Source organism: Lissotriton helveticus, chromosome 6, assembly GCF_964261635.1.
Source record: "Lissotriton helveticus chromosome 6, aLisHel1.1, whole genome shotgun sequence".
Lineage (NCBI taxonomy): Eukaryota > Metazoa > Chordata > Amphibia > Caudata > Salamandridae > Lissotriton > Lissotriton helveticus.
Window position 1 is genome coordinate 966,693,600 of NC_136067.1, and position 72,089 is coordinate 966,765,688.

Here is a 72,089-nt window from a genome sequence, read left to right on the forward strand (position 1 = left end):
ATCAGATCTCATTGGTTTAGTGTACTGATCACTGATATTTATATGGAATCAGCAGGGCACTGGTTCCAGTTCAAGTGGAAAAGAAACTGGTAGGGGGAGAGCCCGCGAGCATTTAAGAGAGATAGGAATGGCCTCCTCATACGCCTCTTCACTCACTAATCCATTTCAACTGGATTTAGGAACAATGTTTAATATATTATTTATTCATCAAATGAAAGTGACTAAATTATTCAGTTCTGGAAAATTCCTGCAGACAATTAATCTAAGTTTTATGAAAACCAATGCTTCAACATTTTGAAACCATTGGAACACTCAAACCTTTTCAGATGTCACATCCCATCCAGCCGGCCCTAGTTTGGTTAGAAGTTTCAAGAAAAACCGAGGGGCATATTACCAACAAATAGCGATATTTATCGCTAAGTAGGGTTAACGGAATTTTTTTTATCGCCGCACATCACGGGATTTTATCGCTGAGATAACGTGCTATTAGCAACGTTTATCTCAAAAGCAATAAAAATCCCGGCGATAGCTGCAAAATCCGTGAATATCGCTGAGAATACAGTGATATTCATGCATTAGCGCTAACAGGGTCTTAACAATTATATCCACCTCCCATTGGATATAATGGCTAAGAACTGGTCTGAGCAGGTGTTAGTTTTTAGAGATATTCGCGCTTAGCGCGAATATTTCCATCGCTACGCCTGTGTTGGTAATAGGCGATAGCGATGTTAGCGACTGCTTTCAGTCGCTAACAGGTTGGGTACGCCGACTTTGCATGTCATTAGCGATAAATATCGCTGACATGCAAAGCGGGCCCCAAACCGCTCGCTATCGCCTACAAGCTGTCGTTAACTGCTGTTAGCGACAGCTTGCTAATAGGGCGATAGTATTATCGCCGCTTAGCGGCCGAAAACAGCCGCTAAAGCGGCAAAAATTGCCTATCGCCCCCCTTGATAATATGCCCCCTAGAACCTCAAATATTTTACCTTAATCTAGATGTCTAATCACCTGTTCATACAGCAAAGAAATAGTGCCACCTACCCACTTATAGATCGGTGCTCAACATGATTGTCTTACATTTTGCAATAGGTTCTGGAAATTGTATCATCTGTCTTGCTACAGCACCTACTGAGCACAAGGCATTAAGCAGGCGGGGTGCACAATACGCTTACAATATTGATAAAAAGGTGGTATGAAAAGCACAAGGGGCATGAAGCCATCATATGTCCTTTAGGTGACAACAGTGCTGGCTTTAGGGCAGTGCAGCTGGTACTGTTGCACCGGGCACCAGGTTCGCAGGGACACTTTTTGATTAAAAGGGTGAGGCGAGATAAGGATAACCTGCAGCGATCTTTGTGTGCCCGGCACTTTTTATGAGATAATAACGACGTCATGATAACTCTAGTGGTTAATGCACTTGATAGAAAGATTAGTGATTGCTCCAGTCACAGTTTTGACTCCTCATAAAGTAGTATTGATGGTCAGTGTACCTGCTGCAGAGCACAATGTGTGACATGCAGATCACAGATTTGTATTCTATGTAGATAGCTCAGCTTGTTACTGTTTTTATCACAGAGATCCTTTTGTTACTTGGAGTTCATGTTATAATTCTTCTAATTTTGCACATTTAGCTGAGAACTGGCTTCAAAGCACTGCATGCAAATTGCAAATATAGATTTTTTATTTTATTTCTCTTTTTTTCAGTTTTATATAGCGCAAACTCAAACCAAAGGTATTGGAGCGCTTCACATGAGCACCAGCTACATTACACAAGGACACATTCATTTTTTGTAGGCACGGGGAGATTAAGTAATTTGCCCAGACTCACTTAAGCTGTTGAGCAGACGTGGGGAAATGCCCAGTTCCAAAGTCTAATACCAAACAACTGGGGGTTGGCTCTAATCAGTAAGGCTGAGCCTAGAGATAAACAAACAGAACTGGGATGCCAATACTGATGACTACTTATTCATGATCTGACAATGTACATCCTACACTCGAAACAAGATTCGGGCTAGGGAATTTGCTATTTAATAGCTTTTTATTATAAAGTTTCCTTCATACATTTTTCAAATTCAATACATAATCCAATAGAACTTTTTCCAGAATACAAATAAAGAATGAAATTTCTCAGCATACATTCACTCAGTCATTCAGGAGAGCAGGGGTATCACTAACAGCCACACGCAATTCAAACACTTGAACAAAAAAAGAGTGGAAAAATTGGTACAATCAAAGAATAAAACAGAAAAAAGAGAGACAAGCCAAAATCTACTACTGATTTTCAATTGTATTAAAGTGCTAATAAAAAACAGTACAATCCTTTAAATCAAATAGTTTCCTACTACTTCATTATAAATCTGTATAGCCAGGTAATGTACAAAAAAGTATGAGTTCCAGGTTGAATTGTTTGGAGAACCCGGATACCCAAGTAGACTGTATATGGCTGGGCCAGTAGACTGTATATGGCAAGGCCTACGCGTTTCGAATCCCACTTCGAATTTCATGAGGGATTCTCATCAGGGCCTGTAGTGGAAATCAGGGAATTAAAAGGAGAAAAGAACAGAAAAGGAACAATCAGTGATACAAATTCTTATAAATTATTGCAAAAGACACTGAAGGAGCACATCAAAGAGCACAACTTTGCAAAACAACACAGTCAGAGCCTGAGCTTACCAAAATATTTCTGTGGTGGTGGCCTTACAATGGACAAAATAACTGGTCATAATGACTGGTCGAAGAGAATCTTATCCTAAAGGATGTGAGGGTAACAGAGGAAGAGTCAGGCAGTACTTCTAGTTAATAGCGTTCTAGTGCAAATCGGCTATAAGTGTAAACTACTGACCTTTGAAATGCACTCACGGTGCATTGAAACGAAGGTGGAGCGAACGCTGTTTTAGGAAGTAAGGAGGCTCGGATGGCAAAAACGCCTACAAGTGAAACGCATTAAATTAGGAATATTAAAGAGTCGATGGCTATGTTTCGAAAAGCTAAATGGCGTTTAATCTCTTACCCGAGGCCAGATTAGACAATAGATCAGGGCTTGGCGGTGCGCGATCGTAGTTAAGGTTGCGGTGCAGTAAAAAACTGTAAAGACAGAATAACCAACAGATTGATATCTTAGCGGCGCAGCGTGGTCAAACTTATACATGTCCTGTGCTAAAAATGCGTTAAGTGACTGAAGGTCAAAAAAACGTGCATCAGGATCACGGGGGGCTACTAAGCCTAAAGTACAACAAGGTGGTGTTACAATCTACAAGAGAAGAGTCTTACCGGTCAAAATTTAGACATCCCCTCCGCCGTGTCTGGTGGTGCGATCGATAGCCTGACTTGAAAATATGGCTGGAGGTGCAAAAGACCAACAGACTTCATCACGAAGTTAGAGACTGTCCAATTCTGTGAAGAGACTGACACATTGGTTACGCTTGACGTAACATCACTTTACACTCAGATCCCACAGGATGAGGCGATAGCTGTACTTACTTTCTTTCTTGACTCTAGACCAAGACCAATGAGAGTTCCTACCCAGTTTCTAGTCGCCCTGGCCTCTTTTGCCTTACGAAAAAATTATTTTTGTTTCAACAAGGAGTTTTACTACCAAATCAAAGGGGTGGCGATGGGCTGCCCGTTTGCTCCTGAGCTAGCGGTACTATTTATGTCTATGTATGAAAACTCATACGTACATAACAACAATCCATTTGGCGAGCACATTCGGATATGGCTTCGCTTTATTGACGACGTCTTCATGGTGTGGACCGGAGGCAGCGAAAAATTGTCCAAGTTCCATCATTGGTTAAACTCGAGAATCCCGGATATCAAGTTTAGCCTTGCGCAATCCACTACCAAGATTCCATTTCTAGACGTGGAAGTGTTTCCAAGATCAGGATCACTAGCAACTACCTTGTTTATCAAACCTACTGATCGCAATAAAGCACTACTGTTCGACAGTAACCATCCTAGAAGTCTCAAAGAAAACCTTCCATACGGACAGTTTTTGCGTGTCCGCAGGAACTGCACGTATACTGAAGACTTCCATCACCATGCCGAAAATCTGGTGTCCAAATTGTGCGACCGAGGGTATCCTAAAAAGTTGGTAAAAAATTGTATGAAGAGGGCAAGATGGACTCCTAGGGAAACCCTCCTGGAACGCAGATTAAAACCAGATTTAAAACGTCAAGTCTGTGTTACCACATTCTGCCCCAATGCCAATCAGCTTAAACGCATTATCGGGCAGAATTGGCACCTTGTAAAAAATCTTGATGCCACCCTAAAAGAACCTCCCCTATTCGCCTTTAAAAAGGAAAATAGTGTAGCCAACTACATAGTACGAGCTACCATGCCTGTTGAACCATTACCCACCTTACGCCATTTGTTGAGCATGCCGCCAGTGACAGGACATCACAAATGTGGTACGTGCCTTTGCTGCGAAACAACAGTGGAAGGACCCTTATTTCAGTATAAGGGAATTTCCTGGAAGCATGATGCGTTTAGCAACTGTAAATCGAGATTTGTAGTTTATGGGATAACATGTCCATGCGATTGCCTTTATATTGGTAAGACCAACCAAGAAGTGCGCCAACGAATTTTCCAGCACAAGTCAAGATTGAAAAGGAAAGTAGAAAATGCTCCATTGGTGAACCACTGGACTAGGATGAACCATAATATCAGTGATCTTAAATGGACTGTTATATCCAAGGTGGAAAAAGACCCTCGAGGTGGTGATCAGAACCTAAAATTATCTAAACGAGAGGCCTTCCTTATAATTAAATTCGACACAGCTATATCAGGCCTTAACGAATTAAGTGAGATCTATAACCTCTGAGTCTATTCAGAATCTACCTGGTCCATCTGTCCTTCTTTGTATGACATGGGTCCTGGACTTAGTATGTTAACTCGCTTTGTCGTATTCCACATTAAACTTTGTGCCGCACTTATTTGGGGCACTATTTTCATTGGCATCCCGAGTGCAGCATTTGTCCCCCCGTTCACCCCATGAATACGCCTTTTACTTCCATTTTTCAAAACATGAGTACAGGCATTCGCTAGGATTCAGAGCTGAACCGCTTGCTTGCCCGAATATTGGCGACCTTAGGATTGAGCAAATATGGGATTTGACACTTGACTACTCCCGCGTCAACCAGTTGCTACGCCAATTGAGGGAGTGTCTCTCCACCAGTCTTCGTTATAAGACTAACGTGTTGAGCGCTTCTCACCACGCATGCGCGAATGATTAGTGCTGAACCGAACGCCGGTTTTCATACCGACCGCTGCAACCTCAAGTAAGTGAGCATCACCTAAAGTCGTATGCGCTTGTTTCTGAATAGAATATACCCCTAATACGAGTTTTGTCTGTTTATATGCCTTTTCGCTTAGAAGGCGGCCATACAATTACCTGGCATGTTTCGATTAACTTGATCCTTGAAGCAAACCGCGGGAACTGCAGAGCTCAACTCTATACGGTACGAATATTCTGTACTGACTGCTAAGCGTCTTTGGTTCCGCTTTGAGCAACCCATTTAAAAACCTCGTCCAAACTTTTGCACCTCCAGCCATATTTTCAAGTCAGGCTATCGATCGCACCACCAGACACGGCGGAGGGGATGTCTAAATTTTGACCGGTAAGACTCTTCTCTTGTAGATTGTAACACCACCTAGTTGTACTTTAGGCTTAGTAGCCCCCCGTGATCCTGATGCACGTTTTTTTGACCTTCAGTCACTTTACGCATTTTTAGCACAGGACATGTATAAGTTTGACCACGCTGCGCCGCTAAGATATCAATCTGTTGGTTATTCTGTCTTTACAGTTTTTTACTGCACCGCAACCTTAACTACGATCGCGCACCGCCAAGCCCTGATCTATTGTCTAATCTGGCCTCGGGTAAGAGATTAAACGCCATTTAGCTTTTCGAAACATAGCCATCGACTCTTTAATATTCCTAATTTAATGCGTTTCACTTGTAGGCGTTTTTGCCATCCGAGCCTCCTTACTCCCTAAAACAGCGTTCGCTCCACCTTCGTTTCAATGGACCGTGAGTGCATTTCAAAGGTCAGTAGTTTACACTTATAGCCGATTTGCACTAGAACGCTATTAACTAGAAGTACTGCCTGACTCTTCCTCTGTTACCCTCACATCCTTTAGGATAAGATTCTCTTCGACCAGTCATTATGACCAGTTATTTTGTCCATTGTAAGGCCACCACCACAGAAATATTTTGGTAAGCTCAGGCTCTGACTGTGTTGTTTTGCAAAGTTGTGCTCTTTGATGTGCTCCTTCAGTGTCTTTTGCAATAATTTATAAGAATTTGTATCACTGATTGTTCCTTTTCTGTTCTCTTCTCCTTTTAATTCCCTGATTTCCACTACAGGCCCTGATGAGAATCCCTCATGAAATTCGAAGTGGGATTCGAAACACGTAGGCCTTGCCATATACAGTCTACTGGCCCAGCCATATACAGTCTACTTGGGTATCCGGGTTCTCCAAACAATTCAACCTGGAACTCATACTTTTTTGTACAGGAAACTATTTGATTTAAAGGAATGTACTGTTTTTTATTAGCACTTTAATACAATTGAAAATCAGTAGTAGATTTTGGCTTGTCTCTCTTTTTTCTGTTTTATTCTTTGATTGTACCAATTTTTCCACTCTTTTTTTGTTCAAGTGTTTGAATTGCGTGTGGCTGTTAGTGATACGCCTGCTCTCCTGAATGACTGAGTGAATGTATGCTGAGAAATTTCATTCTTTATGTGTATTCTGGAAAAAGTTCTATTGGATTATGTATTGAATTTGAAAAATGTATGAAGGAAACTTTATAATAAAAAGCTATTAAATAGCAAATTCCCTTGCCCGAATCTTGTTTCGAGTGTAGGATGTACATTGTTAGATCATGAATAAGTAGTCATCAGTATTGGCACCCCAGTTTTGTTTGTTCAGTTCCAAAGTCGGCATCTCTGGATGTTACGCCATAGCCTTATTGTTTTTTCCTCAATCTTTCGCTAATCTAAGACTAATGAAAAGGGTTCCTTGTGGTAGTAATACGATTTTATTAGTTTGAGACTCTGAATCATTATGTTGCGTTCTAAATCCTGAGTTCATAGAGGGGGTTTCCTAACACTTTTCACCACAAAAGTGACTCCAACCTGGTGCAAAGTGTTGTTTTGGGGTTTGCTTCCGAGTACAAATACTGAATGGTGTTCAAAAATAGCCCTAAAGTAACACAAGTATCAATATGTGATATTTTACCTCAAGGAGGAATACCATGGGTTGTAAATGGATGTTCCCATGCACCCACCTATAGATTTTATCGTTAATTGCCATCTACTAACCTTGGTCAAAAAGCATTTACATAAAAATATTCTGCCTTCTCGAGGTAGACGTAAAGTTGGAGAAAATGTTTTCTTTTCTCCAAACCTTTCCAACTTTCCATGTGTGGTGCACTGTAAGGCATACATACAAAGTGTTAAAGTGTTAATCTTCGTCAAAGCATAGAATATTGTGTGGGAAGTGTTCGCTTCCAGCATGAAAACTATGTTTGCCATGACACAAATACCCTTGCACTTTGGCACACCGGTTCATGCAACCCAGTGCATCAACTTTGGTTACTACACTACATGCAAAATGTGTAAATATTCCCCTTTGTTTCTCCAGACCAAGCACTCTTAACATATAATGCCTTCTAGAAGAAGGACTATATAAGACCTACACCTTGCAGTCCTTTTTAGTCATATGTAACATTTCCTATACATTGATTTACACACTTGTATGAATCGTAGTCCCCTCTGTACAAAATATTTGCAAGGGAAAGCGCTCTGACACTCTACATTGAGATAAGTAGCGCTATAAAATAAATAAATGCGAGAAAGGATCTAACAAGAGATTGGGCTATAATTGGAGGATGGTAGCGAGAAATCCGTGAAGAAGGAGGTCATTGCAGGGATGGGAGGGGGCAGCCGACAAAGATTGTCGCACCAGGCTCCACCAGGGCTGTACTGGGTACTGAAAGCAGCCCTGGCAATTTTGTCATGACAAGCCCCCAACAGCACCCGCCCACCCCCAGAGTGGGGGTGCAAGTATGAGGCACAGCTGCATTTGTTACTGGCGGCCAATATTGCAACACCGCTGCAAAACCAGTCCTCAGTACCAAACCTGGACCTACTGCTGCAAAACCGGCCCCCACCCTTCCAGCCTCCCAGGAAAACACCCGATGCCCACTACAGCCAATCCGGCCATGGGCGCTACCAGCGCTAAAGATGGCACTGATTACAAGCAGTGCTTGATTTGTGCCAGCAGTTGAGGATGGACACCAGCACTCTCTCTTGGGACCAGGAGGCATATTTAATCATAAGACTTTTTCCAAGAACAAGTGAGAGAAAGACAGAAAAAGAAGACAGAAGAGAGAGATAGGAAAACAGTGACCAATGGAAAAACCGCGATGAAAAAGAGCCTGCAAGACTGAAACTAAAGAGGTAGGAAGTTTAGAGTGGTGGAAGTCAGAGGCAGGGCGAGGAGTCAAAAGTAGACAGACTTGTTATTCACCAACCCATGGAATTCATCGCGTGTATTGGCGGTGGACTAGTAAGAAAAACTTTGGACCATTCAATTATTATCATTAATAGTTCATTTTTTATTGTTGTTGGTATAATTATTTTTATAGTTATTATCATTAATATTTTATCACAACATATTAAACACTGACTAGAAGCCCATACATACTCTGCTGATGGCTCGTCCACCTGCTGTTCTCTGCCGTGCCCCACTTCCTGCTGAAATTAAGAGCCCTCTGCCTGACATTTGCCACTGGTCACCGAATTCTCATGTGTGTAACATTACATGTCGGTAGTTTGGCTGCTTCTTTAGGAATATGGGAACAGCAGCACTTTTACAACAAATGAATTCTATGCAGTGTGTCGGAAGCCTGCCCTCGTCCGCCATGTTAAGGACCGGAACGCCATCTCCTCACGAAGCAATTCCTCCATCTGAAGTCTACGTGTCCAAACTTCCGAGTCGCTCCAGTCCCAGGAGAGCCGGGGCTGCGGTGACAGCAGGCCATTTGCATTCTGCATCCTCAGCAGCAGAGCCGCTTCTTAATTTCACATTATTCACGGTCGCTAATGCAATGAGCGGCCATGACGGGCTCACTTGCAATCTGATTACTTCGCGGAGGCGCTGATTAAAGCGAGGGATTACTTTTTGCAAAGGTGTTTTCCATGATTGATTACGTAGCCTTGAGGGGACGGTGAATGTTAATGACCTTTACGTTCGGTCACGGTCGCCACCTGACCCTCCCTCCCGCGCTATTGCTATCCTGATGACTGAAGGAGGCCCTCGTGCCTTCACGGACATGGCTGTGGTAACAGCAGCAGACATTTGTACTTCGAAGGATGCTCATATATGGTAGGGTGACTAGAATTTCAGAAGCAGAAACGAGGACAGGTCAGACTTAAAAGTAGGATTAAAGCCTTTCATCTAATATCTATATCTGGGCAGTCCCGCATTTTTGCATAGCCTTTAAAAAATTTATATATATTTATAACTATATATAATTATATATATATATAATCTACTGGCAGTCGCCAGTAGATAGTTATAGTTAGGACCTATTTTAGATAGGAAATCCGCAACATTCTATTTGGAATAACTTTGGCGCCGGTTGACGAATCTTCGTGAATTTTTCAAAACTAATGGCCAGCTCCGGTCCGCTCCTATCCTGAACGTCTCGGGGTGATTCGTCAAGCGGGGGCCAAGAAAAAAGGGGGGCCCAAAACGTTTTTTCCCATGCAATTTTCCATAGGAACTGTTCATCGCGGCTACAGCCCGAACTGCTGAACGGAAGTACACCAAATTTGGCAAAGAGGTAGTCCATGGTTTAGACTCGTGCCTTTTGCTTAAATGGGGTAAATCCGTTCAGTAGTTCATGAGAAAATGACATTTAAAAGTACATATATATCTATGGCCGCGCAAGATCCGCGCACCCTAAGCGCACCCTGCCATGCACAAGCTGTATTCTAATTGGCAGTCAACACTCCAAATCAGGAAGTGTTGGCAGCCATATTATGCCTCAGTAGAACCGAGGCACAAGAAACCTATAAAAAAATAACGCAAAACGCAAAAAGGGGGCAAGGTAGAAACACCCTGACCCCCTAGGCCTGTTCAGGGGGTCCCACAAGGACCCACAAGGACCCCCAAGGCCCAACAATGTTTTAAATTTTTGTTTAAAATGGCAAAATCCATGCAGGAGGTGCGGATCCTGCAGATCAAAAAAAAAAAAGAAGCGCAGGCTCCCGTGCTTCAAGGCTAATTAGCCCCCGGGGGGCCAAATTCCGGGGGCATAATGAAAAAAATTGTGGGGGGCCCAAGCTTCTCCCACACTGCCCCATGGACCGCCACCCCCGGGGCTTTAACATGATATAGGCTGGGGACACATGGCCCACCCGTTGCCCCGGGGACCGCCACCCGCCAGGGCTTATTAGTATAATTTTGGGGGAGCCTCTAAGGCCCCCCCCGAGCCCCGGGGACCACCACCCCCGGGGCACAATGTAAGTGACATTACAGGGGGCACACTGCCCCACCGCAGCCCTGGGGACCACCACCTCCCCGGGGCTCAAAATTTTTATTTATTTATTTATTATTTTTATGTTTTATAGAGCGCAAACTTGACCAGTGAGTGTATCAGAGCGCTTTACACGGGATACAATGTTGAACTAACAAAAGGTTTAAAGTGCAGAAACAAACAAGATCAACATGTATGATTACAATCACCGTCAGAGTCAGTAACAAAACAAAGGTCCCATATGTTTTCGTCATGGGGAGTTGGTGATCTGGGAAAGCGGTAGTCTTAGAATAGTCCGGCACAATGTGGTGGTTGTGGGCAGGCCTTAGACGAATAATTTACCCTTGAGGAAGGTTTTGGTCTCCTTTTTGAAACGTGCTAGAGAAGGGATTTTTCTGATGGAAGGTGGGAGAGAGTTCCAAATTCTTCGTGCTACTCCGGTGAACGCCCTGTTGTAGGTTATTTTTTTCTTGGTTGGAGTAGGAGGTTTCTAGCGGACCGGGAGTTCCTGCTTCCTCCGGATATCACTATTTTCTGTGCCAGATAAGCAGGGGAGTTTGTGTATAGAGCCTTGTGTATAGTGCATGCCAGTTTCAGCTGAATTCTGGCCTCTAGAAGGAGCCAGTTCATCGCTTCCAGGTGTGGCGAGATGTGGTCAAACTTCCTGGTACCTGTAAGTAGTCTGGCGACTGCTTTGAGGCAGGCTTTTAGAGGCGCTTAGGAGATCTTGGATAATCCTGTGAGGGTGGAACAGCTGTATTCCAGTCTAGAGATGACAAGTGCTTGAACTGTCATTTTTCAGTCCGGAGCATCAATGAAAGGTTTCAGCTTCCAAAGGTAGCTCAAGTGGAATTTGGCTGCTTTAGCCATCGAATTAATGTGGTCTCTCATATTCAGGTTACAGTCGAGGATTATGCCCAGGGATTTGGCAGAGTCCATAATGGTCGGTGGGCAGTTCAGGGCTGTGATGGCCTTGATCCACATCTGAATCTCCGTGTTGACTTTTGAAGGGGAGATTAGCAGAAATTCAGTTTTCTTTGCATTAAGTTTAAGTGGGTTATTGGCAAGCCATTGGACAGTTAGTTTCAGGGTCTCATTCAGGGAGAGGATCTCTTTGAACGAAGAGATGTTGATGTATATTTGGGTATCGTCCGCATACATACGGTAGGCGATGTTGGCGGAACGGAGAACTTCGGTGAGTGGCTTTAGGTAAAGATTAAAGAGGGTGAGGGACAGGGTTGAACCATGGGGGACTCCGACCGTGACCGGGGTGCGAACTGATAGTTTGCAGTTGATGAGGAAATTCTTAGAGAGGTTGTGGAGGAAGGACCTGAACCATTCTAGTACCACGTCATCCAGACCCATCCTGAGTTTGAGGCGTTCAAGTTCGTGGTTGACAGTATCGAAGGCGGAGGATAGATCAAGGAGGATTAGAAGACAGGTTTTGCCTTGGTCAAGGGCTTGGAGGGCATCGTCCACGATGTGGAGCACAGTACTTTCGGTGCTGTGTCCTGGTCTGAATTCAGATTGGAAGTCATCAAGTAGGGGGAAGTTGTTGATGTGCTGACTTAGTTGCTGTTGTACACAATTCTCCAATACTTTGGCTAATAGCGGGATATTGGAGATAGGTCTGAAATTGTCAGGAGAGGCTGGGTCCAGTGAAGGTTTTTTCAAGATGGGGAGGACTTGGCCGGCTTTCAAAGGGTCCGGGACTAAGCCCTGCTGGAGAGAGGTGTTGATATTTGCATTCCAGCAAGGAATGATGGATTGGGAGGCAGCAGCGAGGCAGTTGGAAGGTAGCGGGTCATTGAAGTGGTTATTTGGTTTTAAGGTAGAGAGGATTTTTGAGATGGAGTCTTCATTATAGTATTGGAAGTCAGTCCAGCAGGCTTGGTTTTTAGTAGAGGCCAGGATGGTAGGTGCGGAAGAATGGGGCAGGACAGGAGGGGGTTGGTGGTAGGTGGTGGTACTGAGTTCAATTCCTAATGCCGTGATTTTATCAGCAGATATTAGTGATTTGGGGGATTCTTTCGGTGTTTTAGCCAGTTTATTAGATTGTAATTTGACCAGTTCAAAGAGCTTTTGGGATCTATTCTTGGCGTTCCCCAAATCGGATGTGAAATATTTTTTTTTGCAATTGATGATGTGCTTGTTGTAGCCATTTCTCGCCTGGCGGAGAAGTTTTAGATGCGTTGCAGAGGGGTGTTGTCTCCAATTTCTTTCAGATTGCCGTAGGGATCTCCTCTCCATGTTGAGGGAGCCAGTGAACCAAGGGTTTCTGTCTTTGATTTGTGATTTTTTTAGTTTTAGAGGGGCAAGGTCGCCCAGAATGTTTGAAATGGACGAGTGTTGCTCATTGAGATCGCTGACCTTGGTTATGTGCGAGAGGGGGTAGGTCAGATTTGCAGCGAGCCTCGAGTTTCATAAGGTCTAGGTTCTTAGTGTCTCTGGTCCAGCGTTTAGGAATCACCGGTTGAGACGACTTTGTCTTGCGGATCCCGGGTAAAATGAAAAAGATAGAGTGATGGTCTGACCAGTCACAAGGGTCTATGGAGATAAGCTTGACTGCGGAATCCTTAGAAATGATCCAGTCAAGGATGGCTCCTTTTGAGTGGGTCGGCATAGAGCAAGCTTGAGTCAGGGCTTGGTCGGTTAGAAGGTCTTTGATGGCGTTGACGTAGGGATCTTTAGCGTAATTCCAGTGTAGGTTGAAATCACCCAGGAAAAACTCTGTGGCATTGGAGGAAATCTTTGTTGTCATGATTTCCAAGAGGTGATCAGTGAAAGAGTCGTTTGAACCTGGGGGGTGGTAAAAGATGTGCAAGTTACAAAGGTGTAATGAGTTGATGCAGGTGGAGAGTGCGAGGTATTCGGAAGAGTCGTTGGTGTCCGTTACGAGTTCTGTGACAAGCAGGGAGGATCGGTAGATGCCGGTTATGCTTCCTCCTTTCTTGTTGGAGTGTCTATCCAGTCTGGCGATGTTGTAATTGGGCGGTACTAATAAGTCCAGGCAAGGGGAAGAGTATTCATTTAGCCAAGATTCAGTTAGTACGGCTAGGTCTAGGTTTTTGACCAGGTCGAGGTCAGCAATATCAACAGCATGTTTGACTGTTGAACGGCAGTTGATTAAAAGACCAGATAGGGGGTGTCTGGAGGAGTGTCAGGAGTCTGGGCAGATGGAAATAAAGGCGGGAGGTTGCTTTTTACCACACTTCTTTTGTGGAGGGTAGCTGGCCTGTTGGGGTTAATGGTGACCGTGCTGATGGGGTGTTCAGAACTCGTATTTAGCGGACGGGGGATGGCTGGGATAGAGTTGTGGTCTTGGAGGATGGCTAGGATTTTATTTCCTGTGAGGTCTAGAGGATTAGAGGAGGCGGTGGGGGCGTTGTAAGTGAGTGAGAGAGCTCGGGATTCCTCCTCAGAGAGGAGGCAGGGTTGTTTGCGTGGGCGAAGATGTCTCAGAGGTAGCGAGAGTGGGTGCTTGGGAGGCTCGGTGTTCGGTGGGGGGAAGTATGCGGTGGCTTGAGGTTAGAAATTGAGATCTCGGCAAGGTGAAGGAGGTTCACAAGATCCAGAATGGAGCTATGAATGCTCTGGGTGAGTTTAGCCGCTCTGGAGTGCAGAGTTTCAAGATTGGTAAAAACCAGGGGTGCTAAAGGGCGGGGTTTCAAAATTTCAGGACCAGTCAAGGGGGCATGTAACAGTGGGAGGGGAGAAGGATTGGCTTGAGCAGGCTCCAGGGTCTTTGGAGGAGGAGTACCTAGCTCGCGATTTTGGTGGATGGCTGGCGGGAAGAGCTCGGAGGTCTAGGGGTGGTTCTGTTATAGGTGCCGGGGAATGAATTATAATGGTCGAGATGGTCAGTGGTGGGAGCCATTAGAGGGCAGGCTCTCTCAGGGACAGGGGACATTGGGAGCCTATCAGTCTCCCCGTCAGTGGGGGGCACTAGGTGGGAGATCACAGGTGTAGGGGAAATTCTGATGCCAGGGACAGGAGACATGATAGGGGGATAGAATGAGCTGAGAAAGAGACCCTTGGAGGGCTGGTATATGGATGGCTAGGCCTGTTAGGTAGGCAGGGTGAGGGGTCATTGGTGTGGGTGTTGGTTATCCTATCAGAGTTGTATACGAGGTTTCTGAGGAGGGGGAAAAGGTCTGAAAATTTATTGAGGTTGTAGGTTGAGGCTTGGATTAGAACGATGCTGTTTTTGTAGAGGGTGATGGTGAGGTCAGCTCGCAAGGCTGGGGAGGGTGCTATTGTGAGCTTAGTGCCTTGTGGAATGTTCCTGGTTAAACGAATATTGAGATGGTGGGCAAGGGTTTTTCGCTAGGAGGCGGTTCTTCTGGAGTAGAAGATAAGGTCATTAATGACTGTGCCGATGTCCGCGCTGTAGCGCAGGTCGAATAGCAGCTTCTCAGGGTGTCTTTTTAGGGTAGCATGCTTGAATGATTTAGTGGCGGTTTTGGAGAGCTTTGGGGGGTAGACTATAGTTTAGGACTTTTCCCCAGACCTGGATAGGTAAGGACTCTACATGTTGGTTGGGTAGGGAAGGGGCTAGTAGGCAGTAGAGAGGATGGGTCTCCAGGTACCACGGCGGGATGGAACTAAAACGACTGAGGAAGTCACTCGAGAACGTCAGTCACCAGGGCGTCAGCTCAGACAAGTTTCAGCAATTCAGATGAGCAGGAAATGATGAGGTCAACATAGCTCCAATTGTAGAAGAAGGTCAATAGAGGTGGCCACTACAGACAAGGGTTCCGCTTTACAGCAGACCAATAGAAAGAATGAGTCGGGTTATCTTTAATAAAAAGCCTGTCGTACAAGTTATAGGTCAAATTAGAAGAGGGGAGCTGTTTATAGGGTCAATTGTGTGAGAGTCAGCCCTTGTGTGATGGCCGCCGATTTAGTAGGGGGCCCATAATGCCCTGTTTATGGTTAATTTACTTTACTTTAATATACAATGCTGCATTAGCAGCATCTCATGGCACTTAACAATGTAGAATTGGTGTATTTTTGTTTCTTACTGTTGTTTTACACCATTCCAAGATGGCCGACACTTTTCCTTGGTGTGTTCAGTCCTCTTTCTATGTCTATTCTTGTAGAATCCTCTCCATGAAGCCGAGTGCTTTTTGTGGCAAAATTGAGGAATTGGAGTCCCGGACACCCGAGACCCCCCTTCCCCCTGTGATCAGTAAAAACGGGGGAGCAGGCCCAGATTACGTTTAGAGGCCCCAGGGCGGATTGGGACGGTCCGCTGTTGTTGAGTTATGATCAGAGGCCCCAGGGCGGATTGGGCTGGTCCGCTGTTGCTGAGTTATGATCAGAGGTCCCAGGGTGGATTGGAACTTTCCGCTGTTGCTGATTTCCCGGGATGAGGGAGGGGAGGGCTCTCTGCAGAGACAGCCGGCGCCCCCTCGTGAGAGGCGCGGGCAGGGCATTCGGCAAGCAGCGACTCATCCGGTTCCTGGCTCCAAGGAAAATGGAGCCGAATACCAGCCTCCCTCACCGCTCTGAAGTCGTCGGGGGTTCTCGAAGTCGCTCTGGAGTCGTCGGGGCATCCGCTGGGTCCACCAAGCTGTCCGCCTTCGCCGTGCTCAACGCTCCGGTCCTGAAGGTCCTCGGTGACCCGGAGAAGTCAGGCGATTAGGAACAGGGCACCCGATGTGCTCACCATGCGGCCTTCCAAACCAGAGGGTCCTGTCCTATGCAGCGGGAGACTCCAGCCAGGGGGCGAAGATCCATGGGGCTCCCGGCAGTCCTCCGTGCATCGCCGGGCGTCCCCCGCCACCAGCGCTCGGCAGTCTTCCGTTCCAGGGGTTTGACGCAGGGTGAGTGGTAACTGTAGTTCCAGGGATGTTGGTGGGCAGGAGGGTGATGGGTGGTAGGGTTAAACAGGGATATTGACCGTTTCTGATGATCCCAAACCCAGAGCTCGCTAGAGGAGCTCCTGTCCGGTGACCGACCCCCAGCCCCGGGGACCACCACCCCCAGGGCTTTGAAAAAAGTGGGAGGGGGCCACGCTGATGCCCTCCTGGAGCCCTCAAGGGCCTGGGGACCGCCACCTCCCAGGGCCGGCTCCTGCAGTGTCCCGGGGTGCCCACCCCTGGGACACTGTAGTTTGTTATGGCAGGTTGGGAGCCTCGCGACTCCCGCCCTGTCATAGCAAACTGCTCTGCTATTTGGAAGAGAGAGCAGGAAACAAGCTCTCTCTTCCAAATAGCAAAGTAAATTGCTTTTCCACAGAGGAAGTTGCATCTTAGCAGCTCCCCGTGTGGAAAAGCAATGCCAGCTCCCGCAGGAGGTGGGGAGCCAGCGGGACCGTGGGGGGATTGGGGACCCCCCCACAGTCCCCAATGAAGAGGGCCAGCCCCAGAGGTCGGGGTCCCCGGGCTATTAGTGGCCCAGGAGGGGGGCCACGGGGCCCCCCCCACAAATTATTAAAAAAACAACAAAAACAAAACAAAGGCCGGCCCCAGGGGATGGGGTCTCCGGGGCCATAAGGAGGGGGGCAAGGCAGCCCCCCTCCTAAAATATAATATAAAAAAAGGGCCATGCCCCGATGGATGGGGTCCCCGAGGCTGATTAAGGCCTCGGGAGGGGGCCACGCAGCCCCCTTTCCAATTTTTTTATTTAAAAAATAAATAAATAAGGGGGCAGGGCCTGGGTGATGGGGTCCCCTGGGCCAAAAAATGAGAAAAAGAAGGGAGCTATGCAGCCCCCCCTTCTTCAAAAAAAGAAATACCGGCATCGCGCCGGAGGCCACGCCCCCTCCTTGCTGCACTCTGCAAATGCAGATGGTGAAAAATTTCCCTTGAATACTGGGGGTCCCTGGGGGGCAGCTAGCCCACCAGGAATCTTCAATATGTGCCAGGGGGCTGCGTTGCAGAGAGGTGTTCTTAGGCCACTGGCCTTTTTACACCTCTCTGCAACGCAGCTCTGTGGCGCTCAGTGGAGGTAGCTGGTGGGCTAGTTGCACCCCAGGGACCCTCAGTATTCAAGGGGAGTTAATCCCCCAACTTAAAACTCGCCACGGGCGCGTTTGCACAGTGGTGAAAGGAGGGGGCGGGGCCTGAGTTAACATGTGTGCAAACACACCCTGTGGCGCGGTTTAAGTTGGGAAATTAATTCCTTGTCAATCCTGAGGGTCCCTGGGGGCCAACTAGCCCACCAGGTACCTCCAGTAAGCGCCACAGAGCTGCGTTGCAGAGTGTTGTAAAAAGGGGCGTGACCGCTGAACACCTTGAAAACCAATGGATCATACTTACATTTACTCAGCTACACACTTATACAAACACCACTTCATTTATTCATCTAGATAGTAACTCATACTTAGGGCCAGATGTAGGTAATTGCATTTTACCGATTCTTAAATACCGTAATTTTACCGATTCGGTATTTTTGAGTCTGTAAATGCAATGTAGGTAAAAAATCGTTATTTTTTACCGAATCAGTAAAAATCGGAATCGGTCATTCGGTATTTACCGAATCAGTATTTACCGAATCTGTATTTACCGAATCGGAATTTCCCATTCAATCCAATGGGCCTTTTGGCCCATTGGAATGAATGGGAAATACCGATTCGGTAAATACAGATTCGGTAAATACCGAATCCGAAACCAAAGAAAAGTGAAACTGATTCAGGCAGCCAATCAGGTGCCACCACCCTCCCCCTCCCTACCAGGAAATGGCAACACAGGCAGCTGCAACTAATTAGAAGCTTCTGGAGAGGCAGTTGGAGCTGAGCTGAGACCCTGAGCAGCAGAAAGAGTTTTGTGCACTTTTAAATTAGAAAAATGGCAAGCAGCACAGACAAAGATCAGCCAGAGAGGAAGAGGAAACTGAAATTCAGCAGCATGGAGCTGCAGGTCCTTGTTGAGGAAGTGGTGAAGGAGTACAGAAAACTGTTTGGCAGGCAGTCCCTCACTGTGGCTGAGTCTGCAAAAAGGAACATTTGGCTGCACATTCAAGATAAAGTTAATGCAGTTGGAGTGACTCCTTGAGACATAGAGGACCTTAAAAAGAGGTGGTACGACCTTAGGAGCCTGACAAAAAAAGAAATTTCTGAACACCACAAGCAGGCAAGCAAAACTGGTGGAGGGAAGAACCCAGCACCCCCCCTAACTGACCTGGAGCAGATGGTGAGCTCAACCATAGAACCGGAAAGCGTCTGCGGACTGGGAGAAGTAGACAGCTCAGCCAGAGCTGCCAGCAGAAAAGGTAAGACGCATGCACATCAATCCCCCCCACACCATCATCCTTCCCTTTACCCTATGTGGCTAAGTGAACTCCAGTCCAGTACAGCTAGCACTACACAGGAGCAATGCATTATGGGACATGTATTCAGGAAATGAAAGTAAATGTTATACAGCATAGCAACAAGCAAGTTAGGGAAATGATTCCAGACAGAAAGAAGCGCAGGCAACATGTACATTGTTCAAGTGAAAATTATTTAATTGTAGTGGCTGAGAGGCAGTAGCACTTAGCTAATGTACGCTCATATGTCCACAGGTGAGACATCTCGCAGGCATTCCCGGGAGACTGAAAGCACGGTACCAGAGAGGGATGGGAGTCAGGAGTCAGGTCCAAGTGCACAGAATGTATCAGAGGACACAGGTGCATCAAGTACACAGCCACCATCCCAAGAAACAGAAATGGCTCCAGAGTTGCAGGCGTCCCCAGAACGTACACTATCACCTCTGTTACTGTCATCCCCAGAAATGCCGGCATCACTGCCTGTGACAACACCTGTCGCACAACAGAGCAGGAGGCATGTTGTTTCCCCACTATTGCAAATGGAGTCATCAGCAGGTGACATGGAGGGGGAAGACACACACACCTTGCCTGGTGAAGGTAGCACTGCCGCACTGCAGTCCAGTGCAGAGGTGTCCCGTAATGTTTCCAGAAGCCACAGGCTCCGAGAAAGCAGTGTAGCTGCACGTGTGGAGGGTCCCAGTGTGCTCCGTGGCCTGGAGGGGAGCATGGTGAAGATCCAAAGGATGCAGGGAAAGGCCATCATGTCTGTCCAACCCCAAATGAGTACCCTAAACAACAATATGGAAGACATAAGGAAGGGCATCAGAGAAATAGTTGATGTCAACAAGGATATTGCAGCAGGGATGCATGATATGTCACAATCGGCGAATGAATGAATGAATAAAATATTTAATAGAGCGCACTGCGGCCAAGCGGCTTCCTGGCGCTGGGGACCTGATCAGAACTCAGCAGAGGAGACCCAGGGAGACTAGGAAGGGAATGTTTATGTTTATGTTTATGTTTATTAAAACTTTTATAGCGCGCTCTGTTACCACGGGGTATCCTGGCGCGGTGAGTGAATTGAGAACATAAGTGCTGGAGCAAAGCCTGGATGAACTACAAGAGAGGGGCATTGAACAAGTGGGTCTTGAGATCTTTCTTAAACACAGAAATGGTTGGTGAGGCTCTGAGGGGAAGGGGGAGGGCATTCCAGGCAGAGGCTGCTTTAACTGAAATGGATTGACCTCCCATACGTGCATATTTGAATTTAGGGGTGGTTAATAAACATAGATTGGCCGATCGAAGGGCACGGTTGGGAGTGTAAAATGAAAACCTTTTCTGCAGATATGTTGGTCCCTGGCCATGGACTGCTCTAAAAGCCAACACAAGGATTTTAAACAGAATTCGATGTGGTACTGGTAGCCAGTGCAGACTGCGTAAGTGGCTGCGCACGCTTGACCTCCTTGGGGGAGAGAAAAGCAGACGTACTGCAGCGTTTTGTATCACCTGCAGGCGGTGAACCATGTACGCAGGTAGACCACTGAATAAGGCATTGGCGTAGTCGAGCCGGGAAAGGATCAGAGCTCGAAGGACAGACTCCTTGGCTGCCCTAGGCAGAAGAGGAAAAAATTTCCTCAGGGCACGCAAGGTGCCAAAGCAGATGCCGGTCAATTTTTTTATGTGGTCCGCAAACTTTGGATCCTGACCGAACCAGACCCCCAGGTTCTTAGCTGGGCCTCCCGTCGCACTGGGACAGGGCAGGTCCGGGGGCCAAATCTGGTCCTTGAAATTAACAGGGAAGGGGCCGAAGAATAAGACCTCGGACTTATCTTCGTTGCACTTAAGTTGGACTTGTGCAAGCCACCTGAAAACTTCCGACAGACAATGCTGGACTGCTGATGGATCGGACATACCCTTAGGCCATGTGAATAGCAACTGAGTGTCATCAGCATATACTATTATCTTGGCTCCCAGATGTTCCGCCAGATAAAGTAGAGGGGTCATATAAACGTTAAACAATAAAGGGCTTAACGTAGAACCCTGCGGGACTCCAGTTGACAGTCTCTTCGGGGCCGACGAATAGGGGGGCATCCAGACCTGTTGAGTTCTATCACTCAGGAATGATGACAGCCAGTCAAGGGCCAACCCAGAGATGCCAACAGCACGCAATCTGTCAATCAGTAAGGCATGTGGGACCGTATCGAAGGCGGCAGAGAGGTCCAATAAAATCAGGACCGCTCTGCCACCTCCGTCCAGGCACTCACGAACAGCCTCCGAAACCTCAACTAGAGCTGTTTCGGTACTGTAGGCAGCTCTAAATCCTGACTGAGCAGGATGTAGGGCGTGAGAGGACTCAATGAAGCTGTCCAATTGTTTAAAGGCCACCTTTTCACACACCTTCGCCAGAGCTGGCAGCAGTGAAATGGGCCGATAGCTCGATGGTAGTGCTGGGTCTGAACCGGCCTTTTTTAATAAAGGGAGCAGCTTTGCCTCCTTCCAACTTCTCGGGATCATGGCCGTGGACAGGGAGAGGTTAATGATGTACGTCACCTCTTGAATAATGGTGTCCGTTATCCCGCCCAAAACCCTGGCTGGGCAGGGGTCTGAGGGAGATCCAGACTTTAAAGCAGTCAGGAATTGCCGTATGTCCAGTACCGAGGCCGGGAGGAAGGCAACAAGTTGGTCCTGTAGACATAGTCTATCCGATCCAAGTAGGACAGGAGGAGTCGTAAGGGACTTTTGAGCCATTTCTAAGTCCGATTGTATTTTTGCAATTTTGTCCGTAAAATAACAGGACAGTTCTTCACACCATTGGGCTGAAGAAGGGAGCTGGGGTTGGGCAGCACAGGGAGATAGAAAGTTTTGGACAATTGAGAAGATCTCTTTGCTGTTGTTTTCCGCCTTCTCAATTCTGTCCGAATAATACCTACTTTTAGCTGTCTTGATCGCAGCATAATAGTCCATTTGGGCTGCTCGTAAAGCTTTCTTTGCGGCAGGCAGGTAGGCTTGTCTCCATGCTCGCTCTAGTTTTTTGCAGACCAGCTTCTGTTCTCGCAGGGCATGCGTGAACCATGGTTGGGAGGGTCGTGACCGCATTCGCCGGACACCCCCCACATTAGTGGAGGTGGCGACACCGTTCGCTATCCAGGAATTGAATGCATCAACAGTCGCTTCTAGCTCCATCCTTGGGGCCAGACGGGTGTCGGAAAGAGACTTAGATAAGGAATGCCAGGGAGAAAAGGAAAGTTTTGAGGGCTTTGCGGCAATGGGTGTAGATGGGGATGGAACGGATGGAGAGAGGAAGACTGTTCCAGAACTGGGGGGCCAGGACTGAAAACCGGGTGCCCCCGTTCTGGATTTACGGAAGCGAGGGATATGAAGAAGAGAAAGAGAGGAAGAACGAAGAGTACGACTAGGGACATGAGAGGAGACGAGGGAAGTGATAAACAAGGGAGCAGAGCGGGAGTGAGCTCGAAAAGCTAAGCAAGCCAATTTGAAGAAGGATCTGAAACGGACAGGAAGCCAGTGAAGGGACCTGAGGGCCGGGGTGATGTGAGAAGATTTAGGAAGGGGAAGGATAAGGCGAGCAGCTTGGTTTTGAACGGCCTGTAAGCGGCGGGATTCGTAGGCAGGTATGCCCACGTACAGGCCATTACCATAGTCAAGGCAGGAGGTAACAAGGGCCATGACTATGGTTTTCAGTGCATTGGTGGAAAAGAACCGTGAGATTTTCTGAATTAAACGAAGAGACAGGAAACATGAGGACACGACGCAGCTGATCTGACTGTGCATGGATAAGTCATGACTGACTTTACTACCAAGGGTGCGAACAGAGGAGACGGGCACAGGAGAGGGACCAAAAGAAAGGGGCCAGTGTACAGGAGACCAAGGGTTAGAGGGACCACCAGTGAGGACAAGTTCCGTCTTGTCTGGATTGAGCTTCAAGTGATTGGCGCTCATCCAGTCAGAAATAAAAACTAAGGTGGAGCAAAACTTGGGGAGAGAATCAGGGGTAGGAGAAAGATCGAAGACGAGCTGGAGGTCATCTGCGTAGTTGTACGCAGAGACCCCCAGCTCAAGAAGAGAGGTGATGAGGGGATGGATATAAAGATTGAAAAGAAGGGGGGACAGAGAGGAGCCTTGGGGAACACCACAAGTGACTGGGCGGGAAGGGGCAGAGAAACCGGGGAGATGAACTGCCTGGGATCTATCCCGAAGGAAGGACGCAAGCCAGGAGAAGGCCGCACCCCGGATGCCCGCTGCGCTGACACGGTCGAGAAGAATGGAGTGGTCAACCGTGTCAAACGCAGCGGACAGATCGAGAAGGACCAGAGCTTGGGGGAGGTTAGAATCGGCCTTTCCCTTGAGCTCGTCCAAAACTGCGAGGACCACCATCTCCGTGGAGTGGCCCGGGCGAAATCCCGCCTGATGGGATGCAAGGAGGCCATTCTCCTCTATGTAAGTGGAGAGGCAGGAGGTGACATAGGCTTCAAAGATCTTACCGAGGTAGGGAAGAAGAGAAATAGGTCGGAAGTTAGAGGGAAGGGAGGGATCCAGACCGGTTTTTTTGAGAATAGGGAGGACTATAGCGGATTTAAAGAGAGAAGGGACAGAACCAAGAGCCAAAGAGGAGTTAAGAAGGGCAAGAGGGGGGGCAGGACAGTTAGTGAAAAGAGTTTTGAGAATGCGTGCTGGCGCGCAGTCCGCTGGAGAGCCAGACTTGACCTTGATCAAAAGTTTTAGAAATAGATCAGTGGAGATGGGGGGGGAAAGAGCGAGGGAGGAAGAGGGAGGGGGGAGGGACGGGTGGGACAGGGTTGAGGCACGGTAGGGATGTTGGCCTTAATCTTCACTATCTTGTCGATAAAAAAGTCATTCAGTGAGGAACAGAGGGACTGTGAGGGGACCAAGCTAGGAGTGGAGCGATCAGAGGTGGCAAGGTTGTGAACCAAAGAAAAGATTTCGCGAGATTTGTTGGCCGAGAGAGCTACTCTCTCAGTGAAATATGCGGTTTTAGCCACTAGGATCGCTTTTTTATATTCAATGAGGAGTGATTTGTATTTGGCGCGCAGAGAGGGACAGTAGTTCCGTCTCCAATGGCGTTCCGACCGCCTGAGGTCGAGTTTGAGTGTTTTAAGCTCTGGAGAGAACCATTTGTGCGCGTCATAAGGGCGGACCGCCTTGATCTTTCTGAGCGGGGCGACTAGATCGCACGAGGAAGAAAGCCATGTGCCAATGGCGTTGACCAGGGATTCGAGAGGAAGATTGGTGAGGTGAGGAGCAGAGGCAACCAAGGTGAGCGAAAGGGAGTCAAGGTCGGTCCGGTTCCAATTGCGGGCTACAATGTTTTTCGGAAGGGGGGGCTTGTCAACCGCTCCCAGGTGGATAGAGAAAGAGATGATAAAATGATCCGACCAGACACATGGGGATATGGAAGGAGAGGAAACAATAGGACGTGAGGACCAGATTTGATCCAGGGTGTGACCCTGGACGTGAGTGGGGACTGATACATAGGGTGTAAGGTTTAAGCATTGGAGAGTGACAGAGAAATCTTTCGAGGGAAGGTCTTCCCTAGGGTCGCCCGGCCAATAATTAAAGTCGCCGAGCAGAAGGACGGAGGAATTGTTGACAACAAGAGTGGCCAAAAGGTCCTGAAGGGAAGCTACAAAGGAAGGCATGGATTGAGGGGGACGGTACACAAGGACAACAGTGAGGGGAGCAGAGAGGTTGAGAGAACGGGCCACCAGGTAGTCCAATTTAAGTATGGGGGGGTGATTAAGAAGTTGAAATTTGAGGGTCGACCGAATGATCATCGCCACACCTCCCCCAACTTTGCCGTTCGGACGATCAGCTCGGAGGGCATAATAGGTATCGGGGAGAATGGCTAGAAGGTCGGGGAGAGAATCAGCGGTGAACCAAGTTTCGGTCAGAAAAAGGAAATCAGGAGAATCAGTGGTCAAAAGGATGAAGAGTGCCGTCTGATGTTTGACAGCAGAGCGGGTGTTAAGCAGATAGGCGGAAGCTACCGTAGGGACAGGGGCAAGAGGGGGACAGGGGACATGAAGGGGGTCGACAGAGGGAGGAGTGGGACTGGGAAAGACCGGGGTCGGGTAAGAAGGGGGATAGACAAGAATACCAAATGTATCAAGATGCCGCAGAAGTGAGGGTGAAGGTGAAGAGACAGCAGTAATAGATGTGAGTTGGGCTGGGGTATACACCAAAGAGGGGGCAGAGTGCATGCCCCCCAGTCCCGGCCCGTCGCGGACAGGCGCAGACGGGCTTAACTTAGGCACAACTTCGGCGCGCCTTCGTCGCGCCCGCTGCGCGGCCGGGACTGAGTGACCATTAAGTAGGGACACATGGGGAGGAGAATGAGGGGGCGTGGCAATGGGGGAGGGGCCAAAGAACTGCAGCGCCGAACCCAGACCCGCCCAAGATGGTGGAGCCGCCCGTCCGACTCCAAGAGTCAGGCAAGGAGGGGGCGATCAGCGGAGGCGGTCTGGGTCGCGTGCAGGACAGGGGGCAGCCAGGAAGGATCAGAGCGCTAGGTCCGGAGCGCTGGAAGAACTGTGCAGGTAGGTGGGTTTAAAACTTTGCAAGTCAAGTCTTTAAAAACACCGTTGCTCCCGGAGACGCCTCGGGAGATCTGAAGATGATGCAGGATAGGCGCGCGAACAGCTGACCGCCTAAAGTACTTTGTCGAGGGGGGAGGGGCCAAAGAACTGCAGCGCCGAGCCCAGACCCGCCCAAGATGGTGGAGCCGCCCGTCCCACTCCAAGAGTCAGGCAAGGAGGGGGCGATCAGCGGAGGCGGTCTGGGTCGCGTGCAGGACAGGGGGCAGCCAGGAAGGATCAGAGCGCTAGGTCCGGAGCGCTGGAAGAACTGTGCAGGTGGGTGGGTTTAAAACTTTGCAAGTCAAGTCTTTAAAAACATCGTTGCTCCCGGAGACGCCTCGGGAGATCTGAAGATGATGCAGGATAGGCGCGCGAACAGCTGACCGCCTAAAGTACTTTGTCGAGGGGGGAGGGGCCAAAGAACTGCAGCGCCGAGCCCAGACCCACCCAAGATGGTGGAGCCGCCCGTCCCACTCCAAGAGTCGGGCAAGGAGGGGGCGATCAGCGGAGGCGGTCTGGGTCGCGTGCAGGACAGGGGGCAGCCAGGAAGGATCAGAGCGCTAGGTCCGGAGCGCTGGAAGAACTGTGCAGGTAGGTGGGTTTAAAACTTTGCAAGTCAAGTCTTTAAAAACACCGTTGCTCCCGGAGACGCCTCGGGAGATCTGAAGATGATGCAGCTTCTGTGCACCAAACTAGATAAGGAATTTGCATCAAGGCGCAAGGAGAAGCAGCGTGCGCAGCAACAAAATAAAGTCATCAACCGCCTGGCCACAGCCACTTCCCTGCTATGCAGGAGGTGCATAAACATGCAGGAGGGACTCACGCAAAATAGCAATGAGGTTACTAGGGGCATTGCTAGTCTGACCAGTGCTGTTGAGGTGCTGATAAATGCACAAGCAGCACAAACTCCTGCTCTGGATGTGCCAGAGAGTGAAGGGAGCACAAGTAGGAGCAGCCTGGCAAGCCCCCTTGTCGTAGAGACACGGAGGAGCAGCAGGCGCCAGGGTGAGGCAGCAGCCCAAACGCCAAGTGAAGACAGCCAGCGCCACAAACATCTGTCACTGGTAGGCGTGGACGAAAATGAGTAATTCAGTTAATGTGGAAGTGACCCAGGACTAACATCTTTGAATGTATACTGTTTGAGTTGCACAATTGTGCTTTTGGAACCTGCGTAGTGACAAAATTAAACTACGTTGGGTGCATACTCCACCTGTCTGTGTCTCTTTACTTACTTAAAAGTAGTTGCGTGTGATCTCTTCCCGTCTGTGTCTGCCATCTGTTGGTATTGCAACTCCTGCAGTGTTGGGTTCAGGCAGTGCTTGTTCGTCATCATGGTCCTTATAATCTGATAATTCCACCTCGGTGCCCTTCTTCATGGCAAGGTTGTGCAACATTGCACAGGTTGCAATTATCTTGCAGCAGGTCACTGGTGTGTACTGGCGAGCCCCTCCACTTTTGTAGAGGCAGCGGAACCTGCTTTTCCACAGGCCAAATGTTCGCTCCACAATGTTCCTGGTGGATTTGTGTGCCCTGTTGTATCACCTCTGGCTGAGGGTTGAAGGGTTGAGGTAGAGTGTTAGGATGAAGGACCGGACGGCATATGCACTATCCCCTATTTAAAATGAGAAAAACGTTACACACATGCACACATTCACATACATCTGAAACATGTATCAAGGGAGTGTCACACACTGTTTTACCTAGCAAGTAGCCTTTGCCAAATTCCCCCACAGTCAGGCGTGTGTAGATCCTACTATTCTGGAAAATGTAGGAGTCGTGGGTACTGCCTGGAAACTTGGCCACTATATCCGTGATGATGTAGTTGGAATCGCAGATAACTTGCACATTTATGGTGTGGGTTGATTTTCGGTTTCTGTAGATGTACTCTGTGTCAGCAGGTGGGCAAATTGGAATGTGGGTGCCATCAATGCAACCAATGACGTTGGGGAAGTGCGCTATTTGATAGAACCCTGTCTTTGTCCTGAGCAGGTCTGCGTGCGTTTTAGGACAGGTGATGTAGTGATGCATTCGCTGAATCATGGCCTCTAGGAACTTCCTAAAGAAGCGGGACAGGCAACTCTGGGACACCCCACCTACCGCAGCAATGACACTCTGGTAACTGCCAGAGGCAAGCAGGTGTAGGCTACACAGCACCTGCACATGGGGTGGGATGGCGTGTGCCCTTGGGGTTGGATGCTCCAAAAGTGGGTGCAGGTCCCTGATCAAGTCCAGGATGGTTTGGGGATGTAGACTGTATCTTTGTTGTATCTCTGCATCAGTGAGTTGGAAAAGGGCAATCCTCTGTCTGTAGACCTGCTCCTTCCTTCTCCAGACCCTCTCTTCTTCTGCCTGTAGCCGCCTCGCAATCACATAGAATGCCGCCATTCTGGTCAAACTGTTGCATTTTGGGCCCTTTTTTATAGCCTGCACCTGGTTACCACCTGCTTTCAATCCGTGGTAAATACAGACTCTTAAATACCGATTTTCATGCAAAATCGGTATTTTAGAGGATACCTACATCTCAAAATGCATTTTTACCATTTCTTATTTACCAATTCGGTAAATTTACCGATTCGGTAAAGTTTCCGACTCTGTAAATTTACCGATTCGGTAAAGTTACCGAATTGGTAAATTTACAGAGTCGGTAACTTTACAGAGTCGGTAACTTTATCGAATCGGTAAACTTACCGTTTCTGTAGTTTTTTGAGTCCCTACATGCCGAAATGCAAATACTGGTCGGTAACGGCCGAAAATCGGTATTTTCGGCCGTTACCGACCGGTATTTGGCTACCTACATCTGGCCCCTTGTGTGTTATAATATCACTATTACAAGTATACAGTTATCCATTCAGTCACTCATACAATCACTGACTCTTATGTATACTTATTTATATACAACTGTCACATACACTGCCTTTTATTTTTCTAGTTCGTTGGACATGTACCATTGAGAGATATATTTGCTCATCAACACACCCATAAAGATATTCACTCACCCAAACAACTGTTATAACATGTAGTCTTAACGTCATATACCTACTAAATCAACTATTCACACATCTTTGGGCAGTCACACCCCCCCCCCACCGAACCACACACTCATTCACTCTCCCATACAAATACTCAGTTAACTAATCAATAACTAATATAGACTTTCACATAGCTAGTAACCAACTGTTGCAGCAGGTTACACAACAACTGACAAAGTGATACAAATATTCACAGAGTTTAGTCACTATCCAATATATTTAGTGAGAAACTATAAATTAGTCAAGTAAACAGTCAATCACACCGCTACTAAATCCTCCATCCAGTTATTTATATATCCACTCATTCTTCAATGCAGATTGCTATATATATAATACATATTTAAATAACGAACCAAACCACATTCACTGGATGATGTCATCAGTCATGTCATTTGAGATGTCATCAGTGATGTCATTAGTGATGTCACTGACCATGTCATGAATGATGTAATATGTGACATCATCAGCAGTGGATTGCGGGTGCGCGAGTTATAGTTAGTAGAACTAACTATAACGGAGGAATTTCAGTGGTTTTGTACGTGTGAAATGTCCAGCTAACTATAACACCCCTGAAACCTATGTTTTTTTAAAATTAATATATAAATCAAATCAAAATAAACTTTATTTGGCTGTACAAGGATAACCATAAAAGATACATAGCGACAATACATGAAAAAAATCAGGCATATATAAAAATACATAAAATGCAATAAAAAGGCTAAAGGCCATAATCAATAGAATTTAAAAGAGACAAGACCAGCTTGCAAGGTGCACTAAGAGTTCACAGCTCATCCCATCATAAATATTCCAAGATTTCATCAGGCCCCACGTCAGTTGTCCATACATTGTCTTCATTTCAATATTGACTTTAGGTACCCCACCACAAATGGAATACAATCATCCTTTAATAATTGCAAATATAAAAGTGCAGGTCGCACTTGCCTGAAATTCAGCTTTTTTAGAATAGGGACCAGCAAATGTTTTTGTGTAACTGAGTACAGATTACAGAAAAACATAAAATGAGATAGGTCCTGCGGAGACAGGCCGTCGCAGACGCAGGGTACTAACTCATTACTAGTATAACTGACCTTAGGTCTTGCTAACAAGAGATATAACGTGTGCGTCCTAAACCTGGTTAAGAGAAACTTTTCATGTGTTAACATTGTCCCTAAAAGATATGGCTCTGCTAGTGGGGTTGTTTTGAGCATTATGTCTACAAACCCTTTTTTTTTATTCCTGCTCATCCCAGTCCAATTTTTTTTAATGCCAGGTAGGAAGCCTTAACAAGCTCCACATCCATCCTAGTAATTATTTCAGGCTTATGGAATAATTCTGCACCCCCTATCCCTTCAAAGCTATGTCTAATGTATCTGAACCACAAAATTCTAGGAGCCTTATCTAGGGACATACATTCACGTATTATATTGTGTGTGAGGGATAGCTCTAGGTTCAGCCAGCATTTTAACCAGAATACTATGGGACGCAATGCTAAAGTGTCACACAGATACTGAACACCCAATTCCTCATGAACCACCATATTAGAGAGACTATATATATATATATATATATATATTCACTGAAAAAACCATAGGTTTTAGCCACGTTATAGTTAGGAATTAGCATTTAAAAAACCTTAGAAAATCACTGAAAAAAACATCTGATATTGTGGTACGGTGGTCGGACAAAGGTGGGAACATAGTATTGTGGCCACTCAAAATGTATAATGAGGAAGCAATGTTACAACTGCAGGATCAGGAATGCTATTGCAGAGTGAGCCCCAATCTAATTGTGGGAATACAAGAACGGTATCATGCAGAACTATACAGGTGGAGGAATATGGGCCTAATTAACAAGCTTGAATTTAACTTTTTGAAAAATGATTATCCCACCAAACCACAACTATATTTGATACCAAAGATACACAAAGATCCAACACGACCACAAGGGAGACCAATTATATCCGCCATTGGCGGCTTGTTCGAAAATACCAGTACCTATGTGGACTATTTCCTGCAGCCTTTTGTAAAAGACCTACCCGCTTACATACAAGACAGTGGGGATTTTCTTAAACAATTGTATGATTTTAATTGGAATGATGAGTATGTGTTTATGACGTTAGATGTTCAATCACTATACACGAGCATCCGGCATAGAGACGGTCTAAGAGCATTAGAACACTATCTAAACAAAAGACCAATAGCTTTGTACCAACACTCAATAATGATAGTAAAAATGGTGGAATGGTGTTTGAACAATAACACATTCCTGTTTGACAAACTGCATTACAAACAATTACAAGGTTCAGCTATGGGTACTTGTTTCTCCCCCAGCTATGCAAATCTGCATATGGGCTGGTGGGAGGAGCAAGTACTTGGGACCACCCATGCTGAAAGTTTGTCAGAAAATGTGGTGTTATACAAACGCTACATAGATGATATTTTCATTCTATGGAGAGGGTCAACAGAGAGTGCCGAGTCTTTTGCTAAAGATCTAAATGAGAATGCTCTAAACCTGAGATTCACGTGCTCCACTAGCAAAGAGATGATACAATTCATAGACATAGAACTCTATGTAGAGCACAATAAAATACAGACAAGAACCTACAGAAAAGAGACAGCGGGTAACGCAGTGCTTCACGCACTAAGTTTTCACCCAGTAAAACTTAAAGAGTCTATCCCCTATGCAGAATGCCTACGCATGACCCGAAATTGCAGCACAGAAGTAGGCGCAGAAAAGGCTAAAACTGACTTGTTTGAGAGACTGAGTAAGAGGGGTTACAAATCGCGAACATTAGCAATAGCAGAACATAAATGTAAAACTAAGGACAGGAAGGATCTGCTATTCGCCAAAGAATTGGAAAATAAAGACAAACAATCTAAGCCCACATCTAACATCCCTAGGATGATAACGGAATACAACACGTACCATAATCACGTGAGGAAAATCTTACAAAAACACTGGCCACTAATAAGAAATGACCCAGTGATAGGACACCTGAATGGCAACAAACCTTCTATGCTTAGATCAAAAGGGAGAGAGAGGACTAGATAAGCTAGGCCGGATCCCCAGGGTTATATGTATTTATATCAATAAAGGCTAGCTAGTTTAGTAGGATATAGGAGACTCAGTTAGGTACGTCAAAGAGCAACATAAAGTGAGGAAAGACGTTGTTTTCCTCATAAAGCCCTCACCCACGGACCTAGCGCTTTTCACAACTACAAACCAGAACATATACGGCATACTCAGTCTTGCACGAGTAGCCACCCCTGATGATATAGGGTTTGTTCCTGAATGGCACTATGACCTCTTTCATGTTCATACCTTGTTTACAGGCTTTGCACTTTGTGCATTTCTTAAACCCTTTTTGGGGTGGGGGCCACGTCACAGGTTTTACCAATGTCGGTGCATTACAGACTAATTGGCTGCGCATTGACTTCGCCTTCCTAAATGTTATAGAAGGTTTGTTGTATTTATATCAATAAGGGCTAGCTAGTTTAGTAGGATATAGGAGACTCAGTTAGGTACGTCAAAGAGCAACATAAAGTGAGGAAAGACGTTGTTTTCCTCATAAAGCCCTCACCCACCGACCTAGTCGGTGGCATGCTTCATCATCGGGCCCACCACAGTGGCACCGAATGTGCCCCGGGTGTGCTTCAACGCCAGGAGACTGCGGAGCTGGTATGTTGCTGAGTGTGCGGTGAAAAAGGGTGAGAAGGTGTAGTTTAAAAGCTATGCAGGAGGTCCCAGCACCCGAGGGTTGTTTATTTTTAATGAACTGGGCCTCTGCTAGCAGATAAAAAGGCAAGGAGACGTGATGGAGTGCTAATTATGACCTCCAGCGTCTAGTGCGGTCTACATGTTTCAGCCAGTGCCTTGTTAATTTGAAGCTGGCTTTCCTCAGGACCATTTACTATGTGAAAGAGTGCAAAATAAACTTAATTTAAGTGATTGTGTTGTTTTTTTCGCTATGTGTGGCGCTCGCTAAGGCGCTGTAGCTGTTAGAGGGGATTCCCTCAAGCTTGACTACATATAACACATAGGACAGGGACAAGACGTACAAGGTAGAGTCATTTCAGTATGGTAATTAGTTGTACCACAATGTTGCCGACTTATTAGGTGGTGTACGACCTATAAACGGCTATGGTGAGCTCATGGCACGTGCATGAGGCTGGTGAGGATTTTAGCAAAAACCGGAGGTGTTTTTGTGGTGGACTAAAAGAGCGTATTTACAAGGTGAGGTACAGGTAAGTATGGTAATAGGTCCTCACTCTGTTTTAACTTGTAAAAAGCTTCATGGGTCGCCTGGCAGAGAAAGAGACCCTGTGGGTATAAAGGTATATTCAACATATGTCCAACCTGTAGGGAGAGAAAGGTATTGGCTTACCCTGTAGTAGCTGTAGCGGTTCTGTTTTACTCACGAGATTTTCGGTCTGGTTCCTCCTTGGACCTATTCGTCCTTCCGCGGCGCCCGGTATGAGGGGAAAGGGGCGTCCGGTCTCTTATTTGTACTGCCCAGTTGAATAGTTTCACCTGCGTGTAGTAGAAACAGAGGGAGGGGTGCGCGCTGATAGCCAAGTCATTGCAGGCAGTGCGCGCAAGCGCTATCGAGTAGTGCGCCTTCTCTCGCATGCGCCGGCATGATTCCAGATACGATGGGTCTACCGGGTGGAGGGGTGATGCCCTTGTGTATTTTGGAGATTTTTAGCATTAGTGACCAGAAGGTTAATGGTCATTAACCTTCTGGTCACTAATGCTAAAGACAATGAGAACATCTCCAAACAAGAGGCAGACTACCTGTGCCCGAGAGATACAAAAACTCCGTATTTCTACATAGTCCCCAAAATACACAAGGGCATCACCCCTCCACCCGGTAGACCCATCGTATCTGGAATCAAGTCACTACTTGAACCCCTATCACGGTTTTGTGATTTCTTTCTCAGCCCTTTGGTTCAAAAAGCTCCCTCCTACATCAAGGACACCAAACACCTCCTAAATGTAATCCAAGACATCACCTTCAACCCCAGCTCTGAACTACTAGTAGGATTAGACATTGAGAGCCTTTACACCAGCTTGCCACAGGATGCAACACTAAAGGTACTGCATGATGTCCTCATGGCAAACCCCTGGGAATACAACACCCCCCGCAGCTTTATCTTAGACTGCGCGACGCTGGCCCTCAAAGAGAACTACTTTGAATATGAAGGAACCTACTACCTGCAGACCAATGGAACTTCCATGGGCATCGTCTTTGCCCCCAGCGTGGCAGGACTGTATGTGGCACATTTTGAGACCACCTACATACAACAATCCACCAATCCGTTCTCGGCCAACATAAAAATGTGGCGACGCTATATCGATGACGTCCTCCTGGTATGGGAAGGCAACCAAGAACAATTGGATAACTTCATGCTCTGGATCAACAATCAAGATCCCTTCTTACGCTTCACCAGCACTAGCAGCTCTACTGAACTAGCTTTCCTTGACCTGAACATCAAACCACAAAACGGAGGTCTCGTGACAACCACCTTCTACAAACCCACAGCAAGGAACTCCTTATTAAGGTTTGACAGCTTCCATCCCAGACACCTAAGGGAAAATTTACCTTACGGACAATTCCTACGCATTAGACGCAACTGCAGTAACATCCAGGATTATAAGTCGCAAGCAAACGACTTAACAGACAAACTAAAAGAACGCGGCTATCCGCCTAGGATAATAAACAAAACCTGCAAAAGGGCAAGAAATCAGAATAGAGAAGCACTCCTGGAAACCATTGTAAAACAACAGGAAGAACCGCCCCTAACTTGCGTAACCACCTACAACACGGCGAGCAACCAGGTAGCCAATATCATACAAAGAAACTGGAAAATCATCAATTCTGGCACCAGGAAATGGGAAAAACCGCGCTTTGCCTACAAAAGAGCAGCCAATCTCAAAGACCAACTAGTCAAAACCAGACCCCTGCCCAAGAACAATGCCAGTGACAACACCTTAATCAACATTTGGGGACTACCCAAAGTCACAGGCCACCAACCCTGCAACAATTGCAGCGTGTGCCACCTGACGTCCCCCTCCAAAACCCTGGACCTAGAACCAGGCAAGGTCTGGACACAACGACAGTTCACAAACTGCAACTCTACAAACTTGGTATACCTGATAACCTGCCGATGTGGCCTAAGATACATTGGCATGACCACCAGGAAAGTCCGAACAAGAATGACGGAACACAGGAGCACGATAAGATGTGGTAAAAGTATCAGCAAACTTACAGACCACTTTCTTACCCACAACCACACCCCCAATGACTTCTCCTGGACTGTCATAGAAAAATTTGACAATACCACCAATGAGAGACTCCTTCTCCAAAAGGAACAACGATGGATATACCGTTTATCCACACATACCAATGGCCTCAACGATGCCATACCTTGGAATTCCCTAACTGTGTAACCCCTGCATCATGTGCGTAGTAGTCCACTATTCAGTGATATAAGTGCCAGGGCACCCCAGTATGAGCGTGTCCACCCGTTCCCCTCTCCATCCTGACGGGCCCCCGACACATGCTTTGGTGTACCAACTTGTCACCGTAATTTTTAATTCCTTTTTTCCCCCTTGATCACGCAGCCAGGCTATTACATTCTGGTTCCAGGCCGTGCAATACCAATAGTTCCCCCCACCACGCAACCAATGCCCACACCCTAGTCTTCAATTAGACTCCACTGGGCACTCACACGCATGCGCCACACTCCGGCGCATGCGCTAAAGCCACACGCATGTGCTTATCCCCAGCGCATGCGCGAGAAGGCGCTCCACTTCGTAGCGCATGCGCACAATGCCCACAAAGACAGTCTATCAGCTCGCGCTCAAAACGCATGCGCTCATTGCCGGCGCATGCGAGAGAAGGCGCACTACTTGATAGCGCTTGCGCGCACTGCCTGCAATGACTTGGCTATCAGCGCGCACCCCTCCCTCTGTTTCTACTACACGCAGGTGAAACTATTCAACTGGGCAGTACAAATAAGAGACCGGACGCCCCTTTCCCCTCATACCGGGCGCCGCGGAAGGACGAATAGGTCCAAGGAGGAACCAGACCGAAAATCTCGTGAGTAAAACAGAACCGCTACAGCTACTACAGGGTAAGCCAATACCTTTCTCTCCCTACAGGTTGGACATATGTTGAATATACCTTTATACCCACAGGGTCTCTTTCTCTGCCAGGCGACCCATGAAGCTTTTTACAAGTTAAAACAGAGTGAGGACCTATTACCATACTTACCTGTACCTCACCTTGTAAATACGCTCTTTTAGTCCACCACAAAAACACCTCCGGTTTTTGCTAAAATCCTCACCAGCCTCATGCACGTGCCATGAGCTCACCATAGCCGTTTATAGGTCGTACACCACCTAATAAGTCGGCAACATTGTGGTACAACTAATTACCATACTGAAATGACTCTACCTTGTACGTCTTGTCCCTGTCCTATGTGTTATATGTAGTCAAGCTTGAGGGAATCCCCTCTAACAGCTACAGCGCCTTAGCGAGCGCCACACATAGCGAAAAAAACAACACAATCACTTAAATTAAGTTTATTTTGCACTCTTTCACATAGTAAATGGTCCTGAGGAAAGCCAGCTTCAAATTAACAAGGCACTGGCTGAAACATGTAGACCGCACTAGACGCTGGAGGTCATAATTAGCACTCCATCACGTCTCCTTGCCTTTTTATCTGCTAGCAGAGGCCCAGTTCATTAAAAATAAACAACCCTCGGGTGCTGGGACCTCCTGCATAGCTTTTAAACTACACCTTCTCACCCTTTTTCACCGCACACTCAGCAACATACCAGCTCCGCAGTCTCCTGGCGTTGAAGCACACCCGGGGCACATTCGGTGCCACTGTGGTGGGCCCGATGATGAAGCATGCCACCGACTAGGTCGGTGGGTGAGGGCTTTATGAGGAAAACAACGTCTTTCCTCACTTTATGTTGCTCTTTGACGTACCTAACTGAGTCTCCTATATCCTACTAAACTAGCTAGCCCTTATTGATATAAATACAACAAACCTTCTATAACATTTAGGAAGGCGAAGTCAATGCGCAGCCAATTAGTCTGTAATGCACCGACATTGGTAAAACCTTTGACGTGGTCCCCACCCCAAAAAGGGTTTAAGAAATGCACAAAGTGCAAAGCCTGTAAACAGGGTATGAACATGAAAGAGGTCATAGTGCCATTCAGGAACAAACCCTATATCATCAGGGGTGGCTACTCGTGCAAGACCGAGTATGCCGTATATGTTCTGGTTTGTAGTTGTGAAAAGCGCTATGTGGGCAGTACAATCCATCAAGCCCACATTAGGATTCTTCAACACTTGCGCGCAATCACCAATAATGACCCAACATATCCAGTGGCCAGGCATATCAACACACTACATGAAGGCAATATCAAACACATTTCCTACTATGTAATAGATAGTGTCCCCAAAAATCCAAGAGGAGGGAATCGGAGACTGGCTTTAAGACGCCTAGAATCAAGATACATTATCTTGTTAGATTCAAAGATTCCCAATGGTCTTAACTCGGACGAAGCTTTAACAGTACATCTATAATCCAGTGTTAGGCTTCTCCCGCTCTACAATTCCATTCCATGAACAACTCTGTCCAATAATATTTGTATATACTTTTGTCTGATTAATGTTATTATTTGAATTTTTTCTGATGCATAGTCAATAACAGTATGTCATGAATATATGTGAGAGACATTGCAACAATAAGTGAATAAGAGAGTAATGGTAAGAAACAATAGATCACCTACTCCACTGGGAGACGATGTATTTTTGTACATAAATGATGAAAAAACTGTAATATAGGTGATTATATATCCATAGAGAGTATATACTAATCATGATATCTGAGTAAACACAACTCAGAAACACTGCGCCTTAACTCTCGAGAGTAGTATAGTATGCTACCCACAGATAGCAATCTACGACAGGATATATATGCTAATTACTGTGACCCGATAACACAGGAGCAGTAGGACATTATTACATCTTTGACTCACGATATTACAGGGTCTCGATGATGTGCCGGCCATGTTTTCTTCCGAGAATGTTGCAGCCTGCACAATGAGCGTAATTGTGTAATCAGTTGCGAGATAATGCTATGTTTATTTAACATATATAACTTTGAAACACGGATAACAAAATTTGATGCTTTTCGCAACAACATGCATACCAAGGAAGCATTTATTAGAAATCATCTTTCTTTTCTTTTATTCCTTTGTATATAATTTAACAAGGTGTTTGAAGCATGATGCAAATGTAACAACTCTTCTATGTCTATCTCTGTTATATTCCATGACTCATGGTAACTATGGCAACTGACAACCAGTCAAGCTACAGCGTTTGTTTAGATGTGTCAGCATGTTATGTGGTATATATACAGGCGTCACTATCAGCAGAGTAAGTGAGCAAGGCGGAGGCTTCCGCCGAAACGCGTCTGTGCAGCATGTTGGAATAAATACTTTTTCTTGAGTTCAATTCATGGAGTCAGTGCCTTCCTTACATCGTTTTGGAATTTGGATTGGTAAACAATATATATATATATATATATATATACATATAATATATATATATATATATATATATATATATATATATATATATATATATATATATATATATATATATATATATATATATATATATATATATTCACAAAAAAAACATAGGTTTCACAATCGTTATAGTTAGGAATTAGCATTTAAAAAACCTTTGAAATTCACTGAAAAAACCATAAGTTTCACACTCGTTATAGTTAGGAATTAGCATTTAAAAAACCTTTCAAATTCACTGAAAAAACCATAGGTTTCACACCAGTTATAGTTAGCTGAACATTTTACTCATACAAAACCATTGAAATTCCCATGTTATAGTTAGTTGGACTCACTATAACTCGCGCGCCCGCAATCCACTGCTGATGATGTCACATATTACATCATTCATGACATGGTCAGCGACATCACTGAGGACATCACTGATGACATCTCAAATGACATCACTGATGACATGACTGATGACATCATCCATGTGATAATACGATACACCTCTTCACACTCTAATCTAACCTTTGATACACCCAGTGTTAAATACAAAAATACAAACTACCATTTTTGAAATTATTGACACACCAATACCCGTAACTACATACGCACGTCAAAATTTTGCACCTGCCTTACAGCAGGCGTAAGACTGACGCAGGCCCTTTCACATGGGGCTGGCCCCATGTGAAAAGATGCATTGCTGGAGTTGCGTTTCTTTTATAACACACTCCAGCAATGCATCACTTTTGGGCTTATAGATACGTCAGAAATACTGACGTATCTGTAACTCCTTGCGACATAATGCGTCATAAATTAAATATGACGCATGAGTACAAGACTAAAGGCCTCATTTATGAGGCCATGCGTCACTTTTACGCCACCGGTGCGTCACTTTTTGTGACGCACCAGTGCTGTAAAAAATGCACCTTGTTGAGTCATATTTACAAAGTGACGCATCTAAGTAGATGCGTCACTTTGTAAACCCCTGTGCCACATTATACCTACGTCAGGTGTAATGTATGCAAAAGGGGCGTTTTGACGCAAGAAAGGGTCGTAAAGGTGACGCAGTGAAATCTATGAGATTTCACTGCGTCACTTTTAGGACGCCGTTGTATCAAAATCTTGCGCCTGCCTCACAGCAGGCATAAGACTGATGCAGGCCCTTTCACATGGGGCTGGCCCCATGTGAAAGGATGCATTGCTGGAGTTGTGTCAGTTTTGTGACACACTCCAGCAATGCATCACTTTTGCGCTTACAGATACGTCAGAAATACTGACGTATCTGTAACTACTTGCGACATAATGCGTCATACATTAAATATGACGCATGAGTAGAAGACTGAAGGCCTCATTTATGAGGCCATGCGTCACTTTTACGCCACCGATGCGTCACTTTTTGTGACGCACCAGTGCTGTAAAAAATACACCTTGTTGACTCATATTTATAAAGTGACGCATCTAGGTAGATGCGTCACTTTGTAAACCCCTGCGCCACATTATACCTGCGCCAGCTGTAATGTATGCAAAGGGGGCGTATTGACATAAGGAAGGGTCGTAGAAGTGATGCAGTGACATCTAAGAGATATCACTGCGTCACTTTTATGACGCTGTTGCGTCCAAATCTTGCGCCTGCCTCACAGCAGGCGTAACACTAATGCAGGCCCTTTCACATGGGACTGGCCCCATGTGAAAGGATGCATTGCTGGAGTTGCATCATTTTTGTGACACATTCCAGCAATGCATCACTTTCCTCTAAACACTCTACATAATTTTTTTTACTCTAAATTTTTACACTGTTTTTCCCCGTGGTGCGCTCAGGGTGCGCGTACTGGAGAGCGCACCCGGGAGCGCACCCAGCGCTTACCCCGCGAAAATTTCAACAAAAAAAAAGTTTTTTTGCCCTTCAGGGTCCTTCTATGCCCCCCTCAGAAAACCTAGAGGGTCAGGGGGTGTCTATTCTGCCCCTTTTTAATTATTTCCCCATTTATTTTTCACCTCTTCTGTCTCTGTTCTTCAGAGTCACAATATGGTGGACTATGCAGACCATTTAGAATGTTTACAGATACCCAAGAGCCAATTAGCTTTTGAAATTTACAACCAATTAAAATGTTCCAATGGTTTTCAATTTGTGTGTGATGAAGTTTCATTGGTTTTCTACTAATGAAATGGTTTTTTAATGAGAGGGAAACACAGCCATTTTGTGATAGTACTCTTTGAGGTACATTTGTGAGGAATTTTTGGTGTTCTATTTCTGGTGTGAAATTTACACAGTATTAACTCTTTATAAAAGGTGAGTTTTTAATTTGTAAGGGGAATTTAATACTTGATTTTTTTTGTTTAAATTTGTTTATTGGGTTTTTGTGTACATATGATAATCAACATATCAGTAATCATGAAATACAGATAATGCATGACCATAGTTACATTGTGTCAGGTATCGTCACTTAGCGGCCTCCCTACTCCAGGGAGCCCATGTCACACGACCGCATCCCACCGTGAGTTCCTGTAACGGTCACCTCAAACCCCTCATGGGGTCCCCAATATGTCCCCAAGGGGGGGGGGGCAGTACTGTCCGTGGTGTGCGACCTACTGGTGTCTGCGAAGTGATGAACTCATGATGTGGCAGTTGTTATGTGGGTGCCGCACCGAGTATTGGCTATGCCGGCGTGATCCGCAGGTGTGTATGGTGTCGTGTCGCTGTTATCTGTATGTCCTCCCAATAGACCCAAAGGTGGGGGGGGAAAGAGGCCCCCCCGATCTAAACTTATTAGCTCTTCCAAGAACTTCGGGATGAACTGGGTAACAAGGGGGGGGAGGAGAGCCTGGGGGGGGTGAGCGGAAGGGAATGGGTCGCTACCTCGGGGGCCACCATAGCAGCGCTCCTGGATCACGGGGATTTGTTGTGTGTGAGGAGTTATTGACTCGCGTCCGATCACAAGTGTTGCGGGGATACCTCTGCTGGTGACAATCCGGTAGGGTTCGTAGCTGTATCATGGGGGTGTGGGGGCCGGAGTGGCTAGGTGTGTCTGGGACTGTGAGGCCATGGGTGATGTATCAGGTCGTGTCGTCTGTGTAAAGTTGTACATCAATTGAGCCCACTCTAAGGATATGGGGTGTTTGCGGTGTCCCCGTACCTCCTCCTCTCGGAGTATCTCCTCCTCTGCCTTGCCCCACTTCTGCACCGCACCTATCCATGCCGCTTCCGGTGGTCCCGTGGGGGACCTCCAGTGCATGGCTATTCCCCGTTGCACCAGAAGGATGGCAAGTGAGAGGAATCGGTTCTGTACTTTCTCGGTTTTCCGCCTGCGGAAGATTCCGAGCGCGCATGCCTCCCATGTGGTCATGGACGTTATGGCCGTGACCTCCGCCAGGGTTCGATGGACCAAGTCCCAGAATCCCCGGAGTGTGGGACAATCCCAGAACATGTGTCTGAAATCCGCTCCTGGGGTATGACAGCGGGGGCACTCAAAGTGAGTGTCGGGGAAGAAACGCTGCAGGCAGCTCGGTGTGAGATATGCCCTGTGGAGGACGTTGAATTGTATGTTACGGAATCTGGCGTTTCTGGATACGTTTTTTGGGTACTCCAGGGCCGTGCTCCATTCTTTATCGTGGACCACTCTGCCGATGTCCGTCTCCCATTTCTGGCGCAGGGGTTGGAGGGATGGAAGGAGTAGTGACCGTATCGCCTTATAGAGCCAAGATACTAAGTGTCGCCCTACCCCCATGTGTAGAAGTGCGTGGATCACTGGATGTGGTTTGGGTTCCCCTTCATACGGATTCCAAAATCTACGACTGCTGTCTATTAGTTGCCTATGGAGTAGAAATTGTCCGGGGGGAGGTCGTATTGCTCCATCATTTGTGCAAATGTATTTAACTGTCCGTCCTCAAACAAAGACTCCGCCTCCGTGACCGACAACTCCGTCCAGACTCGAAGCGTTCCGTGAGTGTAATATATATCACCCCGCGGAAATCCCACCAATGGCAGCAGGGGTGAATATGGCGGGTGTGTCTTGGACATGCGATGGATACGCATCATACAGGTGCCGTCTATAGATAATTGTAGTGGACGAGTCCGTATGGGTTTAGTGCCCGGCAGCAGCATTCGGTGGATTGCTGGTTGTGGCATTGGGCCATTGGTGGTGATAGTCTCACCTATGTGGCGCCCTGCCGTCCAGTAGGACAGCCATTGAAGTTGGGCCGCCAAAAAGTACGCCTCGAAGGCCGGCGCTCCCAGTCCTCCCTCTGCTGCGGGCAGGTAAAGAGTGGACAACGCCACACGTCTCCGACCTCCGCCCCACACCAGCTCTGTCAGGAGGCTGTTCAGTTCTGTAAAGAACGAGCGTGGCGGAATCACCGGAAGGTTCACGAAGTGATATAGGAGCCTGGGGACCATGACCATTTTCGCCAGTGCCACGCGGCCGATAGGTGCCAGCGGGAGCGTTTTCCAGAAGCTCACCGCCGACCGTAGTCCGGCCAAGTCCTTACAATGGTTTCCCTCATACGTGTCTTCTGGGGTGTGGTACAACCGCACTCCTAGGTACCGGGGGGCTTCAGCATTCCATGCTAGCACCCGATTGCCTATTTGGGCTTCGAAGGGGGCCATGTGGGGGCTCAGCTGGTATAGAGTGGACTTCCCCCAGTGAACCTTAAGGCCTGAGGTGACCGCAAACTCTTCCAATGTCCTCCAAATGCAGGTCAGATCGGCCGTAGCGTCCCTGACATAGATTAAAAGGTCGTCGGCGTATAGGGACACGCTGTGCCTAGTGTGTGCCAGGGGGATACCCCAGTCATCGCCCTCCCGACGCAGGCGTATCGCTAAGGGTTCAACCGCCAGAGCGAACAGGAGGGGTGACAATGGGCACCCTTGTCTGGTCCCTCTTTCCACCCCGAACTCCTGTGAGATGTAGCTGCCCATCCGGACTCTGGACGTGAGCTGTGTGTAGAGGAGCCTAGTGTATGCGGTCAGGCATGGGCCAAAATTGTTTTTCCCGAGGACCCCGAACAGGTATGACCATAGGAGAGTATCGAACGCCTTCTCAAGGTCCAATATGAGGCAGGCTGCGTTGGGGAACCGTGCTTTTGTCATGTCTTGAACATGGAACAGTCTGCGGAGGTTGTGGGATGTGTTGCGGTTTGGCACAAACCCATTCTGGTCGGGGTGGACCAACTGGGGCACGACCTGGGCGTATCTCTCCGCCAGCATCCTACCCAAGATTTTGCAGTCCGAGTTAAGCAGTGTGATCGGTCTATAAGACCCCGGGAGCTGTGGGTCTCTGTGTAGTTTCAGGAATGAGACTATTACCGATTCCCTGAGGGATCGTGGCAAGGTTCCCGCCACAAGCGCGTCATTGAACACGGTAGCTAGTCGTGGGGCAAGGAGGGCCGAGAACGCACTGTAGTATTCAATGGGGAAGCCGTCTAGCCCCGGGGCCTTATTCCTGGCTAGTGCTCCTATCGCTACTTTGATCTCGGCCGGAGTTATTTTCCGGTCGAGGTCCTTCTGCATTTCTGGCGAGATTTGTGGGATTGGGAGTGTGAGGCAGAAACCGTCTGTTGCTTGGGTGTTTTGCTGGCTCGGGGCTCGGTATATGTGTGAATAATATGTGTAGAAGACTTGCATGATTGCGAGTTGGGAGGTTTGGAGCCGACCGTGCTGGTCCATAAGTTCCGTGATGGGGTGCAAGTCGGGCTCATGTCTAGCTAACCAGGCCAGCAGGGTCCCCCCCTGTTGCCCTCCCGGTGTACCTTGGCTGCATATTTCCGGAAGTTGTATTTACGCAAATCCCTCAGTGTTTCAGCGTATTTTGTTTTGTCCTCAGCTATGCGCTCCTGGGTCGCTGCGCCGCGATCATCCGCCTTTAGCAGGGTAGCCAACGCGCTTTCTGCATCCTGTAATGTGCGTTCTAATACCTTGTGCACCCCCACCACCTGCTGTATGCAGTGGCCCCTCGCTGTCGCTTTGTGTGCGTCCCACTCTATGAGGCTAGAGGATGCGGACCGTGCATTTAATGCGAAATGTTCTTGTAGATGTTCCCCGTGATCGTGTGTGAATATCTGATCTGTGAGGCACTCCCGGGGAAGTTTCCATGTCGGCACTAGGGGGTGGGGTGGTTTCCATCTAAGGGTCAGCACATGTGCGTCATGGTCTGATAGTACTCTCCCGAGATAGTCTGCGTGTTGTACTTTAGTGTGCAGAACTGCCGAACAGAGGAATCTATCGAGACGCACGCGGAGGTCGTGCGGGATGGAATGGAATGAATAAAGTTTTGTAGTGGGGTGCAATGTTCTCCATGTGTCAGTCAATGTCCAGTGGTGCACCCATGCATTGAAAAGTTCCGTTTGTTTGTGAAGCGGTGAGCGCGGCGGTGGGGGTCGGGAACGGTCAAGGGTCGTATCTAAGACACAATTATAATCTCCTCCCAGTATCCAGGGAGCGTGAGTGTGGTGTGCCAGTGTTTTCGTGAGGCGATTCCAAAATAGGTGTTGTTCTACATTAGGGGCGTAGATGCTGCCTATTAGGATTGGCTGCCCATCTAATTGACCCTCTAACAGTACATAGCGCCCCTCCTTATCTACCACCCTGTTCTGCTCTCTAAAAGGTACTCCCGGTCTGACCCAAATCAATGTCCCCCTGGCGAATGCAGAGTACCCCGTGGCGCATACTATGCCCCTACATTTTTTCTGCAGCCTTCCAACTTCTGTCGGCGTCAAGTGGGTCTCTTGCAGGAGGGCTATGTGGGCCTTCTGTCTTTTCAAATATGCGTATACTGCGTAGCGCTTACTTGCCGTGTGTAGACCTCTAACATTTAAAGTGATGAATGTGATGTCTGTATTAGGGATTTTCGTCATGTGATGCTGTTGGATGTGTAGAACGGCCCTCCCGCCGCCCGCTGCCCAGGACCTGATCCATTCCTGCCTTCATATTGTCCCCACACGTGTGTAATCAGAGACCATCCGTCCGCTCTCGCTAGGGTGTCGGGAAGTAATGGGGGGGGGGTAGAACCATACCAATGTCTGGGAAACAGTCCCAACAAACAAGGGCCTAATGCTTGGTACAATAAGTCCAAACCGTACCTCTTGTACTGTCTCTAGTTCGTTTGATGTGGGAGGGCGGGACTGCTGCACTGCCATGCAGGGTCTGGCCGCCGTAGAATCGTGTCTCTGTGGGTGTAATCGCTGCCGCTTTTACCTTGATCGGTGAATCGCGATGTCCCCCGTAGGTTAACCCCTCTGGGTTTCCTGGTATTACCACAGTCTGTGCTCGTCGCTCTCAGATGAGTGTATCGGCCGTCTGCGGAGTCACCAACGGCGGAGAGGCCGAACCGTCTCTGGATGTGCGGGTGTCACTCAGATCACCCTCGTCGGACGTGAAGATGTGGGGGCCCCGATCCTCCTCCGGGTCGGCTCCAGTCCGCAGGACCTCCGTCGCCGCCTGTAGGGCCCTTCGTCGGTCTGCTATGATCTGTTCTAGGTCTGGGGCCCCTCTGGAGTTTGGAGTCAAAGGTCGATTCATTTGTTTTAGGGTGACTTTTTTAGAGCGCAGCCTGCGCCTGCTGGATGAGGAGCTCGACGGCGGAGACCCTCGCTCCGACCGATCTTGGTTGTGATGGTCTAACCAGCGCCTCACCTCCACGGGATCGGTGAAGAAGTGTGTCGAGTCGTCATATATGATTTTGAGGCGGGCCGGAAAGAGGAGGGCATACTGTATCTTGCGTTGGCGCAGGGTTTGCTTCACCGCCTGGAATGTGGCATGTTGGCGTTGAACCGCCTGGGAACACCATCACGTTCTTGTCCTCCACCCTGAGTACTTTCGCTTGTCTGGCCACCCGCAGGATCGCGTCCCTGTCTTGGTAGTGTAACAGTTTTAGCAAAAAGGGTCTGGGTGGGAGGCCGGCTGTTGGTCGCCGGGCCGGAACCCTATGTGCTCTCTCCACGGAGAAGAATGGTGTGAGATCTTGGGTCCGAGTGAACGTTTTTATCCATGGTTCAATGTACTGAATGGGGTCTGTCCCCTCCACTCCCTCCGGCAGGTTGAGTAGGCATATGTTACTCCGACGGGAGCGCCCCTCCAAATCGTCTGCCTTGCGTTCCAGAAAGTTAACTTTCTCCTGTAGTTCCTTGATGGCTTTTTGGTTAAGCTGGACTTGTGGTTGCAGTTCGTGCAGTGTTTGTCCCTCCTGGCTCACTCTATCCGCCAACTTCCTGTGGTCGTCTCTGAGGAGGGAGATGTCTGTGGCCAGTTCTCCAAATTTGGTCTCCGCTAGCACTCTGTCAAGCTTTGTGGACATATCTGCCTCCTGCGGCGGTTCTCCGGTCTTTAGCTTGCGCGAGGGGTCCGAGGAGGGCGAGCGCCTCTGGGCCAGCGCCGGCGTCGTACTCGGTATTCTCTGAGGTCTCCCCATTGATTTGGCGAGCAGTCCGCCGACTCGGAAGGACTCAACGAAGGTGCCGTAACCCGCGCACACCCGTGGGTCTCGCCCCCTGTGGCAGCGTTGGTAGGGGGGTCACTCAGCCCCGGTCACACAGTTCCTCTCAGTGATAAGTGCCGTGGCCACTCACTCTGTCCCGGTGAATCGATTCAGGCGTGCTGGAGCTCCCCTCGTCGCACCTCCACGTGGGCCCGTTCCAGTGTTGCACCCGTACTGCCGGCTGTCGCCGGGCCCACGCTTGCTCCGCGTGTGTCACCCGGCGTGCTCCGGGTTGTCTAGGTGGGTCGGGGGGCCGGGGGTGCCCGCCGCCGATGTGCCCCCCCTTGGCTCCGTCTCTCTGCAGGGGGGGCGGCCACGGTGGTCCCCAGGGGCCCGCCGATTGCTGTTCGGGCCGCCAGGGGTCTCGGTGCTGATGGCGACGCTCGGGGGCTTCTCAGGTGGATGGATCCCAGGTGCCACCGGGCCGTCGGTGCCAGGAGCGTGCGTGCCCTCCCGGTCGCCCGTCCAGCATGTCCGGAGTGTCCCAAGGGGGCCCAATGACCGGGATCTCCGGCGTCGCCGCCCCCCGATTCGCGGGCTCACAGGGCCTCACCGTCGGGCCCCTCCTCAACGCTAGCTGCGTGGCGCCGTTTTTGAGCTGGCCCGCACGGCCACCACCTCGTCACCTCACAGGCTCCCCACCGGGACTACGCGAGGCCGTAGGATCTCACTTATGGTCGCTCCCAGGGGTGCCCACAAGCACCACCCCCTCGGTGATCAGCAGGCCTCCCTCGCCGGTCCGTTGGCACACCCGGGCGGATCCGGGAGCGGGACCCCTCGCCGCCATCCAGAAGTGGGGGCAACAGTGCCCGCTGGGCGCCCGGGGTGTCAGCAATTGCCCTAGAGGGCCGACCCTGCCTCCCGGAGGTCGGGCCCCGCGCCTCGGGATCGCCGGTGTCCTTGGCTGAGCGCCGGCATTTTGAAGGGGACTCCCCGGTCTCTCCAGGTCCGGCCGGGGGCTGCAGGAACACCCTGAAGGGCATCCACCGGGGCGTCCGCGATCCCTGCTCTCCGTCGGGGGGTCCGCTCACCCCCCCGCCGGCGGTCACACAAACGCCCCACACCCGCTGGCTCACCCGGGCGGGACCAGGGCCGGGACGCCTCGTCGTCGCCCGGACTTGGAGCGGGAGCGCCCGCAGGGCGCTTGAGGCATCAGCTGTCACTCAACGGGGGAGAGAGGATCCTGCCCCCCGGAGGCCGGCACCGCGTCCCGGGATCTACGGCTCCTTTAGTTGGGCGCCGCCATTTTGACCGATTCACGGCGGTGGCTGCCGCGAGTCACTCCGGGCTCACCGTGGCCGCGCGGACCCCCGCTTCAGCGCCGGAGGTGTGTGTCGGCAATCTTCACTGGGGCGAGGGGTGTTTCATGGGCATTTCGGCAGCATGTATCTTTGATGCACGGGCGGCCGACCGGAGCACTAGAAGAGTGCGTCCGCCATCTTGGCTGGCCCGGCCACGCCCCCAAGGGGAATTTAATACTTGATAAAGCTAGTTTAATATTATCTATTACTAAAAACGATAAATTAAAGTGATTTTTTTCCTGCAATTTACAGCATGAAATTTGAAAAGAATATGGATCTCAATGAGGACACCGTTAATATTAATTTTGAAATTTCTGCGACCTTTGTTGAGGCGAGTTTGATTGAGGTCTTAAATGATCCTGTTCATTACACTATCCATGAAGAAGACCTTCTTTTGAGAGAAGATGGAATGGAGGATTTTAATGATGAGACTTTGGATGCTGAATTAATGGAATGTTTGGACTATATTGAGTTCCAGGAGTCATTTATGAAGAGTTCTGATGAGGAGATTCCTGATCAGTTAATGTTAGAAGTACTTCTAAATTATGAAAATTCTGAAGAATAAATTTATATTTATAAATTATAAATTGTTTGAGACATTTTTCTATTATTCTACTTGAAATTTATGAGATAGTAGTGAAATGATTGTGGTATAAAGTGAGACTTATAGTATAGAGTGCAACTTTTCTGTATTACATAGTAAGTTTACTCACAGTTACTTCCCTTCTCCCACTATATTTTCTCCAATGTGCATTTCACATCTCTTCTTCATCTCATGCCTTCTTTCTCTCACTGTCTCTCTCTAATGTACACTATCGCCGCCATTTTTTGTATTTTCAGAAGACAGTGAAATGTAATGCTCCAAAGGTGGAGTGCAAGATCTGCCATACTGTACTTTCCAGAGGAGACCCCAGAAGGAAGTACAGTTTTGGTAATTCAACTATGATTTTTGACAAGTATCACAGTGAGTGTCTGTTTGAATTAAGGAATTATATTTTTACCTTTTTCCATAATGTTAGCTGTGTGTTGATAAGGTAGACTTCTTTATAAATTGTTTTTTATGCTTGAATTCAATGCTGGTTTAGAAATTGTGTAATGGTTTCATTGGACTTGTAAATATGCTCTTTTTTTTAAGCGCCTTCTGCAACCTTTAGCATGGGTGGAAGCAGTGAATGTATGGAGATGGATAAGAATAGCAGATAGAAAACCATATGATTTTGCTAAAGTTATAAATCTATGCATTTACTGCAATAAACTTTTGTGTTATGGGAAACAGTCTATTGATCTGATAAAACGCAGGAAGCAGGAGCATCGCTGTCCTCGACATTAGACAACAACTCTACCTCTTTGTTGGTCAGTACAACAAAGAGGTAGAGTTGTTGTCTTTGGGATTGACTTTTTGCCCATCGAACACTTTTAATCATACCCAAAGCAAAATTGATTTATTTTTCTTTACTAGGAAATTAAGGATAAGGAAGTGGTATGCCACCAGGGTGGAGAAAGACAACGTTACCAATACAGAAAAACCGCGTCATTTAAGTATTGCTGAAGTAAATTTAACACACTCACTCAATGTATTGAATGAAGAATGGGAGGAGAGTCATGACCCCTATCAGGATTTAGTAACAGCTAATGTATCTTTGGGGTTGAGTGCTAACACAAAATTCAAGCCAAAATCCATATTTTTACCTCAAATTCGCAATGACACAATTGAGGTTTTTGAAAAGTGTATGACTAATGAACTGGCTAAAATTGCAAATAAGAAATATTACCAAGGTTGGAGAAATGTTACACAAGAACAGCTAAAATCACTTGATGACCTAAGAAATGATCACACTATAGTGATCAAAAATAGTGACAAAGGCGGTAATATTGTGATACAATCCAAAGAAAACTATGTGGCAGAAGGTTTGAGACAATTATCTGATGTGAATAGCTATTGTAGAAGCAATCGCATGGAATATGAAAATTCTATCAAACTGTTCCATACGCAACTCACAGAATGGAAGAATAAAGGTGTGCTGAAGGAAGATGAATATAGATTTCTATTTTGTAAATTCCCCAAATTGCCGGCCTTATACCTACTGCCAAAAATACATAAGAGTATTGTAAATCCACCAGGGAGGCCAATCGTTTCTTCTAATGGGAGTTGCTTTGAATGTGCTTCCCAATATGTGGATTATTTTCTACAGAGTTTTGTTCACCAATTGCCGTCCTATGTTAAAGACTCAGGTGACTTTTTGAAAAAGATTGAAAATTTGAAATGGGAAGAAGAGTTTTCCCTGCTTTCCCTTGATGTAACAAGTTTATACACATCAATTCCCCACCAACGAGGACTTGATGCGTGCATGCATTTTTTATCCAAAAGATCTGTATCATATTTGTATCATACACAGATGATAATCAAGATGATGGAATTATGCCTCAAATAAAATTATTTCTTGTTTGATAATAAGATCTACAGGCAGACTCTCGGTACTTCCATGGGGACTTGCTTTGCTCCTTGCTTTGCGGGTCTCTACATGGAGGAAACCGTAACATACAAGTCACCTATGTACCAGGAACACGCGATTAAGTGGATGCGTTACATAGATGACGTGATGGTTGTATGGAAGGGAACTGAGGAGGAGGCGAACATTTTTGTGAATGACCTCAATAACAATGATTTTAATTTGAAATTCACAAGTAACTGGTCCAGAGATAATTTGGAGTTCCTTGACTTACGTGTAAAGGTAGCTAACAACAAACTAGAAACGTTGCTTTTCAGAAAAGAGACTGCAGGGAACAGCATTCTTCATGCACGTAGTTGCCACCCTAATTCTTTGATTCGGAGTATTCCGATAGGTGAGCTTTTAAGAGCAAAGCGCAATTGCAGTACCAAAGAGGCCTTTGCACTTGAGGAACAAAGTATGATCAAGAGATTCTCTGAAAGAGGCTATTCAGACAAAATAATTCTGGAAGCTCAGAAAAATGTGAAGAAACGTTCACGAGAATCGTTATTACAGCCTAAAATCCATGATTCACAGAGTGAGAATGATAATAAGACACGTTTCATTACCACTTACAGTAGCCAAGCAGGCATGCTCAGAAAAAGTCTCATGCAATTCTGGCCCTTACTTCATAGTGATCCAGACTTAACTAAATGTGTCAATGATTCACCCCAAATTTCTTTTAGGAGGGCAAGGTCCCTAAAAGATCAATTATGTAGCGCAGTGATTGCCAAAAAACCAAAGAATGTTGGTGTACAGGGTTTCTTGACTTGCAGGCATTGCAAAGCCTGCAAAAAAAGTCGGAATGTAAAGAAAGTCCAACTAACACCTACATCAGAGACTTTCATAATAAAGGAACACACATCCTGTACAAGAGACTATGCGGTATATGCATTACTTTGCCCCTGTAACAAGGCCTACATAGGCAGCACTATCAAACAAGCAAAATTAAGGGTGCTCGAGCATTTGCGTGCTATTATCAACATGGATAAGACATATCCGATAGCTCGCCATTTTTTCAGTCATCACAACCAAAATGCGAACCTATTGAGTTTTTGTGTTTTATGTACAGTGAAATTCAGTGAGAGAGGTGGAAATCGTTTGCAAAATTTACGCAGACTAGAATCCCGAATGATTATTCAGTACAAAACCATGACCCCAGGTGGGCATAACTGTGATGAAGAAATGGAAGTACACCTAGGATGATGAATGAGTAAAATTGTTGGTGTCCGGTTTCAGTTAAGCTATCCGCACTTTTAGTCTAGTGAGAATCACTTTGGTAAATGACGGGAAACAACCCTTACAACGCAACTATTACAACGCACACCGTTACAACGCACACCATTACAACGCAGGATCCGTTACAACGCATGGCTTTACAACGCATGACATTACATAGCAGATGCTATTACAACGCATGCCATTACAACGTAAGAATTGGTAAGTATGTTATTTTTTTTAATCATTTTTTAATCATTTTTTTAAAATGTAAATTAAATAAATTAATTTAAGTAATAGTATATATTTAATTTTGGATTATGGGGTACAGGGGTATTTTTAGGTTTCAGGGCTAGGTATGGGTTTTGGGGTACAGGGGTATTTTTAGGTTTCAGGGCTAGGTATGGGTTTTGGGGTACAGGGGTATTTTTAGGTTTCAGGGTAAGGTTTGGGTTTTGGGGTACAGGGGTATTTTTAGGTTTCAGGGTTAGGTTTGGGTTTTTTGGGTACAGGGGTATTTTTAGGTTTCAGGGCTAGGTATGGGTTTTGGGGTACAGGGGTATTTTTAGGTTTCAGGGCTAGGTTTGGGTTTTGGGGTACAGGGGTATTTTTAGGTTTCAGGGCTAGGTTTGGGTTTTGGGGTACAGGGGTATTTTTAGGTTTCAGGGCTAGGTTTGGGTTTTGGGGTACAGGGGTATTTTTAGGTTTCAGGGCTAGGTTTGGGTTTTGGGGTACAGGGGTATTTTTAGGTTTCAGGGTTAGGTTTGGGTTTTGGGGTACAGGGGTATTTTTAGGTTTCAGGGCTAGGTATGGGTTTTGGGGTACAGGGGTATTTTTAGGTTTCAGGGCTAGGTTTGGGTTTTGGGGTACAGGGGTATTTTTAGGTTTCAGGGCTAGGTTTGGGTTTTGGGGTACAGGGGTATTTTTAGGTTTCAGGGTTAGGTTTGGGTTTTGGGGTACAGGGGTATTTTTAGGTTTCAGGGCTAGGTTTGGGTTTTGGGGTACAAGGGTATTTTTAGATTTCAGGGTTAGGTTTGGGTTTTGGGGTACAGGGGTATTTTTAGGTTTCAGGGCTAGGTTTGGGTTTTGGGGTACAGGGGTATTTTTAGGTTTCAGGGTTAGGTTTGGGTTTTGGGGTACAGGGGTATTTTTAGGTTTCAGGGCTAGGTATGGGTTTTGGGGTACAGGGGTATTTTTAGGTTTCAGGGCTAGGTTTGGGCTTTGGGGTACAGGGGTATTTTTAGGTTTCAGGGCTAGGTTTGGGTTTTGGGGTACAGGGGTATTTTTAGGTTTCAGGGCTAGTTTTGGGTTTTGGGGTACAGGGGTATTTTTAGGTTTCAGGGTTAGGTTTGGGTTTTGGGGTACAGGGGTATTTTTAGGTTTCAGGGCTAGGTATGGGTTTTGGGGTACAGGGGTATTTTTAGGTTTCAGGGTTAGGTTTGGGTTTTGGGGTACATGGGTATTTTAAGGGTTCAGGGTAACGGGTATTTTTAGGGTTCATCTTTTAAATAAATAATTTTAAATAAGTTAAATAATTAATTTTAATAATTTTATTATTTTTTAATATTAGTTCTTTAATAATAGTTTTTTTAAATAAACTATTTTTTAAAGTATATATATTTACAAATTAATTATTAAAAAATAATTTCATTTATTAAATTAAATAAATTTTAATAAATTACATTTTTTTTAAAAATAATATACTTACATATACTTACGTTGTAATGGCATGCGTTGTAATAGCATCTGCTATGTAATGGCATGCGTTGTAAAAGCATTCGTTGTAAATGTATCTGCGTTGTAAAAATTGCGTTGTAACGGTGTGCGTTGTAAAAGTTCGCGATGTAACGTCATACATCCGTAAATGACACATAGTTATTGCCCATAACTTTTTAACTTCTCATGTCTTTATTGTTGAGATGTGAATGGTTTTAGAAATTTCTAAATTGATAGTCTTAGGTTATTTATGTTTTTTATATTTTCTTTGTTTATAGGGACGGTTTTGTTCAAGAGCTGAATTTACTTCAACCATTACCGGATGGAAGTTCCAGTCCGGACGATTAAAAACAATTAAGGCCCAGTAATTGGACTTGACCATTTAAGGACCTTAATGCCACTATGGCTATTATATATCGGGTATGATAGTTGGTACATGCTAATACATGAATTGGCCCACTATGGGCGGGATTTATTATGAAATGTAATTCATAGAATGAAACATATAAAAGTGATGTTGGAAGAATAGAATGTAATTTTGCCCACATGGGAGTGATTTTGGTTCATTCTATTTTTTTCTAATGAATTGCAGCACATGTTGAGATGGAATTGCCCACAGAGGCGTGAATATGATTCGTATCATGTACATAATTTGCGATAATAATCCGACTACATGAGAATTCCATGGGTCTTTAGTCCGTCATTTGTTTTTATGGCCAATCATGACGATATGAGAAAATCCTCGTGTCGAGCATTTGATTACGGTTAAATTGGTTAAAGAGTAAAAAAGATTATGACTTTTTGCATGCTGTCATTTAATGCAATTTAATGGAATTCATGCAATTTATACTGTCCAATTTAAAGTTTTTCGTGCTTGTAGCACGATAAGTATTTTGTTTATTTTTATGACTAAATCATGTGACCGTGACTACATTATGATTATACCAATGAACATCCACTGACTCGTGAGTAAGGGGAAGAGCCCCGAAACGCGTCGAGTGACTGATGTTTTGCTGCTTAAACGCTGAATAAATGAACTTTGAAAAACGCAGATTGTGTCCGTACTTCATACTGTCCTTGGAGTTTAGGACTGGAGTGTGGATATTTGGAGATATATATATATATATATATATATATATATATATATATATTCACTGAAAAAACCATAGGTTATAGACCATATATAGTTAGGAATTAGCATTTACAAAACCTTGAAAATTCACTGAAAAAACCATAGGTTATAGACCATATATAGTTAGGAATTAGCATTTAAAAAACCTTATTTTACTCACACAAAACCATTGAAATTCCATATATAGTTAGTTGCACTAACTATATATCGCGCACCCGCAATCCACTGCTGATGATGTCACATATTACATCATTCATGACATGGTCAGTGACATCACTGATGACATCACTGATGACATCTCAAATGACATCACTGATGACATCACTGATGACATCTCAAATGACATCACTGATGACATCACTGATGACATCATCCAGTGACTGTGTGTTTCTGTGAAGTTTAAATATGTTTGCTATATTGAAGAATGAGTGGATGTATAAGTGTCTGGATGAAGGATTTAGTAGGTGCGTGACTGACTGTATGAGTGAGTGAATAAATGTGTCGTACTAAATGCATGGGTTAGTGACTAAACTGTCTGAATGTGTGCTTCAGTATGTCTGTTGTGATGTAAACTGCTGCATGTGTGGATCATTAGCTATACGAGAGGCTATATATGTTATTGATTGGTTGCCCAAGTATTTGTATGGGAGATTGAGTTTGTGTGGGGGTGGCTGGGAGGTGTGTGACTCTGTGCATAGATGTGTGAGCAGTTGATTCACTAGGTGTATGAGTTCAAGAGTGCATGTGGAAACAGCTACATGGGCGGTTGACTGTGTGCATGAGTGTATTGATGAGTGAATGGATATCTCAATGCTACATGTCATAGTAAGTACATATGTAAAACACAGTACATGTGAGAGTTGGCATACATAAATAACTGTGCATGAGAGCCACTGAATGTGTGAGTGGCTGTATGGATCATTGTGAACTTGTATCAGGGATTGTATAAGAGAGTAAATATGTGTTAGTATATGTTTGAATAAGTAAGGTGTGTATAACTGTATAGTTGAGGAAATGGAGGTGTGATTGATTCTTTGCATGACTGACTAGGTGTGTGAGTAACTCCATGGATGAGTGAGAGTGTGTGAGTGTCTGTATACACTGAGTGTATCTAAGGTTATATTAGAGTCTGAAGAGGTTTATCGTATTAGCACAAGAATGATGTCAAATGAGATGTCATCAGTGATGTCATCAGTGATGTCATTTGAGATGTCATCAGTGATGTCACTGACCATGTCATGAATGATGTAATATGTGACATCATCAGCAGTGGATTGCGGGTGCGCGATATATAGTTAGTGCAACTAACTATATATGGAATGTCAATGGTTTTGTGTGAGTAAAATAAGGTTTTTTAAATGCTAATTCCTAACTATATATGGTCTATAACCTATGGTTTTTTCAGTGAATTTTCAAGGTTTTGTAAATGCTAATTCCTAACTATATATGGTCTATAACCTATGGTTTTTTCAGTGAATTTCATTGGTTTTTTAAAAGCTAATATCTGTAGCTGTAAAATGTATTCTTCTTTAAATCCAAAAATATATTTTATATGTTTATTAATAATTTTTTTTTAAATATTTTTTTTTCTTCCCTCCCGCTTCGCGAATCGGGAAGCTTCCCGTTAGCTGACCTTGATGCCGCGAAATATTCCGCGAACCGGTAAACGTTCCTTTAACACAACTGCCGCGTTAGAAAACATCGTGACGCCTCGCGTCCGCATGACGTTTCACGTTGTCGCGTGATACGTCATATGACGTGCTACGTTAGCGAACTGGTACGCGAAGCGAGGCGCGAAGCGCAGGTTCCCGGAAGCAAACCGGGAGGCGGCGCAAAGCGTGTATCGTAAACAAAGCAGGTCATGTGACTTGGTAATAACACTTTTCATTGGTTCATTTCACTTTTGGTTTCCTAATGATGTAACACTAGGTCATGTAATCTAAAATTAACACTTTTCATTGGTTGAGAACTATTGTTTTTCCCAAATGATGAAAACCCCTCCTTCTTTCCTCACTCTGACTTTCATCTTTGTGAGAGAAAGACCCTTTGTTACCAGTGAGCAATGGCTTCTTTAGTAGCTTCAGCTGGTGCTTCCCCACCACCTCCACTACATCCAAGGAAGAGAGGACCACCTGCTGAAGTTATAATTCAGCAAGAAGAGGAAGAAGAGGAAGAGGAGGAAGAGCAGGAAGAGAGGCAGTTTTTGCCTGAGGAGCCCAGGAGGTCTCACCGGATAGAAAACTTCATTTGGCAATTTTTTAAATTTCCCAAAGGCCAGAAAAAAGTAAATGCAAGATACGTAACTTGCCTTATATATCAAGATAGACTGTCCAGAGGGACCGAGAAGAAATACAGTTACGGAAACTACACAATGCATCGCCATATGACTAGGTGGCATCCTAACAACTACAGTGCTGCACAGTTTCGTAACGAACTAGATAATCCCCCTATTATGGCCAGAAGATCTGTTGTACCGGAAGTGACGGGACCAGAGGGCAGGGAGATGGTGCCAAATATACAACTGAGATTTGGGGAAGTAAAACAAGTCTGCGTACTTTGCAATGGATTCATTTGCTACAGAGAAAGTAGCATCACTCTGATCAACAGAGCTATTGACAATCATCTTCCAATTTGTCCGAAACGCAGCAAACAATAAATTCTTTTTTTTTTGTTGCTCCTGTTGAGCCCTTTACAATGAATCGTTTTCGTTTCCCCCCCCCAAAAAAAACAAAAAAAATATAAAACCGTTCAGAAAAATTCAAAAAAAGTAAAAAAATGTTCAGAAAAAAAATAAAAAAAATATAAAACAACAAAAACAATAAAAAAAAAGTTCTTTTCAGAACTACCTCCCCGTTATTAAAAAATTGGTAGAATATTTGGAACTCTGCCAACCTCTATTTCTCTTAGTTCGCTTCCCAGTTCGCTCGCCGGTACGCGAACCGGGAGCGAACCCCAAAAATTCTTTTTTTTAAAAAGAACAGGAAGTATAAGGGAAGGAAACAGACAGTTATGTTAAAAGAAAGACAGCTATAGGGGAGTAAACTAGAGATACTATTACCCGTAATCCACTGCTGATGATGTCACATATTACATCATTCATGACATGGTCAGTGACATCATCAGCAGAGGATTGCGGGTAACAGTATCCCTAGTTTACTCCCTATAGCTGTCTTTCTTTTAACATAACTGTCTGTTTCCTTCCCTTATACTTACTGTTCTTTTTAAAAAAATTTTTTTAGATCAGTCAGAAACAGTGAAAGTAATAGAGACAGAGTGAGTGACCAAGAGTGAAGAAGTATGAGAAGAGAGGGACTAAGAAAAATAGTGAAGGAGTAGAGTAATTAAGTAATAGACAAAGGAATGAGGGAAGTAGCAAAGGCAGGAAAGTGATTCTTAAAGAAATAAAGCAGTGGAACTAATAGAAGTTAAATGTGATAGAAATATAACAAAAAGAGTACAAAACATTTACCTTATAATTGTCGTTAAGTTAGTCATTTGTTCTTTTTATACTAAAAAATCTGTGAAAGAGAGAACAAACATTTGAAAAATATTAAAACATGTTTTTAATAAATTAGAAAAAACAAGGGAAAAGATTGAAGGACAAATAGTTTTTCAAGAACCTTGACACTTACAGAAGCCTCTGCATCTCCATGCCCCTACACAGTCCTAAAAATATACATTTTAAACTAATAGTATCTTGATGCAGATGAAGTGAGTCCTATCTTGCAACATTGTGCATCTTTTGCATGACTGCTGCATCGGTTTCATGTGGCATTGTTTTTTTACAGCATGACACATCTGCCTAGATTCATCATTTTATAATTTTGTCGCCTCATACCAAATCTTTTCAACCGCGACTGCGTCACAAAAGTGACGCACAGTGGCGCAAAAGAGGCATACACCTATCATAAATCTGTCCCTAACATGTTAAATAATTGATTCAGGATGACAATAAGGTGTGGCCTATCCAGAGGTTTGTTTAAGGTGAGGCCTACTCAGGGTTGCAGATCAAACTTACACTTATTGAAGAATACAGAGGAGATAATACATGTGAACGCCTACTAATGAAGTAAGTCATGTCCACTTCACTTTTGAACAAAGGCTAGACCTCTTCTGTGTCCGTGGACAGACCTAAACTTCATCTGCACAATGTCATTCGTAAACGTAGGAAACACAGGTGATGTAATTGAAAAATGTGGAGTTTATTTTCCTCATTTCACAATCACATCACCTGTGTTGCCTTTGCTTAGGTATCTCATAGTGCAGATGGAGTCTAGCATATCAAACAGTACACAGAAGTTGAGCAGTGTATACAACAATTTTCACACTTAGAAAACCTTCAGCTTCTGCATGTTCCCTACACAGTGCTAATTATATACATTTCAAAGTGATGGTATCTTGCTGGAGATGAACTGAAACCTATCTTGCAACATGGTGCATGTTTTACACAAAAGTGACCCACAGCGGAGCAAATGAGGCGCACATCATAAATCTCAGCCTAACATTTTAAATCATTGTTTCAAGATGCCGATAAGGTGTAACCTATTCACAGATTTGTTTCAGGTAAGTCCTACTCAGAGTTGCAGATGAAATTTAGGTTTGTTGAAGAATACAGAGAAGAAAATACATGTGCAGGCCTACCAACCAAGTGTGTCATGTCGACTGCACTCTTGGACAAATGTTAGACCTCCTCTGTCTCCAGGAACAGGCCTAAACCTCATCTACACAATGTGATGTGTAATGTTAAGAAACACAGGTAATATAATTGAAAAACGTGCAATTTTTTTTCCTCATTCCACAATCATATCACCTGTGTTTCCTTTGCTTAGGTATCTCATTGTGGAAATGTAGTCTATCATATGAAAGACTACGTAGAATATGAGCATTGTATGCAACAACTTTGACACTTACAGAAGCCTCACCTTCTCCATTCCTCCTACACAGTTCTACATGTACATCATAAATGCAAACAGAACAGAATTAATTATACATGTTAAATGGTTTATTTTTGCTGTTCTCAGAATGTATCAAATTTCACTAAAAACAGTGACTTGAAGGTATTCATCATATAACAGCGGGGAAAAAAAAACACAATCAAAATGATTGTGTTTAAAAAACCCATACAACATAACAAATCAGAATTCAGAACTCCTTAAAGTTAACTTACTTTCCATGACGGCGAAGGATGTCCTATGAACAGCTTACACTCTGTTGTGCTGTTATTACTTTCAACCCGCCACTTTCTGAAAGAAAACCTCCATTGTTTTCAAAAACATGTTACATACAATAAATGACTTCTCGCTCTCTACCACACGTTTCCACAAGGCCAAATCGTGTCTGAGCCATTTATAACTCTTAGAATTCTTGTAAGCCAATCCCGTCATGTTGTATTTCCGCAACTTTCACAATTAAAATGTTGAAGATCATTTTCACAATCCTGGACTAGTAATATCTTCCCCTTCTTGCTCAATCATGTTCTACATTTCCTATGACACTGATACTGCTTACTATGAAGCAGACTTACACTACCTTTATGACTACTACAATTATTTAATTCTCTACATCACTTTTAATCACAAAGCAATGTAAAACAGTAGACAGCATTGCATACTTACATTCCCTCTACTCCATGTTTTGATTCGCTGCTTCAATTAGCTTATAAAAAGAAACAGTTTTTCTGAACTCATTCAAAGTGCACGTATTTCTCCATGACGTCCAGTGTTATGGTAAGAAGTTATGTCTCTGTACTACACTTATCCTCAAGGCCAAATCGTGTAGGAGCCATTAGAACTTCTTGAAATTCCTCAGAGCACATCCCGAGATTCTTTCCCTAAAATTTTGGTTTTAAAAACACCAGGTAAGAGTTTTTAAGGTCATACGGCAATTTTTTTTTGAAAATTAAAACAGAATCATTGCAGAATGACCAGCCATTTCTAGACTTTAAATAAGCTGTGTAATGTCCTGATGTTATTGAAGGACCGTCATGATATATAATTGCTACAGTTACAAAAGTCCTTCCTGATATTGACAACTGTGAAGCCACAAAATTTTTAATTAAAGTTGTCAATTTTGTTCCATCAGGCCTACATCGTTGGAACATTAAAATGACATACTGGCCATATGTTCGTATAAATAATGTGGACATCATTTCAGATTTACATTGGCTACACTCCATGTTGTGATCAGCTCCTTTTACTAGCTTATTAAAAGAGACTGATTTACTGTCTGGCAAAGTTAAATATATAAATCTTTCTGAGTCTACACTAGTAGTACTTGATACCCTACAGTTCTCGCAGTCATGCTGCCATTGATAAGAAAGCCCAAACAGGTGATCTACATCTACACCTTCATCATGCAATACATCAAGCATATACATTAAAAACTCCTGACAATCTTGCTGACTATTTTGAGAGAATTGTGTTTGGCCTGAACATCTGTCTAACAGATTTCGAATTTCAGACACACTTTCTATGTTTGTTCTATCAGTGCTACATTTCTCTAACACAGAATTTAACAAACTGCAAAATCTTTGATCAGAATTGACCACAATCTCTTCTTTTACATTTTCTAGAGAAAACAAAACATTAACCACTACATTAGCATAGCAGTTGACACCAGAACTGTTTTCAAATTGAAAACCAACAACATCTTCAACAGAATCCTTTTTGTTTCTGCTTATAATTTCAGGTTCATCGACTTTTCGTCTTTTTGCTACAACCTCCCCAATATTGGTCACATTTCTTCGTTTCCGGCCTACCACACGTTTCTCAAACAAAGGATACTGAGGCAAATGTGGCGCATACTCTCTTCTTAACCTATTGTATTCCTTAACACAATCTAGATCCGCACAAATGTTTGTGACATCACACTCAATCAAGTACAATCCCGATAAAGTTCTAACTCGTGACAATGCCACATATGCCATACCCTCCTTGAACACAGAACTGCCAATATTCACCAATGCACTGTCTACACTTAAACCTTGCGATTTATGGATTGTCACCGCATATGCCAAGCAAACAGGAAACTGCTTACGACGAACATATAAGTCTTTTACAAGCAAAAATCTAGCAGAATAACGACCAATTAGCTGTACTTCCTCAATGCCATCAAATTTAATTTTTAAAAATTCAATTCCATCTCTATTTCTGTATTTCACAAAATCAACAACATTACCCATTGATCCATTTACCAGACCTCTTTCAACATGTAAATTCCTTCTTAAAGTTATACGGCAGTTCAAGCACACATTCAGAGTCTTTTCAAAACCTGCAGTTTTAGATATACTCTTCTCTAATGAATCCAATTTTGTTTTCAGATTCTCAGACAAAATAATTGTTGATCCCATATGCTCTACTCTGTCAATAGCTTCCAGTTTCACAATCTCTTGCTTTTCTAAATGCAACATTTTGTTGTTGAATTTGGCACATTCTGCAAGAGTTGGCATCAAACATATTCCAGATTTCTTCTCAGTAATTTTCTGAAAAATATTCTCAGGCACAACATCTTGGTCTGGATATAAATTTGTCAGTAATCGTGCATGTAAAGCTTCTTTCCCATGCTCGGTCACTTTTCCAATTCTAACATCTTGTAGAATAGTCTTGTAAACTTCATCCTTCGCCTGACGCATATTTTCATGCAGTTCAGCATAATTGAAGTTTAACCATATATTGACGTTGCCAATGCTCCCTAGGCACTTCCTGGTATCTTCATGCGTGAGCATTTTGAACACAGGTTGCCCTTTCAATGGTGTCATCTGCAGAAGATCTCCGAAAACAATGATGTGTTTGCCACCAAATAACACATCATACTCTGTTTTGAGAACTTCTTGCATTCTCAAATGCACAAAGGCAAGCATGACATTGGAAACCATGCTTACTTCGTCAATGATAAGAAGTTTCATTTTCCTCAAGACTCTTGAAACTTCAAAACAAGCATCTCCCGATAGCTTGTGATATTGTAATTTGTTGTCATGCTCCACTGGCAGCATCAGTAAACGATGTAAAGTAATCCCTTTAATGTTATGTGCTGCCAGTCCAGTTGGAGCGGTGACAACACAAGACAGCGATGACTCTGTCCTTTCCTGCAAATAACATGAAATTGCTTTAATAAGGAAACTTTTTCCAGTTCCCGCTTCTCCACTCACGTACAGTCGAACAGGCTTCAACGACGTACATGAGCACTCTTTCTTGTCATGACTTAATCCATGATCAATTTGCATGGTAACTTCGTCATATATTTTCCTCTGCTCAACGTTGAGTTGTCTTTCCAACTCTTCTAAGTTAACCGCATCCTCCTGAGCATGTGCCATTGCTCTTTCCACTTCATTCATAGCAGTGGCAGCTTCATTTTCGATAACAGGTCCTCCTAGTGGATCCTGACTCAATGAAGCAGAACTCTGACTGTCCTGAGAACTGTCTCTGGCAATCTCCGCTGCAATCGTTGCTTCCTGCTCAATTTCCACATTCAACATTTCTACATATTTGGGAAAAGCAGGACATTCTATGGTCTCCTTGGCAGCATTGAAAGAGTCTTCATAACAGAGGAAATCTCCAAGCAGTTCATCTTCTGCACGCCAAGGCTTAAAAAGTTGCAAAAGTGCTAAATAGAAAAACTCCTTTTTTTCAGGAGATTCGCCACTCAATTTTCGATGGTTTATCAAGTGGCATTTTCTTTGCTTCACCAGACATCCCTCACTTCCTATTACAGCATACACTCCTTTCTCAGTATCTTCTTTGATGTTCCTCTTGAATATGTAATTTTGCAGAACCTCATACAGACAAACATTCTCGAGGTGACTGCTTCGATTTGGATAATATGTATCCAACATGTTGGTCTTCAAAATGTCGGTACTGTTTGGCTCCTTTTCCGCCAAATACTCAATTTCCCGCACAGGTTTGAGAACTCGATTCGCGTTGCAGCAAGACCAAGACTCGCCCAAACGATACTCCTGGACTTGGCATAGAGACTTGCTGAAGACAACCGGTCAGAACATTCGTAAGCTCCGATTTCTCGATGCAACAACATCTTCAGACTGAAACTGTACAACTTCTTGCTGAGGCTCTTTTCATGGGAAATGTCCTCCCACATATCCTTCAATTCTGTCTTCTCTTTTTTGGTGATGTAAGATGTCACATACCGAGCCACAGCCATACAGTTATCAGCCACAAACTGTATATCCATGTTAGCATTCCACATGGACAAAATCACCGGGTTGTAGTCGTTGATGTACTTAGACTCTTCGTTCCTCTTCAAATTGTATGTGTTTTTAGGTGATTTCTTCATCACATTATGTCGCAGCGAAGACATCAAACTGTTCACTCTTCCTTTAGAAATCACCGGTCGTGGAAAGCCGAAACGACATTTGGTGTAGAACTTGTCTTTGTTTCGGAATTTACGACGACAGTACTTTCCACATCGATGGCTTTGGAAACGTAGAACTTTTTCTCTTAGGCTTTTTTTCTCCTTTGCGTTTGGAACAGCACACGTAGAATACTGTTCTATGAAACTCATCACTGAGTCTTCTGGATCCGTTCCAAATTTAGGTGCATCCTTGATCCACAGCAACATATGTATATGGGGAGCACCTCTTGCTTGGTACTCCTTTCTCCAGAAGAAATCCAACACCTCTCCAAGAGGTGGATTCTTCTTATTCATGATGAAAGACATCATACCTTCAAATCTATGATTGAAGTACCTACATACATTGACTGGATCCAAAGAGCACAGTTCTCCGGGTGTCTTGAATTCGATGTTTTCTACGTTAGCATTTGCCTCTCGTAGAAATTCAAGTAAGTCTTCCCAGCCATACTCAGCACAGCTCAGAGTGAGGAACCATGTGGGAGTTCCTAAGTTCCTCAGCATACATTTTAAATCACCATGACGACGGTACCAGTACTCATTAGTACCACGCTGACACGCCATGAGATTAATCAGGTGAGAATCCAAAATACTGTCTTGGACATTGACTTTATCCATAAAGTCACTTGCCGAGATGTTTTGCATGTGTATACCACTTTTCAAGATGTGGTTCACTGCATATGACAGTCCAGACAGATCGCTTTCAAACAGGAGATGAAACAAATAAGGAATGCATTGTCGAAACCTAGCATCTCCTGCATACAATCGCAAAGTCCGGTATTCAGAAGCAGGAATTTGATGAGGTCGCTCATCATATCTTCCTCCCTGACCTGTTGGAAAAAGCTGTGGGAAACACCGAGCTTCCAAACTTTCCTCCCACACACTAATGGGACTCCCTTTGGCTTGTTTCATTTGAAACAACTCAATAGCATTCCCCATGACTTCCTTGGAATGCAAAGGATGAACACTATAATGTTCATATATTTCTTCACTAGTACAGGGTTCTACTTTCTCAATTTGACCAGCACACAAATCGCTATCCTCTTCCTCACTTACTTCCTCTTCTGCAACATATACATTTTTATAGTATTTATTATTATTTTTCAAATACAATGTTGCCCTTTTGACTTTCCTAACATCTACTAAATCTTGCCATATTTTCTTATTCTTTGTCGGAACCCCATTAACTAAGATAACCAGAGGTTCCTCTTCCACTTTTTCTACTCCAATTGTGTTAATGTTTTTCTTGAAATCTAGAGGCAAATAAACAACTCTTCCCTTTAATCCTCTCTGTAAATCTGATGGAGGCAATTTCCCTGTCTTTGGCTCCATTCTTACAATAGCCTGAAAGGGATGGATACTTTGAATCAAAATAGATTCATAAGTATTTAAATCCTTCAATTCAGAAGGAATCTCAACCAATTCCAGATTATTATGAACTGCTCTAGCAGGCATCTGGTTTTGATTTAATTTGTTACAACAATAAGTACACACACGTTGATCCAATCCCAAATCAAAACAATTTTCTACCATCAAGTATGTTGTAAAATCCTTCCATTCACTATTATTTTCCCTTTCACTTTTTGCATATAAATCCACTAACTTAGTCTGATTCTTATAATAAGTGCGTCGACAACACACACAAGTGAAATTTGGCCTCTCACTTGATTTCACCTCAAACGTCGCAATTTCCCTCTGGAAATTATCTGTACTGGAAACCTGTACACTATCTTCCACATTACTCTCTTCTTCTTGGTCAATTTCAACATTCTCCTCTTTACTTCCAAAGTAACAAAACTCAATTTCTTCACATATATTCTTCACATCTATTTCAGAACCATGCAAAAGAGCAGCGCATAATTGTTTAAGCATAATTGCTGGACTCTTAGCATAATACAACATTCTAACTAATTTCCTCACTTTATTATGATGCACTGCTAGCATCCTGAAATGATGAAAAACACTCTGGCATACTCTCCTGGAAAGACAAGCCAGTGAATGACCATGCAAACCTATCACTTCTCTCACTCTGCAAGGATCTAATTCTTGCAACAACTTCATTTTCTGCTTCAAACTTTTCTTATTAAATGACCGTATAAAATCACAAAGCAAATTGATGGAATCCTGTCGTACACTGCAAATACTACTACACTTCCAGGTGTACACAGGACCCTTAGGACGTCTCCCTAAAACCTCATTACCTAACACCTCTTCTATCTCTGTTGTCACAAGTTTTTCTTTTTCAACTGGACAACCATCTTTCACTTCATAAGCTCGACCACTGGTGTCAACTGCATGCACCAAATCATTATCCTGGAAATAACTCTCCTCATTAAAAAATGCCTCAGAGCTTGAACTATGCATCCATTCTCCAGAAAAAACTTCACAAAAATTACTACGATTAACTATTCTCTTCCATCTACTATTTCTTTTGAAATCATAAATTGCCTTGTTTAGCTTCCTAATTCTATTGAGTGTCAAAATAAATAACTTACGTTTAATTTCAAATGCCTGATCAATATCTTTCTCAACTATTTTTTTTCTCTAATAAAAAACCACTTTCTGTTGACCTTTCTTAATATTTTTTAACAAATTGCCAATTATCCTGTTGCGGAACATTCGTTTACGAATGTCCCTAAACTGTTGTTTCCTTCTACTTTCATGCATAGAGTTATCTCTTACTCTAGCAGTAACATTTTTCATTGGCCTTTCCTTTCCGTTTGAATTGCTTCTCCTTTTCTGGACTGAAACATTTTCTGTAGTAATATTTTTTTTACTACAGATATTTCTTATGAATGTTTTTGTACTCTTACCCGGTGCTTTCTTGGTGACTTGACAAATCTTTTTGTTAGAGGACTGCTGCTTTTTTTCATTCACCTGCTGTCTTTGACGTTTTGCAGCCTTTCTCACTCTTTCTTTGGTTGGCATGCTGAAATCTTGAAATGATCTGCATTTGAATCTGTGGTAAAATATAATAAAAAATGTTATTAACCACTATTACCCAACAGTAAATCAATAACAGTCATCAAAAACTTAACACACTACTTAACATTTTTACATAGAAGATTTTTTTGTGCATGGCAAATTTAGAATACAGAAATAGCAGAAAAGAAATGGAATTTATATTCATTTTACCTGTGCTGTTTTATATGTGAATCTGATCTAATTTTATGAGCATATTTTAATATTTTATTGAAGACACTACACATAACCTGTTTTTGAAGGTGTCTTTATTTTTAAATTAAACGGTTTACATTTTTACTTTTTATTTATTATAAATTTATAAAATAAATGTTTATAGTTCCATAGGCTCAAGCACGTCAGCTTCCCATCCTATGTCATACAATTCTGACAAATCTGCATCCTCATCACGTTCTTCTTCATCCTCAGGATTTAAATCATCCAAAGGATCAACATCCACTGATGTTTCAATTACGAGTTCAATGATGAGGTCGAAATCAACTGATTGCTGATTGTCGCTCATGTTGATGTTGTCTTTATCTTTAAAGAAAGATAACAACAATGAGATGTTGCAGAGTAAGAGACAAATCTCAGAGATTATAATAGTAAAATTGTTTAACAAGAGTAACATTTTGCAGCTATTATTTAACCATGTCCAGCGATGCTGAGGAGGCAGCCGCGGGCCGTGGAGGAAGTTACGGTGGGGCAGGGAGGCGGGAAGGGGGAGGGGCAGGGTGGAGGGACCTAAAAACTGGCATATGGATAATTGCAGGTAAGTACACAATTTAATTATTGAAACGAATTTCGTAGCGCGCACTGCATCGCAAAATGCGATGCTGTGCGCGCTACGAATTTCGTTTGAATAATTAAATTGTGTACTTACCTGCAATTATCCATATGCCAGTTTTTAGGTCCCTCCACCCTGCCCCTCCCCCTCCCCGCCTCCCTGCCCCACCGTAACTCCCTCCACGGCCCGCGGCTGTGAGGAGGTGAAGCCTATGTCCAATTTTTCAGTGAACAGGACTCATCTCTTCTTAACCTTGATAAACCTCACCGACTCTGTGTCCCCTGCACATAATTAAATGTAAAGGGGCAGATTTATGTTAACTAGCACATCCCCAGGGATGCACCAGTTAACGTGCACCGCTGCTCTGCCACCCATGGTGTGCCGCATTTACAATCAGATAGGACAAAGCTGCGTCAAAACCCTGCGCCTGCTTGAAGCAGGCATAGATCTTGACGCAGGTAGGCTGAAAGCTAAAGCAACAACTAAGTGTCGTGTGCAGAAGTTGCAAAAAAGGAAAAATGGCGTTTAAACCGGTAATGAGCCCATGCTAACTTAACACAGTGTAAAGATATCCAGGATCTACATCAGTTTGGGGTTCACGAACCTGGCAGGTACAAGGCACTGAGGCTTTGCACCGTGCATGTCTCATCCCAAATCATATGTTGTTTGTGAATGAAACAATTTCCCAGACCAAATGCTTTGGATTGGCTACTTCTAAAAAATTAAACACCCCTACTATCCCGGAGTTAGAAGAATATGATGGTTGGAGTCATTTTACTCGGTTGTCCATTAGTGATTTACAGGCCCTACTCCGTAATTCTTCCTTTAACATTTCCAGTATAAATCCAAAAGGTTGGCTGCTTTGGCAACGTGCCTTATCCACGGTTTAATAACGCTGCCTTTTGCTTTATATAAGTTTTCAAATTGTATGAAATATATACCAATAGGTCGTTATGAACCTTTAGGTAGTGGTTTTCTTCATGAGGTCTGGTCGCTTCCATACACATACAGATGTTTCAAAGATGATCAAGAAGTTTATCTGAATGGAGAGGAATGCACTGAGACGCCAGATCATTCACTAATGTGTAGGCACATACAGTTACACGGTTCATGCAACAAAGACCGACCAAATATGGCTTGCGTGTTGCAAGGCACGCCAGTTCCTGCTATCATCCCCACGTTCAAGTTGTTGGAAAATGGTAGTTATTTGATGCTCAATAATAAAGATTGTTCTGGGTTAATTAAAAGTATTCCTTTTATCGTAACAGTAAGTGAACGGGTTATTTGCTGCAGAAATGTTCTATTTCCTCCCACACATGAACATAGGGAGTTTTCAATCTGGCCACAAATACCAACCTTGGGAGCAGATTTCAACGGCATGGCAAGAATAAGGGCTCTTTTGTCTCAGAGAGAGGTGGCCTTGAGTTCGGCCCGTGAAACTTTCGTGCTTCACATAGCGAACACCCGTACAGAGGTGCAGACCCTTTTAAATACTGATTCGCCTTTGCATTTCAGCGAGATGGTTCGGACTATCTTTAACGCGTCCTCCACAAAGGGCCTGGCGCATTTTTTTAAAGTTGTTAGCAGTGGTCTCGTGACTTCATTTGAGAAAATCTTTGGAGTCATCCCTGCTTTCTTTCATTCTATTTTTTCCACTTTGTTTGGTGGATTCCCAGTTTTACTTGCATTAGCACCGGACGCTCTTGTGCTTTTTTACATTTTTAAATATGGATGTCCCTCCTGTGCAAGGTCCCGCCCTGCAGCTGCTAACGCTGTTCCGCAATCGCATGCTTGAATATTATGGCACAATGCCGTTGGCGATATTAAGCACGGCATATGGATTATCTTTTCGATTCTCCTACTTCACCTGTGTCCAGCCTGTATTTCACTGCCTGACCTGTGATTTCGATTGGGCCATTGATTTGTGTCTCTGCGGACCGGTTTCTCCTGACGTCGACTTTAATCAGCTGATGAGTCCTATCATTACTCACGAGTTGGTTTGTCCTGGCGAAAGGATTATGGCTGTGGCATTGATGCATGGACTAATTGGTCCCTGGAATTTACTGGCGGCAACACAGTCTTTCTTGGAACAGAGCTTTCTTGAAAACCCACCGAGCTGTCCTCTGATGGTGATAGAGGATCCGGTGCTGGGAGAGCACGTATGTTCTTTTCCGATTTTAAATTGGATGGCTGAACTCTTTTCGGATGAAGACGGTGACTTCCTATTGGAGGCTGTTGCAGCTTATTTTGCATACACAATTATGTCATAGACCTTTTTCATGTTTGATATGCTGAGTACTAGCATTTCATTGACAATTCATTGACTTATTTGTCAAGTTTTTATTATTTAGCTTGCCTATTGGCTTAAGCCTCGATAAACTAGTTGACTGTTTTATTTTTTCTTAGCATTAAATTTTGCTAGTTTTTAATGTTTAACCTTGCGGACCGTGCACATATAAAGTTGCAATCTGCTCTCATGAGATGGCACTTCTATTACCTTATTTTGTTCGTTTCCGGATCATGGAGGGGTGTCATGTAGATCCTGGATATCTTTACACCGTGTTAAGTTAGCATGGGCTCATTACCGGTTTAAACGCCATTTTTCCTTTTTTGCAACTTCTGCACACGACACTTAGTTGTTGCTTTAGCTTTCAACCTAGTAGTTCATCATGGTTTACATGAGAATAATATGTTATTGCTCTACTATCTGCTTTGCTTGTTAAACTATATCTGTACAGCGAGTGCTGAAGTTTCAAGAACAACACGATACAGAATTGTTATGAGATCTGATCTCCAGGACTTCATAGTCATAACATAAGTGCAGCTTCTGCCAATTCTGGGCATGAGGCGGGTTTTATATTGCTTTGCCGAACACACACATACACAACACTTGATGCGGTTCACATGAAGAGAGAGCTGGTGTATGCTGATGTGATTCCTTCAAATTTAGGACACTAAAGTATTGGCACGCCCTAAACTAACCCAAAGAGACCTTCTTAGCAAATAATATAATATGTGTATTAGGGAGGGTGAGATATAAGTGTTGCTAACTCTTATTCATTTACAGCATGTTAACATACTGTCACCATTCGCTTTTTATGTACTAGTAACTATGCTGGTAATTTTGCTACTGATAATTGTGGTAGCGTTCTAGTGTTCCTGCACAGGAACAGGATGTGGGGAAACAGAAAGCGGAAGGCGGCCATATTGTTTGCTTGGCGCCGACCGTTGAGCAACAGCTTAGCCCCGGCGCTCCGGAATAAAGATAACTAAAAAGCATTTAAAGACGTACATTCTCACATTATTACAATGGCGACGAAGATGTGTACTTGTATTATCTAAGATACTACGCCTGAGAAGACGGCATTAGTAAATAAACATTTCAAATACACATGTGTTCTTCTTAACTCCATGTTCTGGTTTGTAATGAATATATAACGACCGAGTGTTCATGAGTTCCACGTATCCTGAGGTACTGTAAGTTCATATTCTGGATTGTCTAAACATTGAGAGTTTGTTATATCCAATGTGACACTGTAGCTAGCTTGCTAAGGGGTTTTTGGGTACTAAGGTGAGTTTTGGGGCACCCTAATTTGCCGAGGTTCCAATCCTCTGTGCACAGTTCTGTGTGAGAACAGAAACCCTGCGACAGGGGCACCCCTGAGCCTTGCTGGAGCTTCATCACACTTGCGATACAACTCCAGCAATGCGCCACCTTTACGGCACAGATGCGTCACGCATCTATGCTGTTTTTGCCCCATGATGCGCCGCATTGTAAATGCAGCACACCATGGGTGGCGGAACAGCGGCACAGGATGACTGCAGCCGCGGGCCGTGGAGGAAGTTACGGTGGGGCAGGGAGGCGGGAAGGGGGAGGGGCAGGGTGGAGGGACCTAAAAACTGGCATATGGATAATTGCAGGTAAGTACACAATTTAATTATTCAAACGAATTTCGTAGCGCGCACTGCATCGCAAAATGCGATGCTGTGCGCACTACGAATTTCGTTTGAATAATTAAATTGTGTACTTACCTGCAATTATCCATATGCCAGTTTTTAGGTCCCTCCACCCTGCCCCTCCCCCTCCCCGCCTCCCTGCCCCACCGTAACTCCCTCCACGGCCCGCGGCTGGATGACTGGCACATCCCTGATGATACGCCAGTCATCATAAATCTATCCCTAAGCTTCTTATCTTGTTAGAGATGAACCGCCATATGTATCATCAAAGTTTTTTACATTTCCTAAATAGCGAACTTTAAGGAATAAATAGCGATTCTTTACCATTCCTAGTTTGCGATGAGCTATTTGCTAATTACAAATTACCCATTCATTTCCATGGAGCAGGAGGCCCATAGGAATGAACGTGCAATTTGCGATTAGCAATCAGCTCATCGCAAATTACGAATTTTTCCGAGGGTGCAGGGGTGTCTCAAGAACACCCTGCTGCACCCCTGAAAAAGAAATTTGGGGGCATATGGCGCACATAAATTTTGAAAACATTCCTTTACCTCAAAAACGATTTTCAACTCATAATTTGAAAACACTGCTCACGGGGAAATTACTTAAAATGTCCTCAAGACACATGAAAGTGTTTTTTTAAAGCCTTTGCAACTTTTTTG